Source organism: Lissotriton helveticus, chromosome 4_1, assembly GCF_964261635.1.
Source record: "Lissotriton helveticus chromosome 4_1, aLisHel1.1, whole genome shotgun sequence".
Classification (NCBI taxonomy): Eukaryota; Metazoa; Chordata; class Amphibia; order Caudata; family Salamandridae; genus Lissotriton; species Lissotriton helveticus.
The window spans coordinates 172,902,415-172,974,503 of NC_136063.1; positions in this window are offsets into that span (position 1 = coordinate 172,902,415).

Sequence of the window (72,089 nt, forward strand, 5' to 3'; positions counted from 1 at the left end):
CAGACGGCAGTATCAGAATCGGCGGCCTCGCGGTCCCATTCGAACCCAGACCTCTCTACCCAGACGGCAGTATCAGAATCGGCGATCTCGCGGTCCTATACAGACCCAGACAACCTACCCAGACGGCAGCTTATCCTATGATTACCATTATACAAAGGGATCGATCTTACTATTCATCAGGGGTATAGAACCATAGTATTGCCGAACACACAAGGGTTGCCAATTTAGATAATGTGCAGTATGGTCGTTAATTCAAGGGGCTCCTCTCTCCCTTATTCAGTTACCACTTACCTGATCAGGATTAGCATCTGTTCACATAGCAGCATCTGACTAGAAGAATAGGTTACCCTCTCATACAAGAACACACGGCACATGTCGGTTCACTAAGAACTGGGGTACTTTATTTCCCATCGTTATAAACAAACACATAACACCACACTACAACACATAGCCTGCAAAGAAAAGTAAAAGATTAGGCTGTACACTCTAATAAGAAAGGGTCGACATCACCTTATTAATATGAAGTCCACAGTCAGCAGTCATCTAGGGTCCCTTCTCGTCTGGGCTTTGGTTCGTCTTGAAGTCACACCTCCGCAATCACGGATACACGGCTGCACCGCTATGGGCTGTTCCCTTCACCCTTCTCCAAGCCCCTGGGACCTTCCTCTCATCAGCTACTCTCCTTCCCTGGCTGGTCTGCTAGGAGTGTATATGTTTCTCGATTCTTCTCCGCCTTTAGAATGGCGTCTGTCTTCCCTGGAATAAGTGATAGGCTTTCTACTAACGGCCAGATGCCGCCTACAAACTGACTGCACAACTATCTCGGGCTTTCACTAATATAGAAGAGTGTTTCTTCATGGAAAATTCCAGCTAGTAACCTGCCGCCCACCAAATTATTGTACCTCCCCGTACCAAGGACACGTTCCCAGCCGGCCGGCCTGATGTTGTGTCTTCGGTATGAAGAAAAATACAATCCTTCGACAAGGGCCGGCCTGAACCGGTTCTCTCCAAGCGAACAACACCTCGTAACTAAAACATTACACTTGACCTAGAAGCATCCCAAGCTGCCGGGGCAGAAAGAAAGATGGAGTCTCTCCCGTTTGAGGCCTACCAGGCCCGAATTCAGCATAACTCCATGGAAAGTATACTAATACCCTAACTAAAGGACGAATTATCCCTAATACTAGCGAATCTATCCCCTAGCCTATATGTATAAGCCCTAATCTAGGGAGGAGGATACAGAATCATGTCAAAGTGCCTAGTAAATAGGCTCTATCCACTACTCTAACCCTTGCACTGGAATGATAAGAGACTGAAGTCACCATCAATCACCTTTCCTCCAAAGAGGGCCGGGAAAATCGAGCAGAACATTTCACCCTTGACTTCAGTCTATTATACATTCATTAAACAGAACTAACATCTGTGGACGAGTAATATGAAACAAAACTAACTGATCTATGTCTAGTACCGGGTTTGCAGTATTGAAGTAGAGAAGGAATACACTGAATAAAGCAACAGATAGCAATTAGAATGCTAATAGTAACCAGAATCCCCCCTAATATTTGACGCAACATATGTAGATCAGGTAGCCAATTAAAGAGCCAGTCAAACCAGCCCTGGTCAATGTGTTTTCTAACCTCTTCCGTCAAGTCGTGAAATTTATCTATGTGAGCCTGAATGGATTTCGTATGGTCAGATAGGTTAAAACAGCAAAGACCCTCAAAATCGGAACAATCATGTCCATGTTTAAGCAAGAGATAATCAATAGCCGCCCGGTTCTGCAAGATAGCTCTACGTTCACCCTGGGCGTCTAATAGTATGTCAGACAAAATCGTAGAAGTATGATTAATGGATTTTACCATCCAGCAGGCCATTTTCCCGATAGACTTGGCATTATAGACCGCCAAGGCAGGAACACCAACAATTGAGAAAGCTAAGCTAAGGTATTCAGATTTGGAATATAAATGCATAGATGAATCACAGTCCTCTTGTAGCATTACAGCATCTCGGATCACACGGGAATTAGCATGGGGATGTGAGGAAAACATCAACAAACTCAGTCTAGTAATGGCACAAGGGCCTCCGGAAATGTTCGCGGGAATATATGGGCAGGATGTATTACCACAAGAGAAGAGCCAACCAGAGGGTAGCAGCATTGTACGGTAATGACTAGGGGTCACCACTAAACTCTTACAAGTCATATTATTTTGAACAGAAGTACATGATTTCGGTGATCTTCGGAAGCATAGAGTCCTTTCATGAGCTGTGAATGATGTAGCACCTTTCAATTTTAAACGCACACACTCAGAAATAGCATTAGGGTCACACGTAAGAAAGAAGCATAAATCACCCTGCGTGATATTATAAGTTATTATCTGGGACTGGATCAAGGGTGTTGAATCGGACACCTCAGTACATAAAGGGCAGTATTCACGTGTAGCAACGTCTCCCAAAAGGACATTAGGACGGGCATTCGATACATTGAAAATATGGGCCAAAGTCTCCAATGAAGCAGGGACAGCAACTAAACAAGTCGCTAGAATGTCAGTCACCGACCGCATCGGCGTTAAGCAAAAATGAGGGGCATTGGTCACCCGCTTGGCTAAAGTAGTCCAAAAGTTCGATGACGAATCCCACGCAGCAAAGGAACGCGGCATCCGGGTTCTCAAATCAGCCCGGGTCGATGGGTTCCCGCCTCTCCCGTCGTAGCAATCCAAAAGGAGTCCAACGCCGACACATCCTGCAGCAACAGTCCAGAGAATGATCTGAAAGAGAATCAAAAACAGGCATTATTCATTCTCGTAGGTAACATTTGTCAGCTGGGACAGCTTCCCAGCTATCTTTCCCTGGTCTCATGACAAGAACCGTATTGTCGTGACCGGTTGCAATGATTTCAGCTTGTTCAGGGGGATTCTTAGGCGATTGCACCCAAACTCTAGCTCCAGGATTATCCGTGGAGCCGAAACCTTTTTGTCCTCGTACAGTTAGCAACGTTGGGGCAGTGCCTTTTGTGATCTCACCACTGAAAACAGGCATTATCAACAATTGAGCAATTCGGTCAGTTTTATGAATCGGTAAATCAATCTCACTGCTATTCAGCAGGAGCACCTTAATCTCTCCCTGATAGTCACTGTCAATGACTCCTCCAAGCACTTGAATACCTTTTACAGCCAGCCCCGATCTAGGGGCTATTAATCCAAAATTTCCAGTGGGTATACAGACACCAACACCGGTTTCAATGATGACTCGATCTTTACTCTTTATAATAGTATCATTCATGGCATGCAGGTCTAGACCTGCCGACCCCGGGGTCGCTCTGCATGGAGCCAGTGCTCCGGGGGTAATTTCCCAGTATATCACAGGGTCACTAATTTGATTGGGCTTTGCATCGACATTTGGAGGAAACAAACGCATCAATGGAGATTCAGCATTTAGGAAGGGACGATTATTCAAAATTAACAAGGCCTGAAATAGACAGTCCCTCCAATTCCTATAACGGTCGCCGGTTAGCTTACACAGTTGATGTTTCAGCAAACCGGTCATCCTTTCAATAAGTCCCGAGGCCTGAGGATAATATGGTATATGAAACACCCATTCAATATTATTCTCCACACAAAATTCCTGTACCAATCTTCCACGAAAATGGGATGCATTATCAGATTGAATTTGGAAGGGGACACCATAATAGAGCATAATCAATTCCAATGTCTTAATTGTATTCACTTGGGTAGCTTGTTTACAGGGGAGGGCCACTAACAGGCCACTGTATGTATCCACAATGGTGCAAATGTATTGACAGTTTTTACTCATAGGAAGCGGACCAATATAATCAATTTGCCAAATTTGAGCGGGCAGTTTCCCGCGATGTAAATGACCTTTAACAATCTGAGGCACTTTTCGCTGCCTAGCATGCTGACAAATGGGACAATGCAAAATAATGTCTTTGATTAAATCTAAAGGAATATAAATTCCTCGATCAGCAGCCCACCTGCTAGTGGCTTTCTCTCCATAATGTCCTGCTTTCTGGTGGGCCCATTTCGCCAATCCTTCCATATCAGAATCCTGCATGTCCACCATTGCCTCAGCAATTTTAGATTGTTCATCTGCAATATTATGAAAAAATTTGTCAAGGGAGTCTATTGGGGTATGAGCATCCACGTGAAAGATTGTAACAGTACTCTGCGGGAGCATGTCCCAAATCTCTTGCCATAATTCTTTCCCCCACAGTTCTTTTGAATGTAATTCCCAATTATGGGAATGCCAAGTCGGTAACCAAACTGCCAATCCATTGGCAGTAGACCAGGAATCAGTAAAAATATGACATGTGCCAGGTAACTCTTGCTTCAGAACTTGATAAACAGCATAAAGCTCAGCAAATTGGCTACTTTTTCCCTCACCAGTTGTACTCAGCAACTTTTGTGTGATCGGGTTATAGGACACTGCCTTCCAATGTCTTTTTGTCCCTATGAACCTTGCCGAACCATCAGTAAACCAAACGTGGTTTCTGTCCTCCAGGGACAAATCATCAAATGGCTTACCCCACGTGACAGGGGATTCCTGTACTAAAGGTACGGTGGATTCACTCTCTGTCTCAACCAACGGTGCCCGCGCCACTTGCTCATGCAAGGATGCAACTCCCTTTGGTCCCACACGTGCCCTGTCCTGTATGTACCATTTCCATTTAATCACACTCGCCTCCTGAGCATGTCCAATTCTGTGAGTTTTCGGCGAACTCAAAACCCACTGCATGATAGGAATTTCAGGTCGCAGGACCACATCATGTCCCAAAGTTAATTGCTCGGTATCCACCAGAGCCCAATAACATGCAAGCAACTGTTTCTCAAAAGGTGTATAACGCTCACCAACATCAGGTAACTTTTTAGTCCAAAAACCTAACGGTACTTTACTTCTGCCTTGTTTCTGCCACAAACTCCAATTTGCATAAAGGCCTTGTACAGACACATTCAAATCCACATCACCATCGCACACAGGCCATAAATCCAAGGCATACTGAATCGCTTCTTTTGCCAAACTAAACGCATCTTGCTGTGGTTTACCCCATTCAAACGCATTCTTTTTACGAGTGACTCGATACAAGGGGGACAATATCTGACTCAAGTGAGGAATATGCTGGCGCCAAAAACCAAATAAGCCAATGAAGCACTGGGCTTCTTTCCTATTCCTCGAAACTGCAAAATCAAGAATCTTTTGTTTTACTTGTGGGATCACTTCTCTGTGACCTTCATGCCAATTAATACCCAAAAATTTTACAGTCTGGGATGGACCTTGTAATTTATCCGGGTTGATTTCCCAACCTTTTTCACGTAAACATTCAAGGATTTTATCTGATTGGGTCTGAACTTCATCTTGTGTTTCACCTTGAATCAGAACATCATCAATATAATGACATATTTGAATTTTCGAATGTACAGGTACCTCAGCCAAATGCTCTGCCACCAGCCGGTGACATATCGTGGGACTATGCACATAGCCCTGGGGAAGACTTCTAAACGTCATTTGACGTCCGTTCCATGTAAAACTGAATTGTTCCTGGCATTCAGGGGCAATCGGAATTGAAAAGAAAGCATTAGCAATATCAATGGACGCATACCATGTACCTGGATGCTTTTGAATTCTTTCAATTAAAGTAACAATATCCGGTACTGCGACAGTTAAAGGGGGCGTATGTTTATTCAATTCTCGATAATCAACAGTCATGCGCCAGGAGTTATCACTCTTACGCACCGGCCAAACAGGATTATTCCAGGCAGAGGTAACCGGAGTTATAACCCCTGCATCCACCAAATCCTGAATAGTGGTACTAATTTTTTCATGGCCACCTGGGATACGATACTGCTTCTGGCAAACCACTTTTGTCGCCTGGGGAATCTTTACGGGGGCATTCTTAAACGACCAACCCGTACGGGTCTAGATGATATATAATGTTTAGTTCCAAATTGATAACATCCATCATCCAAATGTAAAGTAATTCCTTTCAAAATGTCAATTCCAATGATGTACTCTACAAGGGGCACGACCAATACAGAGTATTCTTTTCTAGGAATCCTGCCTATTCTCATTTCAATTGTAGTTTGTACTGCGGGAGTTTCCTTTCCACCCAAACCAGTAATTGTAAAAAATTGGCCTTTAAATTTCTTTGATTTTCCATGAATAAGAGTGGCCTCCGCTCCTGTATCTACCAATGCTCGGGCCCTTTGAATATTACGATGTCTCCCAAAAATTTCAATATCTACATAGGGTCTATTATCTCGATGAGCCCATCTGTGTACGGGAGCTTGACCTACTTCCTAGCCATTTTTACTGCGTTCTGTCAGCCAGGACAAATCAGGATAAAGGTTCTCACGTTTCTCAGGTATCAATTTATCATGTTCATATCCATCTCCCTTACGAAATGGATTCCTATCCTCCGTATTGTACTGTGAATTTCGATCGGAAAATCTGTGTCGATCCTCCCTCCTCCTCAACTCAGGGGACTGATCCCTTTCATCTCTGCGTCGGTTGTTACCATAATCATCTCTCCCCCTTTCTCTCTCCCCCTCTCTCTCTCTCTCTCTTCCACGACGAGGGGACACATCACGTACATACCGTCGATCATCACGACGATCAGAACGCACACGATGGGCGTCATCACCGCTGTCATCAGAACAATCACGATCACACTCATTCGTCCGCACACGCCGGGCACCCTCCTTCCGGTCCAAACCACGCTTGTGAAACAAGTCCCACAAACGAGAAGTAGTTTCACCATCAATCTCCTCCTTCCGCATACCATCAGCCAAAAGCGCCATAAACATGTCACGTCTAGTAATCTTATTGTCACCAGGAGTACGAGTGTCAGGTCGAGACTGTCGCTCAGGTTTAAACCAATCACCCAACTCACCGAGCTGGCGCACAGATTCCAGCACCATAGATAATGCATTACCAGTCTGATTGATCAATAAGGTCATCATGACCTGCTTATAAGCAACCGGGGAAGAACGAATAATACGATTCCGCACAGAAGACGTTAACAAACCATCAAGCAATCTGTCAGCAGTACTCAGAAAAATCGCAGTTTTCATCACCTCCTCTTTGAGACGTTGTGCAGCATCGCGCAATGTATACCACGGCTTGTCATTCACAGGCCAGTCAGATTCAGTAGGGTACTTCTGATTACACCCCTCAGTCGCCAACTGAAGCAAACTGATTTGACCACCACCATTATAATTACGAAAATGATCTTGTACAGTAGAGTCCGAACTCAAAGAACAGAATTTCAAAGAATCGCCAGCATCCAACATAATGCCAGCAGCGCCCAGTTCATAAAGGCGCACCATCCACGTAAGCAAGGTCTCACCAGCGCGCTGTCGAAAGCGCTGCAAAATATCACTAATTTCCTGTTGAGTAAAATCCTCCAAAGAATCTAAAGGAATACCATTCGGATTACCGGGAGCCTGCTGCAACTTCCTCCGAAAAACAGGATGTGCAGAGACCGCAGGAAGGGCACCAGGAGGAGCCTGATCAGCAAAGCCAGGAGAACAATCCGTATGAGAAGTATCAACAGAATGCAAAGAGCGATCGTAGCCGCGGGACTCAACATCCTTAGCACAAGAAGCAGATTTAAAAGCCCGTCTAGAGCGAGAAGACTCGCGATTAGTAGATTCCTCATCCGAGGAACGAGAATCACTCGAATTCCAGATATTACCATCCCATTCATCAGGATTCCAATCCAGTCCGGCTTTCGCCACGACCAGTCGCACTTTCCGTTTAGAAACGTGACCCCGACGATTCTTGTATTTATAACGTGCAATCCGCACAGCCGCCCTTTCGGCGATAGTCTGGTACGTCTCAAGCTTGTCGGCAAGCAATTTATTTTGACACCGCAACAAAGTGTGATCATTCTGAATTTCAACAAACTTCCGTTCCATGTCAACATGTTCCTTTTGTAATTTCAACAACCTCTCATGTACAAGTCTGTACGCAGACAAGACAATCCAACCCCTGCGTCCCAAAATAGGAAGCTCATCACCCTTCGCCACCTGCGCCTTCTGCAAACAGGAAATCACATCATCCGGCTCCGCCAACCCCAGACAAGAATTCCAACTCTCACTCAAACCAGTAGAATCAGCCCACTCGCGGGCCAAGGCCTCATAAGGTGTTGAATCCCAGCCGGGAATATCAACAGGCAACTTAAAAACAGATTTCGACTTTCTCAAAAACATTCTGAGAAAACAAAAGTACACACACAAAATAGAAAAAGAAAACACAAACGAAAGCACGTATACGCCGAGGACAAATAAAAAGACAACAACGCACACAGGTTTCGTAAACGGTTCGTGACGCCAAATGTTCTGCTTGGGTTCTCAGATTAGATAGAACCAGCTCATCAGAGCCTCACTGACCCAGCCAGAACGTTACCCTCTGACCCTCCCTAGGACCTATTCACAACAGGTATCTACCCCCTAAGGACAGGGAATTCCTAAGATACATACCCTGCACCTCCTATAATCAACGATCTCGCGGTCCCATACGAACCCAGACCTCTCTACCCAGACGGCAGTATCAGAATCGGCAGCCTCGCGGTCCCATTCGAACCCAGACCTCTCTACCCAGACGGCAGTATCAGAATCGGCCGCCTCGCGGTCCCATTCGAACCCAGACCTCTCTACCCAGACGGCAGTATCAGAATCGGCAGCCTCGCGGTCCCATTCGAACCCAGACCTCTCTACCCAGACGGCAGTATCAGAATCGGCAGCCTCGCGGTCCCATTAGAACCCAGACCTCTCTACCCAGACGGCAGTATCAGAATCGGCGGCCTCGCGGTCCCATTCGAACCCAGACCTCTCTACCCAGACGGCAGTATCAGAATCGGCGGCCTCGCGGTCCCATTCGAACCCAGACCTCTCTACCCAGACGGCAGTATCAGAATCGGCGATCTCGCGGTCCTATACAGACCCAGACAACCTACCCAGACGGCAGCTTATCCTATGATTACCATTATACAAAGGGATCGATCTTACTATTCATCAGGGGTATAGAACCATAGTATTCCCAAACACACAAGGGTTGCCAATTTAGATAATGTGCAGTATGGTCGTTAATTCAAGGGGCTCCTCTCTCCCTTATTCAGTTACCACTTACCTGATCAGGATTAGCATCTGTTCACATAGCAGCATCTGACTAGAAGAATAGGTTACCCTCTCATACAAGAACACACGGCACATGTCGGTTCACTAAGAACTGGGGTACTTTATTTCCCATCGTTATAAACAAACACATAACACCACACTACAACACATAGCCTGCAAAGAAAAGTAAAAGATTAGGCTGTACACTCTAATAAGAAAGGGTCGACATCACCTTATTAATATGAAGTCCACAGTCAGCAGTCATCTAGGTTCCCTTCTCGTCTGGGCTTTGGTTCGTCTTGAAGTCACACCTCCGCAATCACGGATACACGGCTGCACCGCTATGCGCTGTTCCCTTCACCCTTCTCCAAACCCCTGGGACCTTCCTCTCATCAGCTACTCTCCTTCCCTGGCTGGTCTGCTAGGAGAGTATATGTTTCTCGATTCTTCTCCGCCTTTAGAATGGCGTCTGTCTTCCCTGGAATAAGTGATAGGCTTATTACTAACGGCCAGATGCCGCCTACAAACTGACTGCACAACTATCTCGGGCTTTCACTAATATAGAAGCGTGTTTCTTCATGGAAAATTCCAGCTAGTAACCTGCCGCCCACCAAATTCTTGTACCTCCCCGTACCAAGGACACGTTCCCAGCCGGCCGGCCTGATGTTGTGTCTTCGGTATGAAGAAAAATACAATCCTTCGACAGGGGCCGGCCTGAACCGGTTCTCTCCAAGCGAACAACACCTCGTAACTAAAACATTACACTTGACCTAGAAGCATCCCAAGCTGCCGGGGCAGAAAGAAAGATGGAGTCTCTCCCGTTTGAGGCCTACCAGGCCCGAATTCAGCATAACTCCATGGAAAGTATACTAATACCCTAACTAAAGGACGAATTATCCCTAATACTAGCGAATCTATCCCCTAGCCTATATGTATAAGCCCTAATCTAGGGAGGAGGATACAGAATCATGTCAAAGTGCCTAGTAAATAGGCTCTATCCACTACTCTAACCCTTGCACTGGAATGATAAGAGACTGAAGTCACCATCAATCACCTTTCCTCCAAAGAGGGCCGGGAAAATCGAGCAGAACAAGGCCTCCCGTCCTTCCAGAGCCTCGGTCTGGCGTAGCAGCTGGTCGCCGGCTCCTCCTCCGCGCCGCCCAGGCTGGGGCGCCTCTGTCCCGCCTAGATTCTTCGGTTCTCTACCTCACCGGCTGTGCACCACCGGAGCGCTCCTGAGTCGCTGGTCCTTGCTGTGACTGCCACGTGCTGCCGGAGCCCCTCGCGGGGCCGTCGGCTAATCGCAGTTGCCGGTTCTTCGGGTGTCCTCCAGGCCTTGGCCCGCTCTGTGTCTGGGGACGTGTCCGACGGTGCGCTGCCTGATCTGCGGGGCACAGGAGGCTGCAAGCAGCGCCGTCGCTCGCACGAGCGTCCTGGTCGTCTTGTCCGCTCGATCCGGGGAGATCAGCGGTGCAAGGCGGCTTAAGGGCTCCGGGGTCTCGGGAGCTCGCGGTGAAGGCGTCCTTTCAGCCCGCCATCTTGGCCACGCCCCCCATGTGTCTGTCTTTTAAAGTGAAATACATGAACTAGTCTTTTCACCATTTCCACGAAATACAATGTGTGGGTTTCTGAAGTAAATAGGGCACTTTCCAAACACTTTGTTATCGCTTTGACAAAGACTCAGGAGGTCAAAAAGTGTCAGCGTGAATACATTATTCTTTGAAGCACCATCGAGGAGTGCAGAATTTCTTGTTTGCACAGCCCCCAGGGACCCTCAGGATTCAAGGGGACTTAATCCCCCAATTTATAACACACCAGGGGGCACGTTTGCACAGAGGTGCAGGGAGGGGGTGAGGCCTGATATTACAAGTGTGCAAACACACCCCCTGGTGCATTGTAAATTTGGGGATTAAGTCCCCTTGAATCCTTAGGGTCGCTGGGGGCCAAGTAGCCCACCAGGTACCTCCAGTAAGCACCACAGAGCTGCTTTGGAGAGAGGTGGTCCGAGGCCTCTCCCCTTTTTACACCACTCTGCAAACGCTGCTCCTGATGCATGGCTGGTGGGGCGATGAGGTCCTCTTGTGTCCTGAGGACCTTAGGACATAAGTGGACTACATCCTCTGAGCAACATACAACTTACAGGCAAGATCAGCAGCACAACAGTAGAGTACCTTGACATCAAGATTTACATCAGGCAGAAAAAAGTCCATACTGAGCTTTTTCGCAAAAGCACAACAGGCAACAGCTTACTGCATGCACTCAGCAGCAATCCTGAAACACTTAGGTGGAGCATCTCTTATGGGGTGGTATTAAGAGCCAAACGGAATTGCAACACTGAGACAGCTTATCAACATGAACAAGAGAACATGTTGAAAAGATTCAGGGAAAGGGGTTACCCAAACTGGGTCCTCAAGAGGGTCAGTGATAGAGCTGATAGCATTACCAGGCAGGAGACGCTCACTGACAAGACCAATACAGAGACTGAACACACATAGGACGGCACAAGGATCATCCTGTCATATGATGGTGATGCTAGCAATGTCAAGCAGATCCTTGTGAAGAAGTGGGACATTCTCAAGAGTAACACCACTATAGTCAACAGTACAGAGGGCAGACCACGTATTACCTATAGGAGAGGACACAGCCTCAGGGACCTGTTAGTCCACAATGACATTACAACGATCAGTGGTGGTAACATACATAACCTTCAGGGTTTTTTCCATGTGGCCACTGTAAGGCGTGCAAGAACAGTCTGATGCTCAAAGAAATGAGACGGGCCTGACCAAGAAGGTTATCTCACAATTTCTCACATGCAGTACCAACTTTGTCATCTACATTATTGACTGCCATTGCAAATTATGGTATATTGGCAGCACTACTCTGATGTTCAAAAAGAGGATCTTATAACATAGGAGGGCCATCAACAACAGGGATCCTAAGTATCCGGTTGCCCGGCACTTGCAAGGCAAACATTTTTCAGACTCATCCAAACTGACATACTGTGCCATTGAGCAGATAACTAATGATCACAGGGGTGGGGACCGCGTCTTTTAGCTTAGGAAAAGGGAATCTAAGTACATAGTTGACTTCCAGCCGAAAATCCCAGGAGGGCTAACCAGGATGAGAAACTTGCAGATCACCTCAAAGAGGAATGTTCTCTTCACCCCCATTCTTACTTTTCCTTCATCTGCAACGAGAATGAGAAATGTACAGTTTGTATGCTTGGACATACATTCAGTGTTTTATTTTACTTTCCACATTGATGCTAATTAATTTTCTTTGTCTTTTTTCTCTTCTTTGCAGGAGGAAAGGAAGGGACCCTTCACTAGAATACCCTAGAGCACGGGCTTCCCTATCCTTTTCTTTGTCTTCACTTCTGGGATTCGATCACAGATAAGATTTATGCATGATTGATTTCAGTTTTATTTTTAGTGGAACGTGATGCATTTTGCAGTTACGGTCAAAATGAGTCAGGACATTTGTCCTGTACCTCTTAGTATTTATTTTCGACATTCGGCACTACCCTCTAACCTAGACCGACTCATATTTTATTAGAATTTACGAACCTAGCGCTAATCTTGGCACTATGACTCTACACCCACTGGCTTGCAGTGAATTTTGTTTCCTGGTCGAGGTTTGCATCAGTAATCTAATCTTGTGGGCACTTTGCCCATTATGGTTAGTCTTTACCACTTGGGTGTTTACTGACATTCAGCATATCATGTGACTTCTTGGCTGACTGGCCCGAATGTCGTTTTTGTTATTATTCTCTTTATATCATTTATGGTTTGCACTTTTCATGGCATGTATTACTCTCTTTGACTTAGAGTAAAAATGTTCCAATATGGCCGACACATTAGATTCTTCTTGTGTCCTTTCTTTGTTTCTACCATGCACTTTGTGTGTGGCAAGCTTACTTTGCGGCTTCACAGAGGTGCCTCTGAAAATGGCCACCTCAATGGGAATTCCGAAAACAGTTCATGCACGGCATGGATTCTAAAGTCCATTCCATGCAGGAACTGGGATGCATGCACACAGGGGGGCATCCCCATATACCTGGGAAGAGGGGGCCCTCTAGGGCCCCATTTATTTCAGGACTGCCAGCCTTTTGATGGAGGAAAGAACTCAAAGACACTGTTAGCAGTCCTGAAATTCTTAAGATGCATGGCGGTGCTGCAGCAAAACGGTGGTTCCCTGGCGCCTGCTGTGGCACAATGTTGGTTCGACTGCCCCACTTGTATTGGGTCGGTCAGACTACTAGTGCACCGGTGGCTGGACCTCCATCACCGCACCCCTGAGAGTCTGGCAGCCCTCAGGCAACCAGACTCTTGATGAGGCCCGAAATGTCAGGGCCCAAAATCTTCATCAGAAGCCTACAGCTGTTAAATACATTTGCAAGTTCATTGAATTTTCATGTAGATTTATTTCCAGCACAGCAATAGCAATCCATCCATAAACTTCCCCAGATGCAACTGGCCAAAATATCAAGTTCCAGTACAACACAAATGATGCAGAATCTGGAATGTTACATGAAAATAAACACAGTGCATGCCAGAGTAGATCATATCAAGCTGATGTCATAGAGACAAAGGAAAAGATGGGTAAATAGAAATGAAAGAAAGATGTAACATATCCCCCTCATTCATAATGGAAACAATATAAAATACAATAGTAAATTGAAATCATTAAATCTTTTGGGCTTCACTTTCAAACGATCAGAAAAAGTAACTCTTGAAGCAATTGTTTCATCGTCTCTTTTCTTAACAACTTTGGTATGAAAATGATTTATTATCCTAGAGTTTTTACTTTGAATATCATCACTATTTGTACATTTGGCTATTCCCCTAACATTCCAAACTTTACCATCTTGTGTGGTTACACTATTTCTCAAAGTTTTCTTTACCTGAATAGGTTTTCCAAATTTGTTTTCACTTTTATTCATAAAACCATGCTTAAGAATCCTAACCCAATCACCCACTCTTAGACTGTGCATTTTGGTTTTCCATTTATCATTGTACCATCTCATTGTTTTGTTCTGCATGAGGTAAATTCTTTTTGCAGTATCATGTATACATTCTTTATTATCAATCTTAGTCTGACATTTGTTTTTAAACCACCATGGACAAACACATGATGCTGGGTCTCTTCCCTTAAGAAGCTTGAAGGGACTGATTTCTGTTGTTGAGTAGGGTGTAATACGATAAACCCATAAGTTTTCTCTCACAGAATTCATCCAATTACCCGCAAACTTTAATGAATCAGAAATGTACGTCTTCAACACCCTAATAAAGCGTTGCACTTGTCCGTTCTCATGTGGTTCATATAATGATGTACATTTATGTGTAATATCACGCTCCTTTAGGAAACTTTTCATTTCCTCAGAAGTTAATTGAACACCATTGTCAGTAATTAAAATAGAAGGACATCCTTCTTGTGCAAACATTTCCTTAAGAAATGTGATTACTGCAGAAGTTGTAGCTTTAGGAACAAATGTAACCTCCGGCCATTTAGAATGATAGTCGATAATAACTAAAGCATAGCGAGAACTATCTGGAAGGTTGTTAAAGGGACCAGATATATCAAAAACTACTTTCGACCATGGTATTTTAGGTCACTGCACAACTTTCAAAGGCGGAACATGTAGTTTCAAATTTTTTTCACTTGATACACACTCATGACATTCCCTCACAACTCGATCTATAAATCTATCCATACCCGACCACCCAAAAAAACTTCTAACCAACCTTTTCATAGATGACATGCCGGGATGTGTTTTATGGGCTAGATTAAGTAGGGTATTTTGGTTGAGAGTATAAAGAGGGAGATTGTGAATGCACCCACGTTAAAACCTTTTCGTATAAAAAAGAATGCATCATTATAGTAGATGCAAGTTTGTACAGTTTACGTGGAGTCTTGTCACAAAAGGTGGAAAAGAGGAATGGAATGTTGCCTTTGCTTCACGCATGTTAAATGAATGTGAGTGAAAGTATGCCATTATTGAAAGAGAACTTCTTGCATGTGTATGGGCAGTTGAACACTACAGGTTATATGTCTGGGGCAGCAAGTTTTTCCTCAGAACTGACCATAAACCGTTAGCTAATATACTATCCACGGGTGGAGGTTGGAATGCCACGGCCAGAATTGCAAGATTAATGTTTAAATTGCAGGAATATAATTTCAATACTGTATATGTTCCGGGAAAGAAAAATGTCACTGCAGACTTTCTTTCTCACCTTCCTTGCAACTCTGATGAAGTAAAGGCTATCAAAGAATCTGATTTCGTGGTTTCCATTAGTGAGATTGTTTCAGATCAATTCCAAGAAATTTCAGAAGATAGATGGAGTGAGTGTGAACAATTAGATGACAGATGGTGTGAATTAAAGAAATATGTGTTAAATGGATGGCCCAAAAAGAATATGGTGAAATCAGGATTATTACCATTTTTTAATGTTTCAGAGGAATTAGAAATTGAAGGATCCCTATTATTTAAATCCGGAAAGTGTGTTCCTCAAGAGGTATGCAATGCTTCTTAACGTTCTTTAGTCCATACGTATTTCCCATTCTGTCTTAATAATTCTCTCACGGGTTCCATTTTTGTCGCAAACCCTTCCACAAATGTACTATAGTATTCGCACATGCCCTTAAAAGACAAAAGTTGTTCCTTGTTCTCAGGTGATGGAGCATTAGTGAAGGCATCTACATTTGTCTTTTTTGGAATTACACCATCTCCAGATAAAGTGTGCCCCAAATATTCAACCGACTTTTGGAACAATTTACATTTATGTGCTTTTAGAGTGAGACCATGGTTCTCTAATCTCTTGCACACTTCCTCTAGATGTACCACATGCTCAGATTCGTTCTTGGAAAAAATCAGAATATCATCCTGAAAGCACTTCACATAATCATCAACATCCCTGAAAACATGGAACATTACCCTTTGAAATACTGATGCGGCTGACGCCAAACCAAATGGCATTCTAGTATACTGGTATAAACCAAATGGTGTGATAAAAGCTGTATATTTTTTAGACTACTCCATAAGTTCTATGAGATGATATGCTGATCTCAAATCAAGCGTGAAAAATATTTTCGCACCTTCAAATATAGAAATAACCTCAATAATATTGGGTAGGAGGTGACGATCCACCACTATGCTTGCATTTAAAGCTCTCAGGTCCACGCAAACTCTCAATTTTTGATCAGGTTTGCAGACAAGAACAATGGGTAAAACCCAATCAGAAGACTCAATGGCTTCAATGGCCCCTTCATCCGACAATTCTTGAAACATTTCTTTGAGTTATTCTCTAATATTTATTGGTATTCCTCTTATTTTTGGTTTAACAGGAACCATATTCTCTTTCACTACAATTTTGTGAGAAAAATTCTTCAGTTTTCTCAATCTATTGGAAAAAACATTGTCAAATGTGCTAATAAGTTTTTTTTCCTCTAACCTCCAATTTGTTTTCTGTATTGACCACAGTCACGTTGTTAAACAACTTATCATCACATAATGAAACAGGTTCAATTGCTCTTGGATTTAGTATTATGCATATTTTGTATTGGTCACGCCAACCTGACACATTTACACCCTTGAGAGTAATGTAAAGTTTGATCATAGCATGCCTATTTTTAAAAATTAATTCAACCTGGAAAAAACCTTAAATGTCAATCCTAGTACCATCAAAATGTTCTGCAATGATGTCACTAGATTGTAAATTGTTGTATTGAATCTTGTGACTTAACTTTTCGTGGTAGTATTTCTGTGTGATTATGGTACAAGGAGATCCAGAATCTACCATTAATAGGAGATTTTCCCCTACGATTTGTGATTCACAGTTTGGTGATTTATGAACTTTGTCTGGTACACTATCCATAATATATACTACAAAACCTTTATCGATATCAGGTGATTGCTCCCGTGGTTGTACATGTCTACTTACCACATATGATACTGAACTTCGTGTTTGAGAATTATTCGCTTTATAATCTCTACACACACTACTAAAATGTCCAATCCTCCCACAATTTTTACACTCCCTATTTCTTGCAGGACTCCCTGGAAAAGAAGCAATGTGGGATTTGTTACAACACCTATAACAAATACCATTACTAAAATTGCTATAATTTCTTTTGTAGGATTGGGGAGCATTAAACTTACTTCCATTAGATTTCACATTTCCAAAATAACGTGTTTGCTGTTGATTATTTTTGGGTTTAACCACACAAATTTCCTCCTCTGTGGTTGTTTTTTCAGAAATATGTTTAACAACATCCATCCACTTTTCAGACTGTTCAAGACATATTGCTTCAGAAATGGCCTCCGCCATACTAGGATCCCCCATGACCCATGGCCTTTCCTGTTTTTTCTTGTTTTTAACATTTGATCTCTTATCATTTCATCATTTATGAGACCAAAATTACAATGTAGCTATAATGCTCTTAAAGATGTTAACAAGTCGTCAAAAGACTCATCTTACTTTTGTTTCCTAGTGTAAAATTTGAATCTGTTTAGAGCAATACTTGTAATAGGCTTAAATCTTTTTTCCATCCTCATTAAAGCTTCTGTGTAGACATTAATGTTATCACCACTACCATCGTTTGGAGTAATAATAGGTGGTACAGTTCTGAAAATGACTTGTCCCTCTGAACCTAGACAATGTAAAAATATATTTTTCTTTCTTTCAGCACCCATACGTTCCCCATCTATAGCCTTCATATATGTGATGAATTCTTCCTTCCACCTGGACCACGGAATAGGTGGATCTCCTTTTAATTGCAAAAATTTAGATGGTGGGTCGAGCTGCATGGTCATTATATGCATCTAACTAACATTAATGAGCCTCTTTCCAATTGTATTTTGGTATGTAACCAAAGTGTACCATATAGCATAATACATCCTAAATACTACAAACTATACATGAACATACATGTTCTAAAATCTTATTATAACCAAAATTAGCTTCTGCACAATGTAAATGTTCAAAATATCTAAATATAGTTCATTTGTAGTTTGACTTGCCGAGAATATAGTTAAAAACAATACAAAGTATATAACAAGAAATGCTGTTGTAACTTAGTATTGACAAATGACTCACGTTTCCTACAAAAAAATATGCATTAATAATGTTCGAAATTGATAAACTCTGCAAGAAATATTGTCACTCGGTGTTGTACGAATTCTTTTGGTTGCCACGGTAACCTAAAATGGCCGCCAATTACGTGTAGACGCTGTGATAACGTGAACTAACGCGATGAAGACAAGTGCGCCCAAAATGGCCGCGGATGACGTGCACAGCGTGAAACAAACGTGATGACGCCAGTTGATATCGTGGTGAATTCCGGATCCTATATCGATTTTGATTAGCTAAATCCCCTGTTCCAATCTGAGCTTAGACTGCCCCCAATAACAAGGGCGCCACTCCCCCCGGGCTGCCTAAGAAATAACCCAGACTCAGCTCTGCTGAGCGCGGTCTACAAGAAAACGAATTCTGAATTCCCCAGACCTTTTTGTAACAACCTTTTCCTTGCCGTATTACCCTTTATTTCTGTCCTTCCGAGTCTGTTTACTTTGCTGATTCATACGCATGCGCACATCAAACCTCCAAACCCGGAAGTGGGTAGGCTTCCCTGTAGTCAGGTGTACTGTCTAGTTCTCCGTACAAGGCGCATGCGCATCACTCGTGGCAGCCTACCCGGATGCGCTTTCAGAACATAAAAACGCCTCACACTCCCCGAACCCGGATCGGCGAGACCCGGTTCCGAGGGCCGACCAGGTTTATCGGCGGGAGACTGGCGTAGTGGGCGTGAGTAACACCGCGACCGCAACAGCTGAAACGAGCTAAGTACCCTTTGCAACACATTGACTGTGTTTGTCCCTTGTTCTTTCCCCCCCCCCCCCCCCTTTTGTCTCACCTTAGGATGTGCCAAAAAGCGCTGTCCCCCCCTCCCGTGGTCTATGGGGTGTAATACCACCCCCTGTGAAGTGAGAACCTTCCTTTCTCACCCTTAATAGTCCATTGTTGTGTGGTCACCGGCCCTTGGCCCATTGATCGCCCGTGTGACTGAGTTGCGTGTGTGTGTCTATCACACTGCTAGTCGCCAACTCCATCACTTTCACAACCCCTGATGCTCACTAGCACTGTTAGCCAGCCTAATAGTCCACACGTGAGACTGTTCAGTCACCACTAAAGGCTTAGTTATAGTCGTCTGAACCTTGAACACAGGCAGAGTCACGCACCTCTGCTAGTTTGTATGATTTTACACCCCCTTGCACTTTGAGCACAAGTCACAGGCTGCAATATTATGAGCCAATTGACAAATGATTTAAAAAAAATTTTGTTTTGTTTGTCTCTCTGTATGTTTGTCTGTACTTTTATCCCTACAGGTTTTAATTTTTCGTCTCTTTAACTAGAGACTGGAGGCTGTTTGCTCCCCGCCCTTGGCTGGTGTAGCGCTCCCCTCGGTTTTACTTCACAGACACAATTTTTCACTTTCACGGCCCACGGTCGGATGGGCCTTAGCGTGCCTAGACCGCCGGGGTTTACACTCTAGGTCCTGACGAATGCCAGGTCAATATACCATATCGGCTGAAACATGTTGACCAACCACATTTTCACGTAATGTTATTGGTACAAGACCATCCAATTAGTTGGCCTTGTTCACCACCACATTTCTTAAACCTTGTCCTTGATGATCACCTATTAAATAATTTTTGATACATCCAAGACAATTTTAAACCACCACCTCTGACACTATTCACGTCACCTATCACATAGCCCTCCTTCCTCACAAGACCAGCTCCGCAGTAATTCTGGTGTTGCAGCACACCGGGGTGACATTCGGTCACACCCGGTGGGGCCCGATGATGAAGCAAGTCACCGACCAGGTCGGTGAGTGAGGGCTTTATAAACAAACCAAATGGGCCTTTGTTGATTCCTTGTGCTCCGTGCATATTCCCATCCCTTTTAAAGGGACACTCTTTTGTTGTTTCTTCTGTTAATTCCTGGGGACTAAGAGTGTTCGTACCTCTCCCTACCTCTCTTTTTGTTGTCAGAATTCCGGAGAGTCACACGAACATTCTGACTTCACTATGTGGCAACAGAACACTTGAAAAATACCGATAACGAATTGTAAATGACGGAGGTATGCCAAGAAATTTCAACTCTTTTTAACCAAGAGCAGTCATTAGTACGATATCGCTGACAATTATACGCTGGTAAAAGTCGCATTAAAATTCAAAAATTAAACGCTGATAGCAAAATTTGATGAGTTAGCATTCAGTATTGGTATAATGGCGTCAGGCCTAAATAAAATCTTGAAACTGACAATAGATTCACAGCCTTGAAATCAGTTGTGCTGTATATTTTGGAGAAATTGTAGAGATAAAATTAGAAGATTCACTTGTTACTTTGAAGACGAAAGCAAACATATTTATAGTCATACTGCCGCTGGTGCCATCAATACACCGGTATTAAATAATACTTGACATACAGCCGCTGGTGCTGTCAATGCACTGTAAATTGAGTATGTAATAATTCTTAATAGCTTAGTAGTATTATGAGATTATAATAACATTGTTAAACATGTTATTACAGTTCCTAAATAAAGTTCTTATATATCAAATAAAATAACTCCCGCTGGTGCAATTAGAGCACAAATAACGAGGTGATTGCCGCTGAAATATAACGTTTTTGTACGTTTCAAGTACTTTGAAAATAAATAAAATAATCTTGTGGGTTCAAGGAGCACTCTGTACCTGTGCTGGATAAGTTGACAAGAGTGGTTCTTCACATTGTCGCCATTGTTGAATACATTTGCAAGTTCATTGAATTTTCATGTAGATTTATTTCCAGCACAGCAATAGCAATCCATCCTTAAACTGCTCCAGATGCAACTGGCTAAAAGATCAAGTTCCAGTACAACACAAATGATGCAGAATCTGGAATGTTACATGAAAATAAACACAGTGCATGCCAGAGTAGATCATAGCAAGCTGATGTCTTAGAGACAAAGGAAAACATGGGTAAATAGACATGAAAGAAAGATGTAACATATGCATGTCAGGGGTATCAAATAATAAGGCTGATTCCAGTAAATGTTTCTTTCATCCACTGCCACAGACCCTCTGCCTCCTTTATGTTACTCATGCTGGTTCGTGTTCATCCCTGCTTTCTCCATGAGGTTTTCAATTTGTCTTTGCCTTTTTTTTTTCCTTTTTATGTTTTTCTCTCTTTCTCGCTCTGGTTAAAGGTCTGATGAGGAAAAGTATGCTACGGACACCTAAACCTGTTGCCAGAGGCTGTTAGCCTTCCATAGTGCATTAGCTGCTGCGACAAATTGGAAGGTGCTCTACTTTGTCAAGGTATGAAAACTTACTGGGGCTTATTTACAAGTCCCTTGCTGCCGGTACTTCCCTTTCTACCATATTAAAAGTGAAGCACTGGTGGAGTAAGGGGCATGTAAATAAGCTGCACGAGCTCGTTGAAGTTTCACAGTTCCCAAACTCATAACATCCACCCAGTAAAGAGAAAGCCAACATTGGGACAGCGTCTGCTGTCCGACGAGGGAGGAAATGTGCTACCAGGTACGACGCAAATTGGTTATATGAACCTGAGACTCCAGTTGGCAGTGACAGCTTAGTGCTCTGAAGTAGTGCTAACGCGGGATTACTGGTTACTAATTATCTTACCAAATCCCATTTCCTGTCGACTGAATCGTTGGTACCTGTCTTGAGTAAAAGGTAATCTCTCAGTAAAAATCAATTTAAGAACTTACACCACTCTAAATGACCACTGACCAAAATTAAGTTTTAAAGATTTAATATAAAGTCAAAGATAACTGAAGATACAAACTTCTCAAAATGAGATTCAAAAGGTATATCGGTATCACTATGAACATGAACTTTTTGAATAGTCTGAGTCTGAAAAACAGAATAATAAGTACAAGCTCTAATAACATCAGTGTTGCCAAAATGAATACAAGTTGCAACCTCAAAGTCATTACAGAAAGAAAAATTAAGGTTAGTCTGTCCCTACACTACACTAAATGACATCCCTACTTAACAAGATCTTAACCCTCTAGGTGTCAGCCGTGGTGATTTCCTAAGAAGATCACGCACTTCTCTTTGTCTCTTCTCTGATAATGGGTCTCTCCTGATCAGCCTATCTGCCTACCCATCCGCTTCCTTAGGCTCCCAAAATCATCTGCTCTGCTCTCCTCCCGGGTCACTTTCCCTAATACCAAATCACATTTCCAATAGAAACGCCCCTTGGGACGCCCCTCACGTGGTACATCTTTCCGCGGCAAACTCCATGATGGTACTCTTGAAGACCCTCGTTATAGTTGACCTTGGTTCCCAGGCTTCTTCTTCAGTGCGCTGATACCCCCTGAAATTCCTGGAAACTCCTACAGGCCTGCGCAAGGCGCCACTGAACAAAGTCCCTTTCATTCGAGCTGATTAGGACCCTTGCACCTGCATACAACTCGTCCTGCAGTGGGCCTCAAATTCCAGACTTCACCATATCTTAGGCCATAAAACACTCTCAGAGCTCCATACTGGACACCTCACGACCTCTCCTCTAACGAGCACATGACGATTTAAACTACATGACATTATCTGTTCTGGCCTACTTGATTTACATGCAGCAGGTTCCTGCACTCTTAAAACGTTAACTTGATTTAAACAGCAAACATTCTTAACTAGCATACGTTTCTAAAATAACACATCTATAAAGCATATACTTTTAACCCTAAGTTCAATAGTACATTTTGAAAGAACCATGTCAACCTTGTCTCACATTATTTTAGCAGCACGTTTAGATTTGCTTGTGAATTGCCATGAGGCCTACACAAAATACTGGGTTTTAGAGTTACATTCAACTCTTACATTATTCCTTTAACATGAGAACGTGAGGTTTTCATATTCATCCCAAACATTTCTACATTAGTCTCACACAGTTATGATTATTGTTACTCTACTTAAAACATTCTATGCATTTCACTACTGAATATAAGACACTCTGTGTATTTCACTTCTAAATATAAACACTCTGGTGCAAAGTACATGTTAACTAACTACGTGCTTGTAAATATGGCGTACTTATACATTTTTTTCAAACTTGTGCTCTCTCAGTCCCCCCTTTGATGACCTTCAGGGGTCATCATCACCATGACACTAAAAATGTAGAACCTTTTTAAAGTGAAGTCAGGACAGTACCACTTCTTTTCATACTCTCTAATGCTTTCAGACTCTTATATTGAGTGTCCTGCATCGCTGTCAACTCTTCTTCCTGTTTCTTCATAGCTCTCTGTAACCTATTTGCTCTATTATGTGGAAAAACAGGGGCCCCTGCCTAAAAGGATAAACCCTAGCAAGGAAATTAAACTTGTTTAGAAAGAGAGAAATTAGCACCGGGTTCTGTGCACATATTTACATTATACTGGTGAACGCTAAAAAAATAAAGTCAATGCCTCAGTAAATTTAGTAGAAAAATATTTTACTTTTATTTTATTTTAATTATAAACTGTATTCCCATATTTAAATCGATTAGTGTCTGATTGGAAGGTTATTTACATGTATATAATACAGTTAGTGCTTTAACAATTCAAAAACAATTTGCAAAAAATAAACTATTTCAAATAATGCAGAATTAATTCCCCTTCAACGCGTTTCGGCGGTTGGCCTTCCTCAGGAATTCTGTATGTACAGGTTGATACTTTTAGCAAGGCTGGAGGACGCCTTGATTGATGTATGTTCCCGGAAATTTTGATGAGCTTCTAATTAGTAGGTGCTTTTTAGCGGTTGCTGTGGCTACCTGGAATAATGCCCCGTGAATAGGTGGATCGAAGTTGCGGTCCCCAATTGATTATATGACCGATATCCCTCTGTTGGGCATCGCAGGGAAGATGTAGAGAAGATGTAGATTTCCAGGTGGATGGACGGAGCTGCCGTAATTGCTCTCTCCGATGTGGTCCGTCCGCACGATAGTTTCCCGGATAGTATTAATACATCAATCAAGGCGTCCTCCAGCCTTGCTAAAAGTATCAACCTGTACATACAGAATTCCTGAGGAAGGCCAACCGCCGAAACGCGTTGAAGGGGAATTAATTCTGCATTATTTGAAATAGTTTATTTTTTGCAAATTGTTTTTGAATTGTTAAAGCACTAACTGTATTATATACATGTAAATAACCTTCCAATCAGACACTAATCGATTTAAATATGGGAATACAGTTTATAATTAAAATAAAATAAAAGTAAAATATTTTTCTACTAAATTTACTGAGGCATTGACTTTATTTTTTTAGCGTTCACCAGTATAATGTAAATATGTGCACAGAACCCGGTGCTAATTTCTCTCTTTCTAAACAACCTATTTGCTCTATACCATTGATACAAACGCACCAATCCCCACAAAGTGATTACACAAATCACTACTATGATGATGGGTTTCAATATGTACCAAACGATACCCTTTCCTAAGTTGGCAAACCAACTTCCAATTTTACCCATTCCATGACCCACTTTTTCCCACACATTTACCTTTGCCAGGTCCTCAATTTCGTAGTGTATGGCAGTGATGTTTTGTATATACTTCTCTAGAGGCTTTGAATTGTCTGGAATGTAAGTACAGCATTCCTGTACCTTCAAGGCCCTACAGACTCCTCCCTCTTTTGCTAACAGAACATCTAAAGCAAGTCGGTTCTGAAGAACCATTGCCCTAATCGATTGCATCTCCCCCTCTATCAGCATCAAGGATCTTGCAGTACTGGCAGATAGCCTATCTACGACTGTAGCTAACCTCCTGATCTTAATGTCATTCATTATCAATCCTAGGAAAGGGAATGCAGCACCTATTACATCTCCGACTACTTCTGCTGCCCCCAGCCCTCGCTTCCATCTAGTTGATATTTCTTTCTTAGGCGTGTCTAAATTCTCAACATGATATATTTTAGGGAAGACAACAGCCAGATAGCATGATCCGTACCAATTATCTGGTAACTTCACATAGGCATATCTTCCACATACAAAATATACATTTGGTATTGCTTGCATCCCTTTCATGAAGTTCTTAGAGTAGTACTCCAATTGAAAGGCATGTTCACAATTTACTTGTCCTACATAAACGTTTTCATAATAGGAGTAACTCCTGTGAATGCACAGTTTCCCCCGTTTCTCCTTATCCAAAGCAATTGGACCAATACTACCTTTTCGTTGTTGTGCCCTTTCCTCCTTGGTCCAATCTGTTTCTCCTTGTCCTGATGCCTTCAATACCTTCTGCTTCCTGTATCTAGTATCTACCTGTGCTATAAACTTTTTCTCAACTTCTGATATTTGACAAGTCAGATTGTTTATTCGAGCATGTGAAGTATCTAACGTTCTCCATGGAATAAACCATTTGTGTAATCTGTCTTCGCTTTTGTAGTAGTCCCATTTGTTCAAATGCTTGAAATTCGGAACCTCTGGCAATGTCGAGTCGAAATTCGAGAAGTAATACTCAAATCCGTCTCGTCCATAAAACATACTTAACAATAAACTGCACGTTATCCCATATGTCAACGGGAGATGATGGTATTTGATACCCTCCTCCACCGAAATTGGTAATTGCATACAGACATAACAGTCCTTTACTTCCATGGCATCAACATATTCATAAAGCAACTTAGCATAAGCATTTGACTTGTAATTCCCCTGTGACTCATCCATGTGTAACCTTTTTACTTCTGCATCTAACAACGCTTTGTCTTTCTCATTGATGTTTCCCTTCTCCTTAATAATGGTAGTTCTCGGTGTTGACACTCCCTTATCCTCCTTAACTGTGGTTCCATCCCCTTCGTGTCCCGCTAGGAATGAAACAGTTACCACTAAAATTATAAGAGAAACCACTACTCCTAAAAATGTAACAGCTATACATTTTGCCCTGCGGTTCGGGTTGCCAGCCTCCATGTTCTCAAACAGTGTAGTTTTCGACTTTCTTCCAGCATTCACTTCCTCTTCTTTTCAAACAAAGTCTTTCTCTCTTGCAATGTCTTTCTTGGAACACTTGGAAGCTTGACAATTTGTTTCCGCAAAACAGTTCAAAGTCCAGTAAAATTAGACAACCCTAGCCCTTCTCCATCCACTAAAATGAAACCCCTATCACTTTTCTTCTTCCACTCGGCGCTAGGTTATCTTGCAACAAGTTTTTACAATTTCTTTGCAACAGTCTTATTTTCGTCTGAAGTTATGTATGACTCAAGGAGTGACACTACTTCTTCATAAACGTCCATCCGAAGTATCATTCCCTCAGGTTCTGGACAGTTCGTACCACACCATGGAAAGTCAACCCTTTCTAGGATTATTCTCCTTATTTCGCTCAAGACAAGTGGACGGACGAAATTGAGAGTTAGCGTTTTTTTTCAATTTCCAATCCTGGTACTATCAGTTCTACATCCACAATTACAAAGGGGTCCGTTCTAATCAAGATCACTTTCTTCACCTTTCCAGATCTGCACCCCTTTGAAGACATTCACCATATGGTATTAGTCCACAACAATAAGCGCTCCTAGCATTTCTACTACTCGCTCAAGCATTTCCAAACGAAGAAGAGTTCCCTCCAATATTGGATATCGTGAACAGCAAACTGGAAACTCAACTGTCTCTAAAAGCAATTTTCTTATTCCACTCAGGAGAGCAGGATGAACGATGTTGAGTGTCAGCAACCTTTCGGTCTCCGCTCCTGGCAGTAGAAACTTTATTTGCACTGTGATGATCGGGTCAGTTCTGATCAGTTCCACTTCCCTGATCCTCCCTGTTCTGTGTCTCCCAGACATCTGCAACAAGGTAGGTCCAGTCGGGAGTAGAGTATCTTCTGCTAGGCACTCGCACCCTACTTGATCTTCTAAGACCCTCCTCGGCTTGATCCTGGATATCTTCTTCTGGATCTGAGTCTTCGGATATAGGAGTAAGCGTTTCTTCCTGGGCCGACCTCAAACTTAGCCTTCTTCTCCTTGTTGGCCAAGTGGCAGCTCCAAGCCTTATTCTCCTATTCCTTGTCCTCCCACTTGGTTCTTGATCGCTCCGATACGGATCTGAGTCTGAGTCGTATTCACTTCTGCTCTCTCCTTCAGTTGCGTCTTCTGTCTCACTGCCGTCCTGCCTTCGCTCTTCTTCTGAATCCGTTGCGTTCCCAACTTCTTCCGACACCTCCTCAGCTGCCTCAATCCCTTCTTGCGACTCTTCTTCCACTTCCGGGCTTTCGTCTGGGATGGGAGCTGTTCCTTCTAGAGGTGCTGGAACTCTTCTAGTATGGGATGCATGGATCCAATTTGGCAGCCCCCCGCACTTCACCGCGGTGTTCGTGATCAGGATTACCTGAAAGGGCCCACGCCAGCGAACATCTAGGCAGTTCTTCCGGACGTGTTTTTTAACCAGGACCCAGTCCCCTGGGTTCAGGTCATGACACAGGTTCCTCGCTGCTGGAACTTCAGCCGCATGCACCTGAAGGGACACAGAATGGATGGCGTCAGACAGTCCTTTACAATAATCCAAGATCAGATCATCTGTAATATTCAATAGAGCAGTAGTTGGAACTGTAGGAAGTCTCATGGCCCTCCCCATCAGGATCTCGTGGGGAGAGAGACCTGTCCTCCTATCAGGTGTGCTGCGCATGCTCATGAGCACCAATGGAAGAGCATCTGGCCAACTCAAAGATGTGGATGCCACTACTTTAGCCAATCTATTCTTCAAAGTGCCATTCACTTGTTCCACAATTCCTGAAGCTTCTGGTCGATAACTACAATGCAGCTTTTGATCGATATTCAGTGTGGAGCACAACATCTTCACTATTTCGCTGTTAAAATGTTTTCCTCTGTCCGATTCCAAAGAGGCAGGCACCCCGAAGCGCGGTATCAACTCCCTGAGCAACAATTTAGCCACTGTGAGTGTATCGCACCTACGTGTAGGGTACGCTTCAACCCATCTGGAAAATACGCATACAATCACCAACACATACCGAAGGCGATTGACTCTTGGCATCTCGATGAAGTCTAGTTGCATTCTATTGAAAGGCCCCCCCGACCTCCCAATGTGACTCAGTGTGACTGGTGTTCGTTTGCCTACGTTCAGTTGTTGGCAGGTAACACATCGCTTACATACTGATTCTGCCGCTATTCTGAATTTCGGGCAATACCAAGTCTGCCTAAAAACTCTCATCATAGCATCCCTTCCTAGATGTACTGGACCATGTATTTCTCTCGCCATGGGATTAGCTAATTCTTCAGGTAACACAGCTCTCCCATCTGCTGAAACCCAAAAATCCATTTCACTTCGCACACAGCCTGCTATTTCCCATGCCTTTTTCTCTGTTTCAGGTGCGTTCTCCTGCATTATTCTTAAATCCTCCCAAGTGTCTACAGTTTCTAACATCATACTTAATTCAGTCTTTTCTTCTGCACCTTCTATTTCCACCTTTGAGAAAGAATAACTTTGTTCCGCACAATAGCGTGCGACTTCATCAGCATATCTATTACCTTGTGACACAAAATCTGTATTCTTAGTATGTGCTACACATTTCACTACTGCAATGTCAACAGGACCTTGTAATGCTTCTATCAGCAATCGCACAAATTCTCCATTTCGAATGGGCGAACCAGAGGAGGTCATGTAACCCCTCTGAGACCACAACTGCCCGAAATCATGAACCACACCGAAACCATATTGGCTGTCCGTGTAGATGGTGACTCTCTTTCCATTTCCTGCTATGCAGGCACGAGTTAGGGCAATAATCTCTGCTACCTGTGCGGAATGTACTCCTTCCAGGCAAGCGGCTTCCACAACTCCAGTAATGGTACAAACAGCATAAGCTGCTCTCAACCGACCAGTATCGTCTCTTAAACATGAGCCATCAACAAAATAAATTTCATCGGGGTCAAACAATGGCTCATCCACAATATCTGGTCTGGGTTTCGTGCATAGTTCAGTCACATCAAGGCAATCGTGGTCTTCACATCCTTCGCCTTCTATTACAGTAGGTAAAGGCATCAAAGTAGCAGGATTCAAGACAGAGCATCTCCTGAGAGTCACGTTTTCTGCGGCAAGTATAACTTGCTCATAACGCGTGAGCCTGCTATTGGTCAGATGCTGCGTCTTCGTCCTGGTCATTAACAATTCAACTGAATGCGGTACATACACCACTACTGGATGTCCCATTACAATACTTTCGCTCCTTTCAATGCTGACACCCGTTGCAGCAACGGATTTGAGACATCCGGGCAACGCTGCGGCTACTGGATCTAATGTAGCCGAAAAGTATGCAACTGGTCTACGGGCATTACCGTGGGTCTGTGCCAAGACTGACAAAGCACATCCCTCTCTCTCACAGCAATAGAGTGAAAACGACTTTTCGTAATCTGGCATTCCCAGAGCCGGAGCACGACATAAATCGTCTCTCAGCTGTAAAAACGCCACCAGACATTCTTCATCCCATGGTACCGGATCACTCACCTCCTTGTGCGTCAGTTTCTGTAAGGGCTTTGCTTTCAGTGAAAAGTTAACTATCCACTGTCGGCAGTAACCCACCATTCCTAAGAACATTCTAACTTCTCTCTGTGTTGTAGGCGCATTCATTTTCATTATCGCCTCAATCCTCTCTGGGGACACCTTACGTTTCCCTTTTTCTAACCTGTGCCCTAGATACTGTACTTCTGTCAGACAATACTGTAACTTGCTCGGAGATACCTTATGTCCATTTTCAGCTAAATGATTCAGTAAGGCAATTGAATCTACTTTACAAGCTTCCTCTGTTTCTGACGCAACAAGTAGGTCATCTATGTACTGTACCAGAACCGAGTTCTGCGGCAGTACTAGATTCTCAAGATTCTTTTTCAACAACTGATTAAAGATGGATGGACTGTCTGTGAATCCTTGTGGAATTCGACACCATGTTAAAACGCGATCTTCCATTTTAAACGCAAAAAGGTACCTGCTCTCTTCATCCAATGGGATTGAAAAGAAAGCCTGACAAAGATCTATCACTGTGAACCATTCTGCTTGACATGGTATTTGAAACAATATTACTGATGGATTCGGTACCACGGGACAACATGAAACGACTATGTTGTTAATTTTTCGTAAATCCTGAACTATCCTAAACTTCCCGCTAGGTTTCTGCAAACCCATAATCGGAGAGTTACAAGGACTGCCCACGATTTCCTTCAGTATTCCCTGCTGTATCATTGACTCGATCACAGGCTTTATTCCCGCAATCGTTTCCTGGGACAATTTGTATTGAGGCGTTCTTGGAAACTCAACATTTGGTTTTACCAGAATTTTTACCGGTTCTACCCCTTTAATCAATCCTATATCTTCTCCTGTGAAATCCCACACCTCTGACGCCACTGCATCTCTTAAATCTTGTGGAAGATCTTCTACAGTCAGAGTAGGATATAGTTCTACACAGAATTTTGAATTGGCCACCTTAAAGGTAGCATCATCGTCGGTAGTCTGTACCTCCACTCCTTGCGGGGTGCAGTATATGGTGCAATTCAATTTGCACAACAAATCCCTTCCTAACAGACATACCGTACTCGAGTCACAAACCACAAACTGATGTTCGTTCATGTGGTTTCCAATTTTCACAGACACTGGTTCTGTCAAGGGACTAGTCATTCTTTTATTTGCGACTCCTACCACTTGAATTGTTTCCCCTGACATTGGCAAGTCTGGAACTACCGCTGATCTCAGAGTCGAACGAGTAGCCCCAGTGTCCACTAAGAACGTAGTGGGACACCCTGCCACTTCTGCCTCAACAAATGGCCCTCTCTGATCCACTTCTAGAACTGCCCCGAGGGTACAGTCCTCTTCACTGCTCACCCGTTGTCCTGTCAATGGATCAATGTAATAACATTTTTCTTCCTCGATAAACAGAGGCATTTGTTTAAAGACCTTTCCTCCAGCTGCTATCTTCGGTGGCTGTGGGAATTGGGCCCGTGGAGCCGAAGTCCCCCCTTTGGCCACCTTACTGTTTGGGACTGTCACTTTTTGCACTGGGTCTTCTTGGACCTGCTCTTCTACTTCTAGCTCTCCGTTTTCAGGGTTAAAGGGACACTCGCGTCGCCAATGCCCCACCTGATGACACAGATGACACTTTGTCGTTTTCTTTAAAGTGGCAAAGTCTATCCTAGGTCTCTGCCCTTCTTCATTATCTTTATTCTGACCATTTGGTTTTCGTCCCATCCCCTGCTTCTGCTGGCCACCCTTCCCAGCGGACTGCATTTGCACCACCATCAATTTCTCCTTTAGATTCTTGGCTTTAGAATCTATCTCGTCACTGCAGTACCTCGCATATCGTAAAATCTCATCTAGTGGTTTGTTCTGCCAACAGATTAAATGTTGCTGTATCATCAAACAAATATCAGGTCTCAACCCCAAGACAAACTTGGACACGAACTGCCCTATGTCTTTGGGATCCATTACATCTAGTCCACTGTATTGCTTGAATGTTTTCAACAATCTTTCATAAAACTCGTGAACTGTCTCCTTGGGTTCCTGCCTTGTTCGGTCTATTTTTACCCAATCTATATCCTGTGGTGGTACCTTATCTTTCAGCCATGCTATTACCCTTTCATACTTTCGCATGACAATCTCAGATGGTCCATTTGTTCGAGCATCCCTCAATGGTTCAGCATTTGGCCATTCGACACTAGTCTTGCACGGGGTCCACAAATCAGATGGGACCACGATGTCAAACAACGTGTTCAAATCTATCCACAATACTTTCGAAATTTTAACAAACCTCTCTACCTGCTTATACCACTCGACTGGATTGTCCCGCAACTTCGGAAATGAGTTGGTAAATGCGGCTAAGTCTCCTCTACTCCAGGGCACATGTACATAATTTCCATTTGATATTTCTCGCAAAGGGAATGCCTCCATCTGCATTACCCTTCCCTCAGGGGTCATCACATTTGTACTTCGTCTAACTGTGCCCTTTTTCGACCACCTTTCTTCCCATTTATCCAGTTCTCTCCACACTCTTATCCCTGTTACCAACTCTCTTATGTGTGTTTTTAATCCAGTAGTTCTCTTCTCATCTAGATCTTGGTCTGCGTACTGTAATCTGTGGTTGCTCTGCAATGCCCTTGTCCTAGACAAATCCACGGCATACTTGTCTGCCAAATCAGTCAGTTTTTCATGAAACGCTCTAGCTTTCTTAGTAATATCCTTTGCCATGAACAATAACTCATCCTGTTCATACAATTCTATCCTTTCCAAAGGCAATGTTCCATCTATTATCTCATCAACATCTGATTTTAAACTGGTAACATCAAGCCTTTTTGCCTTAATTTCAGCTTCCAAGACACTCAATTTAGCTCCTCCATCCGCATCTCTCCCATCCCAGCTCCGAGATCTACGTTTAGGTATTGGTGAATTATAGGGAGTCCTCCCCTGTTCCCATCTCTCTAAGTCCCATGCCTTTCCATCTTCTCGGGGTGGGTGGTGAAACACTCCTTCATGCCTCCCAGCCTCTCTCTCTCCATCCTGGCTAGTTTCACGGGATAGAGGGTAAGAGGTTCTATTACTCCCTCTTTCTTCCCTACTTCCCTGTGCTTCCTGAGTATTCGAGGCGTGGCGGGACCTATCGCTGTTCTCCTTTCTCCAATGTTGAACGTCTTCCCCAAGGGTATGATGAAGGCACCTAAACCTATTCTGAAAAGCCCGTACCGCCTCATCTCCTCCGTTCCCCCAGAGACGGGACATTTCCTCACATTCTACAATCCTAGTATTTTGTTCCGGCTGTTCTCTCTGATTTGTAGGACATGCATCCCCTCTATTCTCTTGACTTTGGCCTTCCCGGCTCTGACTACTCTCGCTGGCCCCACAATGAGATACTGTCCCATTGCCCCTGCTTTCCCACTCTGGTTCCGTTCTTGTCCTGTTACTCGGAGATACTATGGACCCGTCCCATTCCCTCAAATCAGCTCTTAACTCTGAAAAAGATCTTGGCCGCGGTCCCCTTAGATCCATTGGTCCTCTCGGACCTCCCTGTTCTGAATTGGGACCGACAGTTGTGTCTAATGGGGTGTTCCACGTTACCGAACCTGGTAATTGTTTCCATGCATTCGTCACATTATTCCTCCTTTCCATCTCAATCCTTTCCCTATCCAATTGCCTTTGTTGTTCCCCTCTATCTCTCTCAGAATTATAGATCGAAACTATGGGTCCTATGGTAACAGGCACTTGAAGAGCGTCTGGCAATCCCACAGACTCAACCCTTTCTGTGGTTGGCGTTTTCTGCACCACAAACCTTCCCACTACACTCTGCACAGTGTTGTTTGGAGGTGTTTCTCCGCCTTTGCTAGGTGTCCATTCCGATATAGGGAGTGGTGTATATCCCTCTATCTCATTCCCATCTTCCCTTGCGAGCCCTCTATCTTCTATCAATCCCACTCTCGGAGGTGGTCTATCCATTAACAATCTGTTTATCAGATTGTCCTCCGACTCGCTTTCCTCGTCTTCTTCCATGAGGTTTCCTCCTCCTGACACCTCTCTCATCGGATACATTTTCTCCACCTCAATAGTCTGTACCCTCCAACGCTTTTCCTCCTCATCCCATTTGGAATCTCGCACTGCCCTTACCGATCGCGTCAGCCTTTGTTGACGCCTGTTCAAATTTCGGTCGTGTGCAGCCTTAATCCATGCATTAAGAGCCTCAAACTGTGTTGGTCTGGGCGAGGGTTTCAATGAGGACATGGTTGCTTTCAGCCGATGTAACACCTCTAACTTAAATGTTCCATACTTCGGGAACTGCATTTCCTCATTTCCTTCCGTAAGCTTATTCCAAGCCCCGATCCACAATATCGTATGCAGCCCCACATTCGTTGCCATATAATGAGCGGGCGTACCCTCTGGGGGAGCCTCTTCCCCGTAATAATGTTCACTTCGTTTACGTTTAAAAATCCCTTTCAAACACTTAAAACACTTCATGATTTCTCTTTTCTCCGCGTTTGTTTACTTCCTGATGATATTCCACCAATCTCAGCGCCGTTCTCACTAACTGGCCTATCCGTACGCGACTTTCCTCCGACGTCACTCTAGCCGCCCAACCAGAGCGCGGCTCTAGCTAACGTCACACCAACCGCTCAATCACAGCGCGGCTCTAGCCGACGTCACCCGTCCCCCTTCGCAGCAGTTCCCCTCCTTTCTCAGCTCGTCTCCTCGGTCATGCACGCATCCCATTCATACTCTGAAAAATGATTACTTCCGTCCAAGCGATCACCTTTCTTTGACTGTACGCCCACAGTCTTTCTGTAGTTGTCACCCTAACTTGGCGAAATGTCTTTCCGTTTACTTCCAGACAATCGCCTTCTCCGATAGGTTACTCACACGCAGTAACTTTCGACCAGCGTCCGTTACTCATACACTCACTCTTACACTCCCCCTATCTTGGATCCACGGCGGTCAATGGTACCTCGTGACCTCCGTACTATGGTCGACAACTACCCTGGATGTTCGATACACCCAAAACCACTTAAGCTCTGGCCTGAACTTAAGATTTCACCAGTTCACCCGTTTACCAGGTTACCAGTTTACCAGGTTGCGCGCGCTCACAACCTTCTCTCTTTCACACTACAGGCATTCAACTCCGCAAGACATTACAATACAAATACAACACAAAACACCGCAATCTGTTCACGCATGACCCTTTTTATACTCACTCTCCGATACTGCTGCTTTTCTCGCGCCGTCTGCACCTTTCGGCACACGATTCTTCCGCTGCTCGTCTCTCGACGTCTCGGGCCTTGGGGTAAACTAACCTCTCTAGATTACCTTCCTCAAGAAGATAACCATCCTCTGCTACCAACTGCTAACGCGGGATTACTGGTTACTAATTATCTTACCAAATCCCATTTCCTGTCGACTGAATCGTTGGTACCTGTCTTGAGTAAAAGGTAATCTCTCAGTAAAAATCAATTTAAGAACTTACACCACTCTAAATGACCACTGACCAAAATTAAGTTTTAAAGATTTAATATAAAGTCAAAGATAACTGAAGATACAAACTTCTCAAAATGAGATTCAAAAGGTATATCGGTATCACTATGAACATGAACTTTTTGAATAGTCTGAGTCTGAAAAACAGAATAATAAGTACAAGCTCTAATAACATCAGTGTTGCCAAAATGAATACAAGTTGCAACCTCAAAGTCATTACAGAAAGAAAAATTAAGGTTAGTCTGTCCCTACACTACACTAAATGACATCCCTACTTAACAAGATCTTAACCCTCTAGGTGTCAGCCGTGGTGATTTCCTAAGAAGATCACGCACTTCTCTTTGTCTCTTCTCTGATAATGGGTCTCTCCTGATCAGCCTATCTGCCTACCCATCCGCTTCCTTAGGCTCCCAAAATCATCTGCTCTGCTCTCCTCCCGGGTCACTTTCCCTAATACCAAATCACATTTCCAATAGAAACGCCCCTTGGGACGCCCCTCACGTGGTACATCTTTCCGCGGCAAACTCCATGATGGTACTCTTGAAGACCCTCGTTATAGTTGACCTTGGTTCCCAGGCTTCTTCTTCAGTGCGCTGATACCCCCTGAAATTCCTGGAAACTCCTACAGGCCTGCGCAAGGCGCCACTGAACAAAGTCCCTTTCATTCGAGCTGATTAGGACCCTTGCACCTGCATACAACTCGTCCTGCAGTGGGCCTCAAATTCCAGACTTCACCATATCTTAGGCCATAAAACACTCTCAGAGCTCCATACTGGACACCTCACGACCTCTCCTCTAACGAGCACATGACGATTTAAACTACATGACATTATCTGTTCTGGCCTACTTGATTTACATGCAGCAGGTTCCTGCACTCTTAAAACGTTAACTTGATTTAAACAGCAAACATTCTTAACTAGCATACGTTTCTAAAATAACACATCTATAAAGCATATACTTTTAACCCTAAGTTCAATAGTACATTTTGAAAGAACCATGTCAACCTTGTCTCACATTATTTTAGCAGCACGTTTAGATTTGCTTGTGAATTTCCATGAGGCCTACACAAAATACTGGGTTTTAGAGTTACATTCAACTCTTACATTATTCCTTTAACATGAGAACGTGAGGTTTTCATATTCATCCCAAACATTTCTACATTAGTCTCACACAGTTATGATTATTGTTACTCTACTTAAAACATTCTATGCATTTCACTACTGAATATAAGACACTCTGTGTATTTCACTTCTAAATATAAACACTCTGGTGCAAAGTACATGTTAACTAACTACGTGCTTGTAAATATGGCGTACTTATACATTTTTTTCAAACTTGTGCTCTCTCAGTAGAGTGCCAGCCAAATGAGCTGCATCCTGGTGGAAGATTATCTGCCGGAGACAGGATGTCTCCTTTACTCCCACCCAGTGCTTTAAGTGGGCCGGTACTTTATTTTGAGGGATAGAGTGCTGGCACTTCTCAAGAGAAATGTAATACTTTTAATTAGAGTACCATCACTTCTCAGAAACAAGCAGGCATTCTGGAACTGAGTTCCTGCACTTCCATTTTTCAATTTAATGCACTGCTCCCACCTCTGCATCAGGCGCTTTCTCTGCCATTGCTTTTGAAAACTGCCACCCTAGTTACCCACTCCCTGTCCCTTTATGTGTCCTTTAAACACGTCACAGCTTGTACCCGCGAGCCCATGTATTAGGTCTGACGCAAGAGTGCTGCCTCGCTTTGACGTAGAGAGAGCTGGGCGCGAAGGACGGTATTTGGGTGTAGCACACAATTTGTAAAAGAACAGGGTGCTCGAAGCCTCCTGATTAATGCCCTGCCCTGTGTTATGCTGTACTTTGGGTTTGTACTCCATTCTCGGTAATTACACATTAGGAATGTGGTGATGGGAGGCCTGAACTCACAGGAGCTCACTGTCCTGACAGCCCCGCCCGTGCTCGCTCTGAGGAGGCAGCACGGCTGGCAGTGACGCAGGCTTGGGTCTGACTGTGAAAACTTCCGGTCCCTGAGGTGGCGTGCGAGGAGGACCTATTGCATAGGTAAAATAAAGAGCACGGACCAAGTACGCCATGCGAAAAATTATTATTGTTAAACTTGACACGATTATGTTATTAGTAGTTTTATGTAGCAAAGCAATGAGTAGTAGAACAGTAGTTGGAAATGTGCCAGTATAGTAAATGATAAATACAGTTATAATTATTATTCTAATAATATTATCATTGAGCAAACGCAGTATTAATAACACAACTTGAAATTTATCAGTAAATGTTTCAAAAGCTGTAAGATGATCACGTAATAGGGAATTGATCTCATGTCTAAGCAATTTTCGTATCAATGTTGATTCTCTATTAAATATTGTGAACATTTTTACACGTTTTTGGCAGTATGTTTAAAGAAAATGACACGTCAACACACATCTCACAAAATAAAGTGACTTTCTAGTTAATTAAAATCAAATTTAGCTAATACTGTATAATGGAACAATGCCATCGCCAAGTCCTATCCGTTACCTTAACACAACACACTTGTTCTCATAAAACTGCAGAGCTGATTGGTTGAAGTTGTCACAATGGTGATGGATGAGGGCAGGTGCAGCAATCCAGGACTCACTTCCTCCATCTTGTTCTGCCAAAATATTCCATTATTGCAGTTGCCTTTTTGTAATAATTCAAGAGTTGTTTAGTTATCTTTTTTGTCTGTATGGGTGTATGATATGTTTGCAACCTATATTGGTAGTTAGTCCGTGTTAGGTCCAGGGCACATGTAAAGGTTGGGGTCCCTTTTAGGTGGACTGATCATTAACTCATTCTCATAACCTGTGCTAAGCCAAGCGAGTGGCTGTTAACAGAGGTGCGCCTGCCTGAGAACACATCAGACTCAATTACAAGTTTGCGTTTAGCCTTTTATGCTTCCGAGGTTGATAAATTCAGTGCCATTTAGTTGGGCAACAAGAAGGCCTTGTTATCCGTCAGTGAAGCTAATAGTATGCCATGGGGTGACCGTGAACTTTAATAAAATTGATTGTTTTTTTTTGTTCCCACACATATACAACTACAATGCAAGCAAGTGTACTTACATAAAAATGCATTACGTTAGCCAAAATAAATAACATTAAAAAAATAGAGTAGCAGCACTAATTCATAATACATTCCAAATTGTGATCAGTCAGCGGATACAATGATTTTAAACTATATTGCCTAATAAAACTGTTCCAGCCATGTCGTTAAAACCCCCGATCCTCATCCCCTTCCTTTTAGCCTGCTTGCCTTTACACTCATACAGTGCCTTTTCAAAGTGATATACATTCAGAACGCGGCCTTTACATTGCTGAAAAGTTGGAGGTAAAGGGACTAACCATGATGAAGAGATACACAGCCTTAAAACTGCCATTGCAATACAAATAACTTCTACTCCTGTGGACCGCAGCTGTCTCGTCCACCTACAATAGAATACGTTGTGGCGCTGGGAAGATATTACATTTTTAAAACTCCCCTAAAAAGCCTACAATTTCCAATTGAAGTGATTTTAAACTGGGACAGGAATAAAATATTTGAGCCAGATCAACTTCCAGTACCTGGCATCTAGGGTATCGGGTCCAAGCCGCCACACCCCATTTTGCGATCTTTGCTGGGGTTATATACAGGTCAAACAATGTCTTATTGTGTTGTGATGGTAGATTTGAGGCGCATATGATTGCCTCCCCCATCTCAAGCCATCTCAAAAAACTTGGGTTGGCCATATCAAACCTATCTAGCCATTTCCCATTCTGTTTCTCCAAATCACCCAGAGCCCTTTCCAGCAAACAGCCATATAACTGTGAAATGGAAGGGGTAGTGTTCTTCACAAATATTTCCAGCAATGGTATTCGGTCCAAGCCAGCTATCCCCTGTCTTTTTCATGAAAACATCCTAATCTGTAGACATATAAAAAAAAATCCCATGGCCCAGCATTAAACCTGCTGCAGACCATCTCAAAAGGGAGCAAACAGATTCCCAACAAGTAGATCTCCTTTCCTGTCCAGCCCACCACTTCCTCACTTTGCAAAACAGCTGTCATGAAATATGCTGGGCAGTTGTTCATTCCGAAGCAGGGGCGTATATCTGCTATACCTGTGTAGATACACAAATACAGAGGCACACGAAAAACAGTCCATTAAGTGTTAGGTCAGTAACCATAAAGTAATCAGAGGCAGTCCATTTCAAAAGTTTCTTTCTTTTATTTTATGATATCTCTCTCCGCAATGTGATACAAGCTGACAGCCGACACGTAATATGTTATACCACTGCAAAGCAGCAGCTAAATAATATAATCTGAAATTGCAGAGCATCCACCACTCCCCCCTCTCTGGGCGAACACATGAAAATGTTTGCTCTCCTAGTTTTACCACACGCCCAAATAAAACTTGCCACTAATCTATCAATTTTTTTAAACGTTCATTATTGAACTCCAGTGGGACAGTGCAAAAAACATACCAGTTTAATTAGGAAAATAATTTTGACTAAGTTACATCTCCCTATTATAGGAAGTTTCAAATTATCCCACCGTGTAAAATCCTTTTTGGCTTTCTCAAGGATGGGCACTAGGTTTAGATCTATTATACGCTGCACTTTAGCAGTAATACATATTCCTAAATATATGTCCTCATTTGTAATCCTACTATCTGTGGCAAGTGTATGCCTATTAATCTATTCTTGGGTTTTAGCCCTGTTAAGTGAAAACCAAGAACTGGTTCCAAAGTCTTCTGCTATCTCCTCAACAGCCCACAGAGCTCTATCCGGATCGCTGGTAATTATCGCAACATCATCGGTGTAGGCCAGGATTTTTGTATCCCAGCCCTGTAAGCTGACCGGCACAATATCCGGTGAAGATTCCAGCCTCCTTAAAAAAGGGTCAATGAATAACGCAAATAACAAAGGGGAGATAGGACAGGGTCTCTTGCCCCTCTCTATTCTGAAGAGGTCTGAGTCATGTCCCATTATTTGTAAGCGGGCTATCAGCTTATTATACATTGCGCGAATTGCCACGATGAAATCTACCCCCAAGCTGTTTGCTTCCAGAACTTTCCACAGAAAGGCCAACGACACCCGGTCGAAGGCCTTTTCAGCATTCTGTAAGACCACCCCGATAGGTGTGGCCAGGACTTCAGTTGCAACAAATAATGGCCCTCTGGACATGATCCGTAGTCCCTCTGCCAGGAATGAACCTGTGCTGCTGTTCCAACACCAATCAGTGTATAACGCCCGCTAATCAAGTGGCAGGAAGTTTTGAGTGTACCTTCACATCACTGTTAAGTAATGTGATTGGTCTATATGAGCTCATGACTGCGGGTCCTTGCTTAAAAAAAGAAAATTATTTTAGCAAAGCCTCAAGACCCGGGGGGAGGGATCCCAGTTTTAACATCATTAACCAGGCGCAGCTGTTGCTGATGCACTTCTGTATAGAATATCTTATGAAATTCAAGGGGGACATGGTCTGCCCCAACTGCTTTCCCAGATGGTATGGCGAACAAAGCCGCCTGTAACTCCTCAGGTAGTATAATGCCTCCTAACCGCAATCTCTCCTCATCTGTAATATTACTCGATTGGTCTGCCATCCCAATGTCTTATAGCATGGGGCCACAGTCGGGTGCCCCTATAGAGATCATCGTAAAAGCCCCTGAAGGCCTCTCTGATTTTGCAAGGATCTGTGACTATATCCCCCTGCGTGTTCTTTACTTTACAAATACTGTCGGCCACACTCTGTTGCAATGCCTTTACTGCAAGAAACTGCCCAATGCGCTCGCTAAACTCATAGCAGTCCTCTTCTATAGTCAGATACTTAGATGTTTTCTTGGCAAGATGTTTGTTTATGCAAGCCTTAGTGATAGCAATCAGGTTCAAAACGGGGGCAGAGTCTTTAAATCTGCTTCCAAATTACTTAATTTCTGATAAAGCTCCTTACTACTTCGGAGCTCCCGCATCTGTTTGGAAATGCTGAAGCTCAAGGTTTCATCCCTCACACCTGCTTTAAAGGTGACCCAAGTTATCCCTGCAGAGTAACATCCTTTATTCAACTCAAAGAACCCCACGATCTAAAGCTTCTGACATAATTGGAATCCAGCAGCAATCCCCTTTCAAATGTCCATTTTCTAGGTACACGACACAGCCCTGTCATAGAAAGCTCAAAAATAGTTGGGTTATGGTCGGACATTGCTCTGGGAGATTCAACTAGATGCCCTCTGGCCAGCGCGGAAAATACAAAAAAATAGTCCAGCCTGGCAAAGCTGCCATGGGGGAGCCAAATAATAAGTGTATCCTGGATCAGGAGCCTTCAAAGAAGCTCACACATCAAGAAGTCCTAGTTCCTTTTGCAAATGGCTCTAGGATTTAAAAGATTGTAGCTTGCACCCAGCATATCTGCCTTCACTGCTGAATACCCCCTCCCTGAAATATTTAGATCAAAGTCCCCACAAACATTAAATGGCCCAAGCCAAGAAGGGAGTTTGGCTGCCAAAAAATTAAACAAACTGGGATTGTCTAATACTGAGGCATAGATTATACGGAAAGTAAAAGACACACTACCCAGCTTGCATTCTATTATTAACCATCTTCCCAATTTATCTGCAGTAACATTTCCTGTTACTACGAAAGCAACCCCCCCCCTAGTCCTAGTTTCTTGTGCCATATGGCTAACCGCCTTTAAACTAAAAATGTTCAGGAGAGCCCTGTCCCTACTGGCAACGTGGGTTCCTTGTAGACAATACACGTCTGCTCTTAAATAGCTTAATTCCTTTTGTACCCGCCTTCTTTTATGTTTATCATTAGGCCCACAGATGTTAATGGAAGCAATTCGTAATCTAGACTTAGCCATAGAAGCTGTCAAAGCCACCCAAAGATATCTACGCGGTAAAGCAACTGCCATGCTACTGTCCAATCCAATATTTTGTACTGGATCTGCTTTACAATCACCCGCTGCCCACTCGCTCTCCTAGCTATATCCATATCCATATTCATATTCATAGAAAAATACATAATCACACTTGCATCCTCTTGCTGTGTATTTATTTTTATTTTATTTTTGAAAGTTTTATATAGCGCGGACAAGATCTTTGCAGATAACAGAGCGCTTTACAGAGGCAGGTGTAATCATCATCAAGATCATCACATTCAAGTACATAGCAAAAATATTACGTATAGTACAGGTATGAGGTAGCAAGGCATAGTTGGAGCGTATGACAACAAAAACGCTGTAACTATACAGAGATGGAGAAAAAAGGATCTAAGCACTTTAGACTAATATAAGTCAAAACACACGTGCAGAGGAATATATAGGCTATATCATAATAAAGTACTGGAGTACTGTTCGCAGTGTAAGTCAAACGCATTGTTCAAGTGTATTTAGCCATAAGGATACTTTTGACTTCTTTCTTAAAAAGAAGGGAGGAGGAGATGAGTATTGATTATCACACTGTCACTCCACCAGCCCCTGCCCCTTCCCACCATCCGACTCCCACCCCCGCGCTGACGAGCCCCCAACCGCCCCTCAGCCATCCACCTACTCCCACCACCCCCCACTAGTGTAAGCAGCCAGACCAAACAGGTCTGTGTGATAGAGACTGATGGTCGGTACCAAGTGGTCTCCCCCATCCCCTCTCAGATGCCTCCCTCCAACACTCCCAGCTTCAAGCGGTGCCAGTGAGGAAAAAAAAGGAGAAAAAACTGCAGAAAAAGGGTAGACATCCCTAATATTTTGGTAATCAGGCCGGCTCTAAAAGAGGGTCCCAGCATTCATACATTAGTACTGCCCACAAAAACCTGACACAGATAATCTTTGGCGGCCGCTGCGCAGGAGAGTGAGCAAGATCCCTGACCTCCTGGTCAGTTACCTGCTCTCTACCTCCCTGCAGCTCCGCGGTGCAGTGCCACTGCCCTGGGCACTGCTGGTCACAGGTAAGTAGGGGTTTGGGTTGGAATAATATATCCTATAGATGTGACGTTGGACTTAGGTCGACTAGGTCTCTATCAAATAAATTATACTTAATTGTGAGTGCCAGATAGCTCAGAGGTCACTAGAAACTTTCTTGAATAAACAAGAAGGGATTAGTTTCTGACAACCGCATAAACATGACAACTTTTTTCCCCAAGATAAAATGTATCTTCAGAGTCGTGGAAACAATAGATAGATATTTCACTCAGTCATTCGTGCATGCTTCGTTTCACCAGAGGTGCAGAGAAATAGAGAGATGGGCGTTTTCATTAAAATTATTTATTGAACAGTCTTTTTCTCATGCAGAAGAAATAAACTGCTACAATCGTAATACTGGCTGTAAAGTAAGAAGAGTATTATAAAATAATACTGTAAAAGCATGGTATTGTTTCTAAGCCATAAAATACATACATAAATAAATAAAGACTAAAAAGGACTCAACTGGTGCTTCTAAAATACACCTACTCCGATGTACCTAACCTAAGTCTAGTACGAGGGAAGGAGTAAGTGCGGTGCAGCATAAGTTTAGCATTCTTTGCCAAGAATTTATCGAAGATTTCTCTTAGGGTCTAATCAGCTCCGTACCTTAGTTTAGAATGAAGGAGGTCTGGTATCTCTCGGTCTCAGGACTCAATTTCCCAACACTCCGCAAGGGGAGCTTGGAAACACTGGAGCTGGATTTCTTGGCAAGAGAAAAGACAGCATCTCTCTCAGTGCGTCAGCTGGAGGGTGGGCTTCTTTCGGCCTTTGCTGTAGCGAGATGCGTCGGGCAAGTAGATAGTCGAACTGCTCCAAACCACCGTGTGTTTGTTAGGGCAAGTGTGGGCATATTTATACCTTGAAGGTGCCGAGTTTGACGTAAAGGTGGACATAATACCGTCATCAAAGAGTCTCAGGGCCCAATTCACAGAACTGACTTAAGACAAAGTCCTAAACTTACTACCATTTTTGGTATTCACAGAAGGCACTTGCACATTTCGGTATTCACAGAAGTTAGGAGTGCTAACTTTAGGACTCTTAAATGCCTTCTGTGAATACCGATAGTCTTAAAGTTAGGATTTTTCTCAATTTAGTAGTAGTAAAGTTAGGACTCCTAACTTTAGGACTCCTAAATGCCTTCTGTGAATACCGAAAGTCTTAAAATTAGGATCATACTCAATTTAGTAGTAGTAAAGTTAAGACTCCTAACTTTCCGACTCCTAAATGCCTTCTGTGAATACTGAAAACCTTAAAATTAGGATTTGTCGCAATTTAGTAGTAGTAAAGTTAGGACTCCTAACTTTAGGACTCCTAAATGCCTTCTGCGAATACCAAAAGTCTTAAAATTAGGATTTTTCTCAGTTTAGTAGTAGTAAAGTTAGGACTCCTAATTTTCGGACTCCTAAATGCCTTCTGTGAATACCGAGAGCCTTAAAATTAGGATTTGTCTCAGTTTAGTAGTAGTAAAGTTAGGACTCCTAACTTTATGACTCCTAAATGCCTTCTGCGAATAACGAAAGTCTTAAAATTAGGATTTTTCTCAACTTTACGACTACTAAACTCAGAAAAATACTAATTTTAAGACTTTCGGTATTCACAGAAGGCATTTAGGAGTCCTAAAGTTAGGAGTCCTAACTTTACTACTACTAAATTGAGAAAAATCCTAATTTTAAGACTTTCGGTATTCACAGAAGGCATTTAGGAGTCCTAAAGTTAGGACTCCTAACTTCTGTGAATACCGAAATGAGTAAGTGTCTTCTGTGAATACCAAAATGAGTAGGTGCCTTCTGTGACTACGAAAATGGTAGTAAGTTTAGGATTTTGTCTTAAGTTAGTTCTGTGAATCGGGCCCTCAGTTCTTTGAAAACTCCATGAGTTCTTGGACAAATCAATATTCAAACAAGGGGAAATCCCTAACTGCTGAAGCTGAGTTTTCCAAGAAATCATTGTGGCTTTTCGGAACTAGTAAAAGTATCCATGCCTGTATTTGGAATGCATGGGCTAAATTAGGTTATGATTTCTATGTCTATATAAGGACAAGGTGATTTATACCTATATAAGGGCATGAATCAGGAAAATGACACTAGCGTCCTAAAATACTATACAACACTAGTTGGCGGAGTACTACTATGCAGAATTCCGTGAAGTTGAACAAAAACTCAGTGAATATCCAACTTCGCTCTGTCGGACTCCCAATTAATAAAACAGAAACCTCATATACTTTTGGTAAAATAACAAGTATCTCTGTCTTTACATGCTAAAATGTATATAGTCATTTCACAGAAGTGAAAATGAAAATTTGGCAAGCAGTGAGAGAGGTGATGATTTTGGGATCCTCCCTATCCTAGGGAGAGAACCAAGCAGATGCCTTGAAAACAAAGAGCACATCTTGCTGAACGATTCGGTGGTGGACCCTTTCATGAAGCTGCAGTTCAACTAGTCGTTACTGGGTGTCCCTCATGAGTCAAATGCAAAAGCATTTGACTTGAGAGACACCCAGCCACGACTAGTTGAATTACAGCTTGATGTAATAATTTCAATGCTTTTGCATTTGACTTATGAGGGACACCTAGTAACGACTAGTTGAATTGCTGCTCTTTGTAGAACTATTTTGATATTGGATACTATAATATTTACTGCCCATTGCTAATCTTGTCCCATAATGCTTTGCAGGGCCTTTGGTTGGGATTGTATTTATGCCCATAACTGTGCTTGGGGTGGTCCTAAGAGGATGGGACCACCACTGAATCGTTCAGCATGATATGTTCTTTGTGTTCAAGCCACCTGCTTGGTCCTCCCCGTAGTTTAGGAGGGACCCCAAAATCATCACCCCTTTCATTGCCTGATATTTTTCATTTTCAAAGTTCACTTTCGTGAGTTGGTTATATGCTTTTTAGCATGCAAAGAGGCTTTAACAAAGTATTCGTGGGTGCAGTTTAGTAGCTGACTCCGCTACGTGGAGGAACAGAGTTTTTGCCTGAATTCCGTGTTTTTAATGGAATGCGTAATTAACAAATCGCCGCAAACTCCACTAGCGGAGTGGAGTTCATTTGCCCAGGGTTAGTTACTGTTTCCTTTTTTGTGCCTTTATCCTCTATTTCTGCGCTTTTGATCCTGTGCTGTTTCCTGTCCATTCCCTCCTCTGCTGCCCCCGTGGCCCCTACCCCCTGCTGGTGTTCCTGCTCCCACCTCCCAGCTACGCTTCCCTAGCTATTTAATGGCAGCCGCGCCGCCAGTGCACAAAAGGCAGGCCAAAGGCAAGCCCGTCTGCGCCCGTCCGTGACCCGACCACGGCCAGCGCCAGGAACCCTGGATCGCTGCTAACTCACCGCTACTACCCAGCCGCCCTCCTCGCACTCAACCCCGGAAGAAACAACAACTGCAAGTCTTCAATGCCAAACACCACCCACAGCCAGTTCTCCTGCCATCACTGCCGCCAATCCTTCACTACCGACCGCACCCCAGTGGCCCCCTCACCTAACGTCAACAACACAGAAGCCCCGAAGTGCACCCTCCTCAACTTGCGCTATCTGCACAGACACGTCATAGATATCTGGGACCTCCTCGACACCCTCTTGCCCAACTTCCCCTTCTTTATGTCATTCTGGACCAACGCCTCCTCCGCGCCCAACATCACCACTGCCATCCCCGACGGATACAAGATCCAGAGGGAGGACCACCCCAACCGTCCAGAAGGAGGACTCGCCATCGTACACAAGAGCTCCCTCCAACTCTCCACCTCCACCACAAAGGATTCCTTCCTCGCCACCGAACACCTCCACTTCCAGATTCAGTCACGCCTCAGAATTTCACTCTGCGGCACCCTCACCTTCAGACCCTGTGCTTCATTTGGCACCAACATCGCCGACTTCATCGTACCCCACACCATTGCCTCCATGGACTACATACACAACAGAGACCTGAACTTCCACCTTGACAACCCCAGTAACCCCAACTCCACCACCCTCCTGGATAACCTCACCAATATCGGACTGAAAAAGCTCATCACCACACCCACTCATAAGGCAGGGCACACCCTCAACCCCATCTTTGCAGGAGGCAACAACATCCACTTCAGCCACACCATGCAACCTCTTTGGATAGACCACCACTTCATACACTCCCACGTTGACAAACAGACACCACCCAAACCTGCACCGTGGCCCCCACAAAAGAACTGGAGCAAAGTCACTGAGGAACAACTCAACTCCACCCTCAACCATGACGCCCCTACCACACTGACCGGCGCCAACCTTGCAGCCAAAGGACTCCACACATGGATCTCCAGCTGCGCAGACAAGCTTGCACCACTACGCAAACCCGACAGACAATGCCCCAGAAAAGCCACCTGGTTCACCGCCGACCTCCAAGAATTCAGACGCACCTGTAGATGTCTTGAGAAGAACTGGAGAAACAGAAAAAACGCCAGAAGACCACACCACCTACAAAAACGCCATGACGTAATACAACCAATGCATTAGATCCACCAAAAGGACCTTCATCCAAAAGAAGATCCTCGCCAACGCCGGCAACTCCATGCAACTCTTCAGCGCCATCCAGAAATTCACCACGCCCCCAGCCAAACCACAGACATCACCCCTTCCCAGGACCCCTGCGACAAGCTCGGATCCTACTTCCATCTAAAAATCAAGGCACTCTACAATAACATCAACAAACAGACACCCACCTCCGAATCCACTCCCTGCTCCAGCAATGCCAGCCAGCCCACCATCTCCTCCTGGACCCCAGTCACCACCGAAGACACTTCCTTGACCATGAAAGGCATCCATTTAGGGACCCCCACAGACCCCTGCCCCGGCACATTTTCCACAGAGCCGCCACCTCTATTGCTCTCGAACTACGACACACCATCAACACCACATTCAACACCGGCACCTTTCCTGATGACTGGAAATGCACAGAAATCAGACCCCTGCTCAAGAAGCCCTCAGCAGACCCCACCGACCTCAAGTCCTACCGACCCATATCCCTCCTCCCCTTTGCGGCCAAAGTCACAGAAAAGACCGTCAATGCACAACTAAACAAATTAATCGAAGACAACTCCATCCTGGAACCCTCCCAATCTGAATTCTGTAGTAACCACAGCACCGAAACCGCCCTACCCCCAGCCACAGAGGACATCTGCTCCCTTCTCGACCAAGAACACACTGTAGCCCTGATCCTACTCGACCTCTTTGCAGCATTCAACACCGTCTCCACCGTCTCCCCCGCACACTCTACCAAACTACACAACGCCGGCATACAAGGAACCACCCTCAACGGGATCCGCTTGTTCCTCACCGGCAGAACCCAAAGAGTCATTCTATCACCCTTCCTCTCCGAACCCATGGAAATCAACTGCGGAGTGCCCCAAGGATCATCGCTCAGCCCTACACTCTTCAATATCTACATGGCCCCCTCGCTGCCATCATCAGAAAGCACGGACTCTGCATAGTATCCTACGCCGATGACACCCAGCTCATCTTCTCCCTCACCAAGGACCCAATCACCACCAGACTCAACTTCTAGGAAGGAATGAAGGACATTGCATCCTGGATGGACAGAAACTGCATGAAGCTCAACTCTGAGAAGACAGAAGTCCTTGTCCTTGGACACTCCCCCTCAGCATGGGACAACACCTGGTGGCCTACCGCCCTCAGCAGCCCCCCACATCCATGAACCATGCCTGAAACCTCATCATCATACTCAACTCCACCCTCTCCAAGACCGAACAGGTCAACGCTATTTCCTCCAACTGCTTCAGCACCCTCCAAATCCTCCGAAAGACCTTTAAATGGATCCACCTGCGTGCTCATTATCAGCAGACTGGACTATGACAACGCCCCCTGCACCAAAATCAAAAAGTCTCTTATTCAAAATCTACAGAACACAGCACAGCAGCCAGACTCATCCTCAAAACCCCTCGACATGAGCACAACACCCAACACCAACGGAACCTCCACTGGCTCCCCATAGAGAAGAGAGTCACTTTCAAGATGCTCACCGATGCCTAAAAATGCATCCACAACACCGGAACACAATACCTCAACAAGAGAATCTCCCTCCACGTACCCAACAGAAACCTCTGATCCTTCGACCTCGCCGAAATCCTGCGCATCCGCAGAGCCAGAACAGGTGGTAGAACCTTCTCCTACATCATAGCCAACACCTGGAATGAGCGCCCGCTCAACATCAGACGCTCCCCCTCCCTGAACATCTGCAGAGAGACGCCCAAGACCTGGCTCTTCGACTGAACAGAGCACCTTACCCCCTCCTCCAGTGCCTTGAGACCCTCACAAGTGAGTAGCCCACTTATAATTTGATTGAATAATTGATTGATTGATTGATTGATTGATTGGTTTTCATTTCCCATGTAAAGAATTTAACGGAGCCTCTTACAATAGTTTTCAGTCTGGTGGGAGCCAATAGATATGCTTCAAAGCCTGCATTTTGAAACAGTTTGACCATCTGCCACAGACGCCACCGGCACTCATCCATTGCACGACAAAAGTCAAGGCGCACAAAAAATTATGATCCCAGGTATGTCCGTCTTGCATCCGGGCAGGCTTCCTCAAAGATAGCTTGGCGGAGCAAAAAATTACTGTACAAAAACTGAAATAGCCCTTGGTTGTCTTCAGTCCCTGCCAGCTGGACTGATTTATTGCGGGTCATCAGGAACCGGTGTACTCTTTGCACTTCCATAGCACAGCCCCATCCTGAGAGTTCAGGAAAGGCAGTCCTTAAGAGTTCCAGCATGTAAGAGTGTATATTATCCTCCACAAAACTTTCATCAATTCCAAGAAACCGAAGGTTATTCCTACGTTGCCGGTTTTACATATCCTCCAACTTCCACTGCTCATCAGTTAATTGGGACTTATGCATCTTGACTTGCTCTTTTGCCTCTGTGACCTCTGCCTTCAAGGCTGTGGTCCTGTCCTCAATACAGCTTAGGCGCTCCCCAATCTCAGAACATGCCTTTCCCACATTCTGAACACCGCCTTTCTTACGGGCCTTTTGCTGCTTTGGGCACTTGAGCTCCATTTCAGGTGCTTCCAGTGTGCTGGACCTTGAGGTTGAAGAGTTAGTGTCACTTGTTTCACTGAAATATGAGTTAGGAGCCTCTGAGTTGGACCCTTCTGCCAAGGAGACACATTTATCACCCCCGTCCAACGTGAGATCATTCACTGCTGCTGTTCCGCACTGATGTGTGCTATGCCCCTTGCTGCCACACTCCTTGTTACTAACTGATGGTTCCGCGGGAGAGATTCGCCGTGGTATAACTATGCAGCTGCCATCTTGCTTTCCTTACTTCCAATGCTGATAATATTGATTGTGATGTTATTTGAATGCTGGGTGTGTTGTGTTCAGTGTTACGGGTTGGTTGACATTTAGTGCTTTCTGCCATTGCATATCGGTCTATTTGTGGCATTCCCCACTCAGGAAAGATGACTCTTGGAATATCATTGCTTAAATCCACAAGCAAAGAGGTTGTATTATCCATATGAATCAGAGTGGTGTCCTTCATCAGGAAAGGAAGGCTTGAAGGTTCAAACAAACAGCCCTGAGTTTTAAAAGGTAGGTATGTTATCTCATTCTTTGACCAGAGATCCTGCACTGTTAGACTGGCATGGTGTGCCCACCAGTAGGTCAACAATGTATACATGATTATTGTCTGAGTTGGGTGATACTGATGGAAAGCAACTCCCTAAGGAGATTGCAGATATATTTCCATTGAGAAACAGACTTTACAGCGTGGCATTTACCACTCAATGGCTTTACTGTGCATCCTTTACCAAGCAGTGCCTTTACCAAGCAATGCCTTTACCACGCATTGCCTTTACCATGCAGGTCCTCACCACGCATATGGCTTTATCATGCATGCTTTTAAAATGAAATTGTAAGTATATATCAAAGAAGTGTATAATTGAGTGTGTGTGTGTGTATATATATATATATATATATATATATATATATATATATATATATATATATACATATACAGGTAAGGACCTGCATGGTAAAGGCAATGCGTGGTAAAGACATTTGTCTGTTTATGCAAAATAAACTTACTGCTCTGCTTACACCTTAATTTCGTGTAGAGGTCCGTGATTTCAAGGAGTGTGAGAGAGGTCTGCACCTGCATTTGCTGTCACAGATTTGGTGAATAGGAACCTGCTACATATACATGTATATACACACTTATACACTCTCTATAGATATATAATTATACATTTTGGGGTGAACTGTCAGGTGGGGGCTTAGAACCGGGCTGCTTAAAAGCGCGTTTCCCATATTAATTCCCATAGGACCTTTAAACACTGCTACAGCCCGAACTGCTGAATGGAATTCATTACACCAAATTTGTCAGGAAGGTGGATGTTGGTCCAAGGAAGTGCCTTTTTTTCATGATTTGGTGTAAATCTGTTTAGTAGTTGTGGAAAAATATTTCCAGCTGTATATATAGGAACGCTGTAGATCTGCAACCTCTCCTGATCAGGTGCTGAGATCTGGCCAGGAAGCGTTGGCATCCATCTTGTGACTCGGTTGAACTGAGTCACAGGAAAAGATTGAAAAAAAAAGAGAAGAAAAGGGGGCATGGCAGAAATACCTTGAACCCTTAGGCCTCTTGGGGGGGGGGGGGGGGGGGGGGGAGGGTCTGGCCAAAAAGCATTTTTAAGCATTTTCATTGGGGTTGCACTGGATCTGCGACTCCTGCCAAAAAATTGTAAAAAAAAAACTAATTGTGGTCTTTCGCGCTTCATTGGAAATCAGCCCTCAGGTGTGCAGGTCCTGGGGGCAAGTGTATAATACATAGGAGGGTCACACAGCTCCCCTCCCCTCACCACCACTCTGCAAACACACCTCCTGGTGCACTGCCGCTTGGGGGGTTAAGGGGTTAATCCCCTTGGGTCCAGAGGGTCGCTCGGGGACAACTACCCCTCCTGTTATCTACAGTAAGTGCCACACAGCTAGATTGCTAACAGGTTGTCAGAGGCCACAACCCCTTTCTCCACCATTCTGCAAATTCAATTACTTAAAATGTGTTGAAATTCACTGAAAAAACAAAGGTTACAGGTGTGTTATAGTTGGGAAATGACATTTAAAAAAAGACAGTCACAGAAAAAAACAAAGGTTACAGCAACTTTATAGTTAGACTCATATTTCACTCATACAAAACCTAAAAAAATCAGCAGTTATAGTTACCTGAGCTAACAATAAATCACATAGTCAGTGACATCACTGATGACATCACTCATGACATATCAAATGACATCACTGATGACATCCTCCACAAGTCACTAACATACCCACTCACACCCCTATAGAGTCTTTCATACACCCACTCTCACACAACCATTCACAAACCCGTTCACAGACACATGCCAGTATTTACACACCCACTCACTGATTCATAGATCTACACACATGTCCACTCACTCAACCATACAGTCACTCATTCACCCACTCACTCACTAATCCATCCACTGGCATATCCACTCACAGACATACTCACTCCTCCATACAGCCAATCACACAGCCACTCATTTACACATACAGTTACACACACACCCACTCACTTACTCATACAGATGCTAACATGTACTCACCTATATAGTCAGTGACACCAGCACACAATCACCCATATAGTCAGTCCCACATTCACCCACTCACCTGTACAGTCACTCATATTCCCCATCATTCACCTATACTGCCTTTCACATAACCAGTTACTCACCCATATACCACTGATACATCCACTCGCTCATCCACACAGCACTACACACACTCACTCACCTACCCACACAGCCTCTTCTACACACAAACACATTAACCCATAAAGCCACTGACTCATCCACCGATTCATCCATACAGGCAATCACACACACCCTAACCCACCCACACAGATACTCAGACAGCCCCACAGGTACTCAGACAACCAATCACTTGTTGTGAATCTATCTAGGACCCTAATTAGATATCCCTGATTCATGCCCTTTTGTGGTTATAACAAAACATATCCTTATAAAGGCATAAGAATCATGTCCATATTTAGTCATGGCCAATGCAGTCCAAATACGGCAAGGCTACTCCCATAGACTCCTAGAAAGTACAACGCGTTCTTTAAACAAACCAAGCCTCCAGCAGCCCGGGAATTCCCCCTGCTTTTGTTTTGATTTGCACAAGAACTCCTGGAGTCCAGAAAGAACTGTTAGTTCCTAGTGACGTCTTATGTCCAACCTTACGTCAAACCCGGCACCTTTCAGGTATAAATATACCGACGTTGCCTTAAGCAAACACACGGTGGTTTGGAGCAGAGCCGCTATCTACTTGCCCGACGCCCAGCTGATGCGACAGCCGAAGGAAAGCCGACCCTCCCACTTGACGCACTGAGAGAGAGGCTGTCTTTTCTCCTGCCGAGAAATTCCAGCTCCGGTGTTTCCAGTCACCCTTGCGGGTTGCTGGGAGATCGAGTCCTGAGAGAGAGATACAAGACCTCCTTCATTCTAGAACCAAGGTACGGAGCTGATTAAAACCTTAATAGAATTCTTGATTCACATTTTTGGCAAAAACCAACTTAACTTAAACTGCAACTTACTTACTCCTTCCCACGTATTAGGCTTAGGTCAGGTACACCGGGGTAGGCGTATCTTAGAAGCACCAGTTGAGTACGTTAGTCAATGTTTTTATGTATGTATATATTTTATCCATTTTAAAGTATCACATGGCTAAGAAACCATATCAATGCTTTTACAGTATTATTTCATAATACTACTTTTACTGTACGCACTTTACTTCATGATAATTATTGCAATTGTGGCAACTCACTTCTCTTGCATGAGAAAGAAGACTGCTCAATAAATAACAGTCAGTCAGTCAAAATGGCTTTATTTCGACAAAATACATGTCTTAAAAAGCAATACATATACACACATTAATTTAAAAAGATAAAAGGAGCCAATTCATAGCAAAGATACATATAGTTCATGGTACAAAGGCGCCAATAAATTACATAAAAAAATAACAATCTAAAACCAGAATTAAACAAGATACAAAAGCCTATTTGATCTGATCAGCCATGCCCAGCTTAGAAACTTCGCCATGCCACAGGCAAAGAGGGGCCGTGGATCGGTTTTCAAAATTTGTAGGGCCTCCCTGTGGTTTCTGGTGCCTAACTCTCTACAGACAGGTTTCAGCCACCTGTGACGGGGAGCTTCATAAGCGGGGCACTCAAATAGGAGGTGGGGAACTGATTCTATCTTTTCCGTACAGTACGGGCAGAAGGGGATTGTCTGACCCGGGGCCTTCCACCTGGCTGTCAGTTCACCCACAGGAAGTGTTCCTATTCTAAATTTAAAATCGAGTGCCCTATCTCTAGATTTTGATATAATATCGAGATAAGGCTCGCAAAATGGGGCTTCCTTTGCTAAAAGAAATTCGGCAGTAGACCTACATTGGTTTGGATTCTTATTTCGCACATCCTTCACCCAGCTCCAATACAGTTTCTTCAGGACAGACTTAGGGGGAGCAGTCCTTGACTGCCAAGCTTCTTCTAGACCCAAATCTACCAGTAGTCGCTTGACTTCCGTCAGCCAGCTGATTTTAGACCAACCTGGCCTTGATAAAACATCTTTCAACCCATCTGCGTAGCTGGCCAGTTCTGGAACTCTCCAAATGCGAGCCCACAGAAGGAGAGGACGCAGCCTTGCCTGGTCTCTAGTAGGGCGACTACCCGTATCTAAATGTAAAGGCAAGGTTGGAGTACTGTGTGGAAGCCCCGTTAGGTCCTTAAGAAATTTATTTTCTGAGCAAGACAGCTGGTCCACATTCTGTGTGCCCCAAAGTTCTGCCCCATAGAGTGCCGCACTCACACCTCTTGCCCTATAAATATCAAGTACCGGAGCGATCGGTTTAAGGGAGGAGGCCCTTTGTTCTTTGAGTAATGCCCCCACCACTCTCTTGTGACTCAACAGCATCTTTTGGAGGTGACAATTCCACCTCATAGTGTCACAGAGGCGAATCCCTAAATAGTCAAAAACTTTGACCCTTTCTAGGGGGACTGATTTTAGTGAAGGTGGCCTACCAATCTTCTTTGGGGGATTGAGAACCAAATACTTTGTCTTCCCAGTATTAATTTCCAGTCCCCTCGAGTCGCAAAAAGACTGGAAGCTAGTTAAAATACTCTGCAGCCCTGCCGGGGTCTTGGAAATCAGTAGGGTATCGTCTGCAAACAGAAGAGTCGGTATTCTCCTGCCCGCCAGTGATGGTGCATCTGAAGGGAGTTGTAAAAGATGGTCCAGCACTCCGTTAACATATAATGAAAACAGAGTGGGCGCCAGAACACATCCCTGACGGACACCTCTGTTTACAGGTATTCGTGATGTCTTTTGACCCTGGTTACCCCACCTGATTTGCGCATAATTTTCTGCATGCAGCTTAATTAGCAGGGACAATAAGTATGGGGGTATACCCAGCCCAGATAGCACCCTCCAGAGATGTCCACGGGGGACCAGGTCGAAGGCAGTCCGCAAATCTATAAATGCAAGGTACAGACTGCCTTTGCCCAGCACCACCACTTTCCAATATAGCATCATCAACCGGAATGTTTGCTCAGTTGTCCCAGTACCTGATCTGAACTGCAGAACCCTCCCCAGAACCACCTTTCCTGCCACCTTCTGTGTAGAATCCAATAGGCTTATGAGGCGATAGTTTGCTGGGTCGTCCCGACTTCCTTTCTTGAAAATTGGGACGACCTCAGCACCCCTCCAGGATTCTGGGAGAGCTGTGTCAGCAAAACTAGCATTCAGTAGTGCGGCAATAAGTTTCCCCCATTCTAACGGGTTAATACGTAACAAATCCCCTGGTAGGCCATCCGGCCCCGCGGCTTTGTTGGGGACAAGACACTTAATTGCGCCCTCTACTTCCTTAGCCGTGAAGAGAGAGTCTATGGACAGCTCAAGATGGTCTAGTAAAGGGGCAGCAATGGAATCTTCCCCGTTACCCGTTACCTCATCGTAGAGATTGGAAAAGTGATCGAACCACAGGGCCTCTGGGATATTGCAAGTTATAAGCATGTCCACAGGCTTGTCTCTAGCTCTAATCACTTCCCAAAAACCCTTCGAGTCCCTTGCAGAGCTTGCCAGTTTCAGATCGCACCAAAACTTGTTCTCCCACTCTGACTTTGCCCTGGAGATGGCACCTCTATAGCTTTTCCTAGCGTTACTAATCAAGCCACCGTCCTTAAGTTTAACTGCACTGATTAGATCCCTTTTGGCATTGTGACAGGCAGGGGACTACCAACCAGGATTGCCCTTAGGGCGACATCTATTGTTAGACCGTGTGCTTGCATTGCGAACTGAGAAAAGGTCGCCTAGGGCTTTAGTAGTTTGGCCAAACAACGTGGAAATCTCGTGGACGCTAATTGTGACAAGTTCCAAACTGGACAGAACATTGGCCATAATTGATCTTGCTTCTACAATCTTACCCTCGTTGGCACCAATATTCCTCCATTTGAACCGTCTCCCACAATTTGAAGGGCAAACTTCGTGTGACGATTTCCAATCATGGGGAGATTGTTCAATAGTCCCAGCTGGGGACAGTGACAAGGATAAGGGGTTGTGGTCACTATCGGCGGAGGGAAGAACCACCATATCCAACAAGTGGCTCCAGAGTTTATGGTTCAACAGGATATAGTCAATTCTAGAAGATTGACCTACCCCGTTGAACGTATGTGCCCCGCAAGGATCTGACTTTGTCCTGCCATTTACTGCCCTTACACCATATTCTAAGCAAAGGGCGTTAAGATCAATAGCGCTTTGTGTCCATCTCTTAATTGGTGGCAAAGAAAGGGGGGGATACCTCTCCTAGCATCATCCTCCTGAGTGCCTAGTATGTCTTCCTCTGATAGGAGTTCGAAGGCACAATTAAAGTCCCCTGCGAGCATGACAAGCGAGTCAGCACCACAAGATATAAGCTCAGCGTCAACGCCCGTAAGGGACAGAGTAGATGTTCCACCCTTGGTACCTCTAACATAGATGTTAAGAATCTCAAACGCCCTCCCCCCACGTGGCCCTCCAGCTGTTAATCTCTGTAAGTCGAGGGACTTAGTATCTATGCACCGAATGGAATAGCCCAAGTAAATATTTACCCAGATTAGAAGGCCGCCAGAAGGGCGACCTCTTCCTCCGGGCGATGGAACGGCCGGTAAAAAGTAACTAGTATAACCTACTTAGTGTCGAGGCTCCAAGCACCAGGTTTCCTGGAACATACATATCTCGAAGGAATCAATAAATGAGTTCCATTCTGGAATGTCAATGTTGCGTGCCAGAACAGCTATGTTCCAGCTAACAACCTTCAAGACCCTTGTGGCATCTGCTGCCTGCCCCGGCGAAGAACCTACCACAGAAGGGATATCGCTAGGGTCAGAAACAGGCATCACACCCGTGGTTAGGCCCTCCCCGCTAGGAACCACCAGGATGGGCAAAACAGGTTCAAGGTGCTCAGATCTCTTCCTTGCTAAAGAACCAGCATTGGAACCAGAAAGTGAGAAATGGCAGGTAGACAGCCTCACAACTTCCCCTCCGTTGCCTGCACTACCACAGACAACCTCCCTAGGCACTGCGAATGAATTTGCAGGTGGTTGGAAGGCAATTTGTCAGTAGCCATGCCATGACCATTTGGGCAATGGACATGGGATATTGCAAAACGGGCTTATTTGTGACGGGTTTTGTTAAGCTTGTCCACCAGCCCATCCCTCCCAAATGGGGGTTCTGATTGGCCTAGCAGGGTCTTTTCTGGGATTGAAGTAGCTGAGGTCGTGTATGCCAATACCTCCACTACCTCCGGTTGAACTGCCCTCTCTGGTGGGAAAACTGCACACATAACTAGCAAACATGGGATTATCAAAATTAATTATGATGCAGTCTCCCCTTATATCTTTTGGCCTAGTGCCAATCCAACTAACCCTCCTCACATGGATCACCCGACCTCCCATGAGATTAGGCAAAGGTCTATTTTCCTTTAGCCAAAAAGCTGTTTTGTTCTTAAGTTCGGCATAGGTCTCATGTTTGCCTGGCTTAAGCACAGGCACCCCGGTAAGCACTGCCACAAAGGGCTGACAGTCAGGGGGTAAGTTAACAGTAAGGGCTGACCCGGCATCAAAGTCCATTCCTGGCTGTGACGTCGGGACCACCTTCGTTTTGCCTATTCTAGTATCCTTTGTCCCAGGGCCATTGCCAATTCCAGGATTTTGTGAATTGGCAGGACAGCTGCTACCAGAATCCTTGGGCCGTACAATCCTTTTGGTTGGAATAGTGCTGGCCTTAGATGTCTTAAGTCGCACTATACCGTCCTCTGCAGCCAGCCCAATCTTCCGGGCGGCCCCAGAGGAACCCACAGGTTGTACAACAAGAGGGTTTGCCACGGCCACCCCGGGTGCTGGCCCGACTACATTGGTAGGGCCTTGAGGGTATGTTGGTGTCATCCGGGTTGCAGATTCCTCCCCCAGACCATCTTCCCTGATTCTTGTGTGAAGTTTAATAAGGGATTTTAGGGAGAAAAAGTTGTCCAGGTTTGCCTGCTCAAACCTATCCAACCGCTCTGTAAGTCCTTTAACTCTATCCAGAACCGGAAACAACAATGAATTCATCATTTTCTCTAAGTTGGCAATAGAGAGTGGTTCGTGTGGTGGGGCCTCAGCGGGATCAACTATCAGGTCCACACAAGTGTTTGCTACTAAAACACCATGGACTTCATCCCCCTTGTCGCCCTGGGAACAACCAGCACCCTGTCCTGTTTTCTTGTAGGTCCCACCCATCCTTGAGCTAAACTTCCTGAGTTTCTTGTAGGGTTTGGGGTGGCTTCCTTTACGCGGGCTAGCAGTTCTTTTTCTTTGACTAAGGTTTGGATTATTTGCTGCCAGCGATGCTGGTACTAGAGGAGGGAGGGTGACCTCATGGCAAATAGGAATAACAGGAGGAGACATAAGGGCTGGGGTCTCACTAGCCAATGGATCTGATACAGCATTAACTTCGTCAAGCTGAACTGTGGCTGTCAGGCTCTCCAGCCTGTCCAAACTGGCCCTTAAAGCTGCAACCCGTGGGAGGTCTGAAGGGGGCAAAGCAGCCACCATGGGTTCAATTGGGCGTGCTGGAGATGTAGCTAGAGCCAATTGACCCAAGGATGACCATTTGCCAACAAAAAGTTCCCGAGAAAGACGCCGCTCAGTCATGGCGATTTCCTTCTCGATAATTGTGACAACACGGGTGATAAACTGGTCCATTGTGCCCGTTACACAACTAGGACCTCCCCCACCACCCCCTCTCAAACTCTTACCCGAGCGGGTTGACATTGGCATGGACACTCAAAGCTGAATATACAAACTGTGCCTATTACAGTAACCTCCTAGAAACTAACTACCTGAACATGCACCACAGCCAACCTGTCAGGGGGGTAGCCCAGCCCAGCCTTTGCCAGCCCCTGACGTCCTCAGACGGCCCGCCCTTTGCCCAGCTAGTCCCGCGCGCGTCCCGCGTCGCGGGAGGCGCTCCCCGGTCTTTGTGCACCTCCGGTCGCGTTGGGCGTGTCACTCCTGCTGCGCCAGACCAGGTGGTGCTGGGAGTTGTGGTCCGCCCGGCGCGCTTGCCTTCCTCAGTGCGGGGCTCTGCTGCTGTTCGCAATGCCGTTGCCCTCACGGCAGGTGAGTAGCGCCGTTCCCCTCACGGCGGTGACAGACACTGCTTGCTTTCGCCCCCAGGATTTTCCGGCGCTCCCCGGTCCTTGTGCACCTCCGGTCGCGTTGAGTGCGTCACTCCTGCTGCGCCAGACCAGGTGGTGCTGGGAGTTGTGGTCCGCCCGGCGCGCTCGCCTTCCTCAGCACGGGGCTCTGCTGCTGTTCGAAATGCCGTTGCCCTCACGGCAGGTGAGTAGCGCCGTTCCCCTCACGGCGGTGACAGACACTGCTTGCTTTCGCCCCCGGTAAATAACAACTTTTATTGAAAACGCCCATCTCTCTATTTCTCTGCACTCCTGGTGAAATTAAGCATGCACGATTGACTGAGTGAAATAGCTGTCTATTGTTTTCACACGACTCTAGAGATATACTCTTTATTCTGAGGGAGCAAAGTTGTCATGTTTATGCGGTTGTCAGAAACTAATCCCTTCTTGTCTAATCAGGAAAGTTAACTCCTTCCTGAACATTCGAGAAAGTTTCTAGTGACCTCTGAGCTAGCTGGCAAACCTAATTAAGTCTAACATAGTCAGTAGAGACCTAGATGACCTCAGTCCTACGTCTAAACTGCTGTTTATGTTATTCCAATGCGCAGAGCCTATTGGGAATATAGGAACTACACTACACACTCACCCATACAGCCCCTCACACACATACTCACTAACCCATACAGCCACTGACTAACCCACACAGCCACTAACTCACCCACTCACTCACTCATCCATAGAGGCTGTCGCACACACCCTCGCCAACCCACATAAACACTCAGGCACCCATACAATAATCAGACAACCAATAACCCACCCATACAGCCACTCATTTATCAACTCACACACCCATACAGCCACTTAGTCATCAACTGACAGACTGATACAGACATTCACTCAACCAGTCACTCACCCATTCATTTACTGAGACACCTAATACCTCACTTATACAGTCAGTCAGGCATCTACTGAATCCTCCATACAGGCACTCATACACCCATTAATTCACCAATACACCTTGGTATATATATTTAACACTCATAAACTTTTAAAAAACACTCACATTCACTGGATGATGTAATCAGTGATGTCATTTGAGATGTCATCAGTGATATCACTGTTTATGTCATGAGTTATCTAATATGTGAGGTCATAAGCAGCTCATTCTGGGGGTGTGACTTATAGTTAGCTAAGCTAACTGTAACTGAATTTCACTCATTTTGTATGAGTGAAACTTGGGCATAACTATACCGTCTCTGTAACCTTTCTTTTTTCAGCGAACACACACACACACACACATATATATATATATATATATATATATATATATATATATATATTGCAGTACTCCATCCACCGACAATCCAATGCCACACAACGGATCAGGATAGACACGCGGACCCAAAGTTTCTTTGTGCTTATTTATTTAAAGTTTCTGCCCTGCATCCCATGCCGCCATGCCGCGTTTCGGTCCGACCTGGACCTTGATCACATGACGCGTTACTCACGGATAGGCGCCAAATTTAAAGTGCACAATACCAAAATTTACAACAGCTGTGTGTTGACAACAATAAAGCTGGAAAACAGACTATGGAGTACAATTGCTGCATAAAATGCTACAAATTGGTAATAAAGTGGCAACTCAAATTAGCATACATATAGAATCCTAATGTTGATAATCCATTATTATATTAGAACCAAGTGCATAATAATATATATATGCTTTGGAAAATTTCTTTGAATAACACATTGTTTATCTAAAAAGGTTCTAGCTATACAATACAAAGTTCATATTAGCCACACAAGTAACGTACTCCATATATAGTCTGTACATAGTTGGTAAAAAATGAGGCCCAAGTGGGCAAATATATATATATATATATATTACCTACTGGCGGTCGCCAGTAGGTAGTTATAGTTAGGATTGATTTCCATAGGGAAATCGCAACATTCTATTGGGAATAACTTTGGCGCCGGTTGAGGAATCTGCCTGAATCTTTCCTCAACTTTGCCTCGCGGCTCTCCGCTCCTTCCTTGAAAGATTGGGGGGGGATTCGTCAATCAGGGGCCGAGATAAAAGGGGGGTCCCAAAACGTGTTTTCCCCATGTTAATTTCCATGGGGCGGTCGAACTCACTTTTAGCTCGAACGGCTGAATGGATTTGCACCAAACTTGTCAAAATTGTAGGGACTGGTAGCCCGATGTGCCTTTGCTATGTCTCAAGATATGTGGACCAGAGGATTTTGAGTAATTTGGGTTTAAAAAAATTTATATATCTATAAGCGCGCCCCGGTACGCGCTCCGGGGAGCGCACCGGGCGCGCTATGCGACTTGCGCAGGGAAAGCTGATTGGCTCTCGGGTGTCTGTAAACATTCGAAACAGTCCGCAGCGGCCGCCATCTTGTGTCTCGGTAGGATCGAGACACAAGAGGTGGCAAAAAACAAAGGGGGAAATGACCAAAAGGGGGCAGGGTACACCCCCCCTGGCCCCCTAGGTTTGATGTGGGGGCCATAAAAGGGTCCCGCGGGGCAAAACAAATCTATATATTTTTTTCGATTTTCGCGGGGGGAACATCCGGTACCCGCCCCGGGGTGCGTACCGGTACGCGTACCCTGTAGAAAAAAAGATTGACAGACATTCTTTAAAACTATAGGTTTATTTTTATAAATTAAAGGTAGTTCTAAAAAGAACTGTTTTTTTATTCTTTTTGTTGTTTTATATTTTTTTTATTCTTTTTTGGAACATTTTTTATTTTTTTTGGCATTTCTGAAGTTTTATATTTTTTTGGATTTTTTAAGGGGAGAAACAAGAAATAGGGAATTCTAAAGGGCTCAACAGGAGCAAAAAAAAAAGGTGGAAAAAATCAATGTTTCTTTGGGCACTTGTGGTTATCCCAAGCAAGGTTAATAAGTGTGATGCTTTGCTGTCCATAGCATATTGTTTTGCCACAAAAAATACAAACCATTTTTAAATTGTGAAACTTTCTTTGTATGGTGGAGCACATTTCCCTAACTTCCGGTCCCGATGGGGTGGGATCATTAGTTTGGGAGTTGCTGGCAAAAGATTGGACAGGGTTTCTGGCCAGTTCCCTGACCTCTGCCCTAGCATAGTTATTTGGATGCCTGCGTAGCATATGCCTGATCATAGTGTGGTTGCCAAAGGAGTACTTTTTGTTGGGATTCCCCCTTGACAGCTCCTGATGACATATTAAGCAGGTTGCCTTAGGCGCATTTACTTTTTTCTTGTCATTGGGGATAGAAAAAAATTGCCAGATGATGTGCTCTTTAGGTTTGTAAGGAATATTGTCCTCTTTGACGAATCTCCTCTCATCCTCCTCCTCATCCTCCTCCTCTTCTTGATCTCCACCACTGTGAAGTTGTGGTGGTCCTTGCGGTGGTGGTGGTGGTGGTGGACCAGAAGCTCCAGCAGCTGCAGCTAATGTAGCCATTTTCTCCTGAAATAACTGCAGGTCTTCCTCTCTCAAAGCACAAAGGTAGAATGAGGAAAAAAGGTGGGGTCTTTTATCATTTGGAAAAGAAAACTGTTCTGAACCAATGAAAAGTGTTATTTTTAGGTCACATGACCTGGCCTTATATCATTAGGAAACCAAAAGTGAAATGAACCAATAAAAAGTTTTATTTTCAGGTCACATGACCCGACGCGCTTACGCTACGCGCCCCGGGGCGCGCCCGGGGGCACGTAGCGTAAGCGCGTCAGGACGATGCTCGATCGTATGCGCTCGCGTGCGTCCGGGTGCGTTTACGCAGTGCGTTATATGACGCATCACGCGGTTACGCGAATCGTCACAATGTTGTTTTCGTTCGCGAGAATAGCGCTAACGGGCCGCTCACCTGTACGCGCCCCGGGGCTCGCCAATGCACTGCGCTTACCCGTGCGTTCACCGGTACGCGCCCCGGGAGCGCTCCGGGGCCAAAAATAAAAAATAAAAATAAAAATTGGACTTTTATACTTATTGAGATTTGCTATTAAAAAACCATTGAAATTCACTGAAAAAACCATAGGTTTCACATCAGTTATAGTTAGGAATTAGCATTAAAAAAACCTATTAAATTCACTGAAAAAACCATAGGTTTCACACCAGTTATAGTTAGCTGGAAATTTAAAAAAATCAATTTCCCATATGAAACTTTAGCCAAGGCTACAGCCTGAACTGCTGAACGGAATTGAACCAAATTTGGCAAAAAGGTAGTTCTTGATTCAGAAAGCAAATTTTTTTTAAAAGGTGTAAATCCGTTCAGTAGTTGCTGAGAATTTTTTTAAAAAAAGTTTCGATAACTGGGGTAGCGGTGGGTTCGCGCACCCTCCCCACCACGCTATTCACGGTAATTGGCTGCCACGACCACGAGCTTCACTCTGATTGGCTGCCAACACTCCAAACCAGGAAGTGTTGGCAGCCATCTTGAGACTCAATAGAACCGAGTCACAGGAAAACAGTCAAAAAAAGATTAAAAAAGAAAAAAGGGAGCAGGGTAGAAACACCCTGACCCCCTACTCCTGCTCAGGGGGTCCCACAAAGACCCCAGGCCCAAAAATATATATACATTTTTTTTAAACGTACGAATGTGCGCTGGGTGCGCTGATCCGGACGAATTATTATTTAAATGAAGCGGGGGGCTCCCCCACTTTATTTAAATGAGCCCCGGGTGGGCCAGGTTCTGGGGGCAATCCGAAAATCATATTGCGGGTGCCTGCGGGGCCTCTGCTGCCCCGGGGACCGCCACCTCCCCGGGGCTATGTAAATTAGGTGCAAGAAGGCACACGGCCCTTCCGCAGCCCCAGGGACCGCCACCTCCCCGGGACTTGTTTTGTAATTGTTGTGGGGACTCCGAAGCCCCCCAAGTCCCAGGGATCACCCACCCAGGGTTCTAATTAAATATGCAGCGGGGGCCTCGCGGGCCCCCCAAAGTCCCGGGGACCACCACCTTCCCAGGGCTTTCTAAATAGAGGGAGGGGGCCATCCAGCCCCTCTTCTGGAGCCCTTGATGGCCCTGGGGACCGCCACCACCCAGGGCCGGCTCCTGCAATGTCCAGTGGAGCCCACCCCGGGACATTGTTGTTTGCCATGACAGGGTGGAAGCACGTCACCCACCCTGTCATAGCAAACCCTGGCTTGCTTTGTTGAAGCAAGAGGAGGAAAACCTGCTCTCGCTTCAATGAAGCAAAGCGGGATTGCTTTTGGGCAAGGGGAACTGTATGTTAGCAGCTCCCCTTGCCCAAAAGCAATGCCGGTTCCCGCAGGAGGCGGGAAACTGGCAGGAGCGTGGGGGCATTGGGGCTCCCCCCACGGTCCCCAATGAAGAGGCCAGGCCCCAGGGGATGGAGTCCCCAGGGCCAGAAGTGGACAAGGGAAGGGGAACCATGAGCCCCCCTTCCTAATGATTAATAAAAATATTCAATAATTGGGCACGCCCCGGGGGATGGGGTCCTTGGGGCGAATATAAATTAATGGAAGTGGACTGTTTTTTTTTTTTAAGTTTGGAGTGGTGATCTTAAGGCGGCGCTCAGCACGGTCTCCTAATGTGAATGCGCATTTACTTGTAAATGAGGCTTTGTTGTGTTTTCACCTCTTCTTAGAACCCCTGCATCTGCACTCTTCCTATGACTGAAAGAATTAGCCCCGCATGAAATTTTTATCAGCCTCTCCCGAAATTTGGCTCTAGTTGCGCCCCTGACTGGCGTACACCGGCTCAGCTCACTCCGCTTATGCTTACAGAATTCCGTAGATTCCATCCGCTGTATGTCAATGATCCAGCTGTGGGGCTGGGAATATCTTACAGACAGGATTCTGGGCCTTTTATGACTGGTTACTGGTGCTACATGAACCCAGCAGCTCGCTTTAGGGGATCCATTGGAAGAGACTCCAGGGATCCAACAGTCAGAATTCCTTGATCCAGAGATCAACGACCTGGGAGGGTATCCACTGAATGAGAATACAGTATACCATAATGAGAATTCCAAGTTCTTGGACTCGGTTTTCCAGGCATCTGTGCGGTATTCCGGCTAACCAGTGGTCCAGATTTTAGTGGGCGGGTACCCAGGGTACTGGAGCAAAGGCTGTGGGATCCCATAGCAAAGAAGGTGAGTGCCTCAGGAACCAGCGTGGGGCCTACTCATGCTCCATGCGAAGCGTCGGCTCTCCCGAGGCTTGGTTTGCAATCCTGGCGCTCTTCTGGGGTTGGCACTGGTTGGCAGCCAATTAGAGCCAAGGTTGTGCTCGGGGGTTAGGCTCCGCCAACAAATGCACTTATCCAATCACTTTGCAAATCCCCAAGCACTTTTAATTTCACAATACACTCTCCTTGCAGTACTCTGATCATCCAGTCTCTACCCATGTACTCATAGAATGACCCAGACAAAGTTACATAACCAAGGTGTTCTCCACTCTTAGAGGTAACATGGTTGTGTGCACAGTCAACAGCACAGTGTAATGTGGTAGGGCCCAGGGCCAACATGCAAACATAATGAACACATGGACACAGTTATATATATAGTAGAACTGGCTATGGGTACTTGCGCCCGGCCCCTTTTTATTACCAGGGTCACATGTCCAGTGACACATTTGCTGGATGGTGTGTCCTTCAGGTCAAGATTGGATTGGATATGTGTGAGACCTGCTGACCGCAGTGTAGGCCCGAGGCAGGGGTCATCAAGGGCACACAGCCACGTGGCGTTGACTTGAACTGCACAGAATTAGTGACACCTGAAGCACTCAGCTTGTGCGCGGGCAGTGACACTGCAATTAATGAATCAAGACGGAATTTGAATTGTGAGCCCTGCTAAATACAGTGTAGGCGTATGGAACAAAAGATGAAATAAATATGGAATACATTGTCTAAATATTCGATCTTCTGAGTGCAATTTTGTTGTACGATATTCTAATGCTGGAATCTGTACTGGTTGTTTTTTGGAGAGGTCAACTTTTTTAATTTGGCCACTTGAAATTTCGCTATCATCAACTCAATCAATTTTTTTTCTTCCACATACACATTTTTGTAGTAAACATTGTTTTTGTGAGATATAACGTAGCCTTTTTCACTTTGCTGACATCTGCTAATTCTTGCCATATTTTTCGCCTCTCGTAGGAACAGCATTAACTAGAATAACTCCAGGTTCAGCTTCCTTTTTCTCTACAGCAATAGTTTCAATATTTTATTTATAATCTAAAGGTAAATACACAGCTCTTCCTTTTAAGCCTATTTGTAAATCTGATGGAGGCAGCTTACCTGTTTCAGGCTCTATACGAAAAATAGCCTGAAACTGGTGTACTTTTGCCTAATGAGTTCTGCCTCAATAAGGCCACATGGTGGTGACTTGTGGTGCACTGAGTTAGTGGCACCTGAAGACTTCAGCGTGTGCGCAGCCAGGAATGATGCGTCGTGCGGGCAGGCCGCAGTGGATGCAATGTCTGTTGCCTACTGTACTTTGCAATTAATGAATCAAGACTGAATTTCAATTGTGAACCCTGATGACCGCAGTGTAGGCCGGAGGCAGCGGTCAGCAAGGGTGCACAGCCACATGGTGTTGACTTGAGCTGCACAGAGTTAGTGGCACCTGAAGCACTGAGCGTGTGCGCAGCCAGCAATGATGTGTGGTCCGGGAGGGCCGCACTGAGAGTAGTGTCTGTTGCCTACTGGACTACGTCATCTGCAATCGAGAGTCCATCTGAATTGTCAGCCCTGTTGATAGCAGTTTAGGCTGGAGGCAGCAGTCAGCAAGGGCCAAAAGCGTATGTCCGGCTCTCGAGAGGATGTTTTTCGACAATCCTGAAGTGCTGGGACCGGAGTATTTTTTGTCACTACCTCTAGACAAAATCCGTGGACAGAGACTACAACTGACCTTCCTTGTGTTGACTCTCTTTTCACTATCTGGGATGGTGAAAAAATTCCACACGATGGATTCTGGTCTCTTTTTTTGGAGGTGGTTCTTCTATCTCTTGTTCATCAGAAGTTATTTCCAAATCTGTCCAAAAACACCCAGAAAATGTACAGACTAGCTGCGAAAACACAACAGGTGTCTCTCCTGTGAAGCTGCAGATAGAGTGTCTAAAATGGGTGGGGTCCTTCAACTGTTAGAAGGGAGAAACCTTATGAATCAATCAAATGCTCTCTTTTAAACTCAGATGGGAATCTGGCCTGCTGACAGCAGTGTAGGCCAGAGGACTTCACTTGAGCCGCACAGAGCTAGTGGCGTGTGCACAGCCAGCGATGATGTGTTATCCGGGAGGGCCCACTGGGAGCAATGTCTCTTGCCTATTGAACTGCGTCATCTACAATCGCGATTTGATCTGAATTGTGAGCCCTGATGTCTACAGTGTACATCAAAGGCAGTAGTCTGTACAGACACAACTCTGCAGTGCTGTGCCGCTGGGTTCACAGGGGGCCTGTGTCGAGGAGGCCGGTGGACACGGCGGGGGGCCTCATGGCAGGGTTAGGGCCACTGCTCTGGCAGACGTGTTGGCCTTCCCAGAAGTAAACCACACCCAGAGCCCATGCCTATTTATTCACACTCCTACGCTGGAGTGGCATACGTGGACAGCCCACTCCGCTTCCGATTCCACTTACAGGGGGACGACACAGCAACATGACCAAGATCTTCTCAACTGCCTGAGGTAACATGGTTGCGTCCACTGTCCACAACAGTACAAGGACCAGCAGTATATGTATACATGGAGAGGGCTGTGCTCTGCATAGTGAGGTCTGTCCAGCACATTACCGCTACACTTGACATTGTGTGCATTGTTGTTGATGGGTGACTTGCCTCCTTCACACATACTTGGTTCCCACGTTTCCCAACATTCAGCTTTTGTGTGACTGAGGGGCCCTGCCGCTTTGGGAAGGTCCGCTGTTCTGCGCTGCCCCTGTGGTAGTAGGGTGTGGAGGGAGTCCAAGGGAGAGGTCCTGGGGGTGGTGGCAGTGGGTGTTGTGGCCTTCTTGGGTTTCGGAGCTGCATGGTCAGTAGCTCTATGACATTTGTTGGTCTTCAGATATGGTTCTGGGCTGGGCTCTTTTTCATACTGTAGGTAGTCGTCCTGCTTTACACCAGTAAAAGGCAGATGTTAAATTCCTACTGCTATCGCCTGTTTTTGGATCACATTGCAGATTTCTCTGGTTGTTGAAAATATCAGGAAGTGATGTTTTCATGGTTTATTTTGCACGGGAACGCATATTCTGCATATCATTAGTTGTCGCTCTCATTGGTTGCTGGAAAACTGGCAATATTGGCAGTTTTCACCAGGTTGAGAATGGGATGATAATTCTTTTGCTGTGGTGAAGTGCCGATAACTCAGCGATAAGTTCTTGAGAATACTCCCCATCGTTTTTGGGGGAATTGTGCACCCAGCCACTTAAAAAAATATATATAGTAATAATTTTTGGGCCCTGTTTTTTTTTTTGGGATCCCCAGAGGAGGCCTAGGGGGTCAGGGTGTTTGTACCCTGCTCACTTTTCTTGTTTTTTTCATTTTTCTTTCTTGTGATTTGCATGTAGCTACAACAAAGTGCTAAAAAAACACCAGGGCTCGTTTTAGAGTCACCATATGCCGAGTTATTGGCAGTTTGGCACAGCAAAATTGGCGAAAAAATTATGGCCCCATTTTCAAGTTGGTGCACACTGCCACATTGCTCACAAGCTGACGGTACCAACACAGCGGACAATCAACATTGTTACGTAGACAAAGGTGCTGGCTGTGCTGCACCTGTTGGCCTCTGGTATCTTCCAACTAACAACTGCGAGAGTCGGAGGAGTCTCACAGCCAGCACTATTAAACTTCCTCACACATCTTGGATGCATGTCTACAAAAGCAACTTAGGGCCCCTGCATCCGCACCACCCGCTCGTCCCAATTCGCAGTATTCCTGCACAACCAACCCCAACCCCAGCCGTTACTTGACACCTCTGTGCTCCAGATCCAAGATTGTGGTCACTGAAATGGGGGTGCGCCAGGTCATGAAGTCTAGTAGTCATTAGTAGTGGAAAAACAGTACTTAATTAGAAAAACATAAATGAACAACACAAAAACATAAAACAGTGCGTGACATTGCCAACAGGGAACATCAACTTGTGGATCGAAATAACTGTAGATCGTCCTGGAAATCCCAAAAATCCGTATTCAGAAACCTGTCGGATAAATGAAGATAATGGTCAAGCATTAGTATGCAATCAATCAACAGGAGAGTAAGGGTATCAGTGTTTACTCTCTTACCCCTAGTAGTACTATTCATAAACAACAAAAGAGTGAAACAGAACCAACCAACCTCAAAAGATCATGTGAGGGACAAACACGGAGAAGGAAAAATGGTGAAGCAAGAACACACAAAGATGAAATATATAAAAATATATAAGAACCCTCACTCACCAACCTGGTGGTGACATGCTTCATCACTGGGTTCCCACTGGAAGGACCTAATATCCTTCCAGTGTGCTACAACGCCTGTTTACAGCGGAGCTGGTTCTTGTGTGTGTTGAAGTGGTAAGGATAACCCAATTGTGCTAAGTGAGTGCTGAGCAAAGGGGGAAAAGTTAAAAAGGTGCACAGTTGTGACTGAAAAATATTTTATTAATAGTCCAACCAGCACCAGTTAAAAACAGGTGATGAGTGGACTCATAGGTTTAGTCTCAATTATTAAAGACCCCTAGCCCTCAGTGAATTTAAACGAATTTGGTCAAATTCGTTTAAATTCACTGAGGACTAGGGGTCTTTAATAATTGAGACTAAACCTATGAGTCCACTCATCACCTGTTTTTAACTAGTGCTGGTTGGACTATTAATTAAAAAAAATTCAGTCACAACTGTGCACATTTTAACTTTCCCCCCTTTGTTTTGCACTCACTTAGCACAATTGGGTTATCCTTACCACTTCAACACACACAAGAACCAGCTCCGCTGTAAACAGGCGTTGTAGCACACTGGAAGGATATTAGGTCCTTCCAGTAGGAACCCAGTGATGAAGCATGTCACCACCAGGTTGGTGAGTGAGGGTTCTTATATATTTCATCTTTGTGTGTTCTTGCTTCACCATTTTTCCTTCTCTGTGTTTGTCCCTCACATGATCTTTCAAGCATTAGTATGGTCACAAATGTAATATGGTACAATGTATTACACTTGGACAAACCGGAATGCTTACAGGTATGATCAATCCTGCACAAAATTACCGTAACAGAAGCTTGTGTGGTTGTAACCTTTGTATGAAAGAAAAGGAATATTACAACCACACAAACTTCTGTTATGGTCTCATTATGCAGGATGTATCGCACCTGTAAGCATCAGGGTTTGTTTCAGCTTTATACACATGCATGTGTACTTCACCTAAACAGCGCAGAAACAACTGGAGACCAAGCAAGGGAACCACGCCATAGCTGCCTTACTGCACGTGTTGGGGGCAACTGACTGCACACATGTACTATCTGTGCCCCCTGCCGACACTGCACCCAATCACCACAACAGAAACCACACGCATTCCAACAATGTGCAGGCAAAACTGGACCACCGGGGTCTGTATACTAATGTCATCGCAAACTTCTCAGGCAGTGTGCATGGTGTGTTTGTTATGTTATGTGGTTTTATATAGCGCGCAGCTGTCCTGGCAAAGGGGCATCCCAGCACTGAAACAGAAAACAGCAGATTCTAACATCTTTTGCAAGCAACCCAGCCCTGGTCCCCAGACGAGTCCGCCGCCCAGTGATGTCTGCGCGACCCTAGGCACCCAGACCTCATCGCTCACCTGCTGCCACCGGGCTGCCTCCAAGAGGGCCCATCACGTGCCGGAGCAACCTCCTCAACCGTCACTGGATTCCACAGCACAGGCCCCCTGCGCATCCTGCTGCACCGCACCGAGGAATAATGTCTGTATAGCCAGCTGCCTTTCGCGTACACGCGGTCCAGACGGGCTCACAATTCAAATCGGGTCTTGATTGCCAGGATAGGGCCACGCATCATCGCAGACTGCACACCCGCTCAGCTCTGGTGGCACTAACTCAGTGCAGTTCAAGTGCAGTTCAAGTCATCACCACATATATTTGTATTAATATTTAAGAAAACAGAAGACATTATATTATCTTAATAACAAACAAAAAATACAAAAACTTTTTTTTGTATATTAAAGTTACAAAATATGAAAAAAAACTCAAATTACTGAAAAAACCATAGCGTTAATGAACATTATAATTGGAAATTAACATTTAAAAAACCTTGGAAATTCACTGAAAAACCATAGGTTATAGTCATGTTATAGTTAGAAATGAGCATTTAAAAAAACCTTAGAAATTCACTGAAAAAAACCATAGGTTTCAGGTACA